The following is a 64,396-nucleotide window of genomic DNA, read 5'->3' as shown; positions in this document are numbered from 1 at the left end:
CTCAACGTCTGCACTATTGACAAGTTGGGCCAGATAATTCTTTGGAGAGAAGAGAGAGAGGAGCTGACCTGCACGTTGTAGGGCGTGGAGCAGCACCCCACCTACTCATGGCTGCACCCTGAGCCTAGGGCTGAGGCCCACTTCCAGCGGTGCTGCCTTCCCAGTTGCTTGCTCTTAAGTCATTTGGGCCAGGAGGACTGTCCCAGCAGCTAGATGCCACAGTCAGTCTCGAGGCCTTCAGTGTCAGCAGCTGGACCCAAAAGCATAACATGAGGGTGAAAATAAACACGTTTGCCAGGCAGCAGTGACAAATGCCCTGCGGGTTGCTGTGATTGCAGTGCCACCACTCCTTAAGACTGGAGATCTTAACTTTAGCTGCACATTAGATCATCCGGGAATCATCCGGGAATCAGAAATATACTGATGCAAGAGACAGAGAGATGGCAGGTGCAGTGCCCGGGTTGGGAACTTCCCTTGGAGGAGGGCATGGCAACCCACTCCAGTATTCTTGCCTGGAGAATCCCATGGACAGAGGAGCCTGGGGGGCTACAGTCCATGGGGTCACAAAGAGTGGGACACAACTGCAGCGACTTAGCACGCATGCACACATACTTAACATTGTACTGGGAGGGAATAAACAATACAAAGCAGTATGTAAACAACCTCAGTAACTCACAGGAAATGCTTGAGTGAAATGGATGTTGGAATTCAGAACCCTTCACATGTAAGGAACATGAAAAAAAAAAAAGGAACATTATGCATGACTTTCTATTCCTGTGATGGCAGATTAGGTGATAGACTCACACCCACAGTGAGGACAACGATGAACTCACCACTAAGCCCAGCATGGTGATCAGGATCCAGGAATGACAGAGGCCTGGGAAGATGAGCCCAGGGCTGGCAGCCACTTTTTCCCCAGGTGCATTCACAGGCCTAGAGGAGATTGAGAGGCCAGCCAGTTCAGAGACCCGGGTGTAGTACTCCTGAGTCCTAGAAGGTCAGCAATGGTTGCCATGGCACTCATTTGCCTGCCTTCCTGTTTCACACCCTTATCCCTCACACTTGTTCCTGGAATCACATTCCTAAGTAAGTCACATTCAAGCCTTTATCGCAGCTCCTTCAGGGCAGGTGAGACCAAGGCAGGGAGAAATGAGAATGTGAGAAATTGCAAGGTGAGACATCTGTGTTCTCAGAAAAGAGAATAACAAAAATTATATTTAAAGATACAATAAATGACTGAGATATTTCTAAAACTGGTTCAGGTGGACATCAATCCACAGACTCAAGAAGTTCTGTGGAGCCCAAGCAGGATAAATAAGTTTTATTTGTGAAATGAAATACTGTGAAACAAAAGACAACTGGTGTTCACAAACCAGAAAGGATTGCTTGGTTTCACCCTGTTATGCAGCAGAATTCCCAAACAATGATGAAGGAAAAACCTCCTTAACTCGGGTTAGAGGTCAGCACCCTGCCTCCTCCCACCAAAGTCACCGCCTCCCAGAAGGCTTATTGTGGGCCTGCACCTGCCTCGGCTCTCCCCATCCCAGATAGCATTTCAAAGGCCAACAAGATGCCTTCAAAATTATAAAATAAAAGTTAAATATTGATGCTCCCCTACGTTCTCTCAGGAGGGTTCTGAGCATGGAGGTCAAGGGTGGAGTCAGACAGGCTCCATCCAAACCCAACTCCACCACCTTCCCACCTCCTCTGCCAAGTGGGGACAAGTGTCTATTCAGGAGGCACCGTGAGGGTGAAGTGGGCTGAGTCGAGCACCTGGCAGGGCCTCCTTCAGCAGCAGAAGTGGTTTTGTTGTTTTTGTTTTAACTCACATATTTATTTTTGGCCGTGCTGGGTCTTCACTGCTACTCTCTTGCTTTCTCTGGTTGCAGCAAGATGGGGCTACTCTTGGTTGGGGTGCGCTGGCCTCTCTTGCAGAGCACAGGCTCTAGGTGCTCGCGCTTCACTAGGGGTGTGTGGTTGTGGCATGTGGGCTTAGTTGCTCCACAGCATATGGAATCTTCCTGGGCCAGGGATCAAATCCATGTCCTCTGCAATGGCAGGCAAAGTCTCTTAACCACTGGACCACCAGGCAAGCCCCATGGAAGCATTTCCGTAATGACATGGGGTATCTTGAGGGCTGGAGGTGAGGGCGAGTCAGTCTGAGAGGACTTGAATTAATTGCACTCGAGTCAGGCTGAGGCAGTAGAGTGAGAATTGGCACTACCACTCCTGCTCCGCAAGTGCAGCCACTGTGGGTGACCCGGCACCAGCATATGTGTCCTGGTGTGCCTGTGTCACCTCGGGATGTGCCATGCCATCACATCCCAGTGGTCTTTCTGTCCCTTCTGGTCCCTGCTCTGCTTCCACACCATCAGTCATCCATCTCCGCTCTGCTCTCTGCTGTTGGTGGCTCCAAGTCGGGTCTTCGTCAGTCTTGACAGAAGAGGTAACGCAGGGAGCAAAGCCTGGGGCTGAGTTAGGCAGGACAGTGTGCCGCACTCCGTCCCAGGCAGGCTCTGCTGGAGCTCTCTCCGAGTTCTCTTAGAGGCCAGACGCATCACACAGCCAAAGACTGTGATGCCAGTGTTGCCGAAACTTGGCCTATTTCCCAGCTCCAAGTAGAAACTCGGAGACTGCATTTTGGGTGAAATAGAAAAGAGTAGCTTTATTGCTTTGCCAGGCAAAGCGGGGGCAGAGTAGGCTAATGCCTTCAAGACCAGGTGACCCCCGCTGGAGGGAGTACAGAGGTGTTACAGTGTTTAGAGGGCAGGGCAGGATCAGCTCATGGAGTTAGGTTGGTTGGCATCAAGGTGGAGTTTCAAGTATCAGCCTTCTGGTTTCAACCAGTCTAGGGTCTGTGTTCTTGGGATCAGCAGTTTTCATGCAGAGGGGATCTACTGCCTGTAAAAACAACTTAGGAATGTGTGTCAGACATTTATCCATATCTTTCAAGGAACTGAGAGTTCAGTAGTTCTGCCATCACAGCCCAAGAGCTATTCTTTGCTTCTACATCTTCACATTTCCCAATCATTAACTCTTGAATCAACCTTTTACTTCAAAAGACAAGGACACAGAGGCTTGTATGTGGTTTCCCTGGGAATGATGGTCACAAGCCCCCAGGAGACCGAGATCAGGGTGGCTTTACCAGAAGGGGACGCTGGGCAACTGGACTTGTTAAAAGTCGGCCTGTAACCCTCTCCCTCTAACCTGCCTGGGGCCAGGCTGCTGTGGCTGGGACTTCCCAGGCAGCCAGAGGTAGATCCGGGTCTTTCCCTGGTGAGCCACCTTCATAAATTCAGCATCCTCCCAGCCTCCTCCCCATGCCCGGGGGCTCCAGAGGGACACTGTCCCTGGGCCACCGGGCTCCAGCTCTGAGAAGCATTTCTCATCCCCACCTCTCAGGGCGCCCGTTCGATGTGTCATTCTCTGAAGCCTGCCTCTCATCCACCGAAGGAAACAACTCTTGTCCATCTCTGGGCAGCAGTGGGGGGGGGGGGGGGCCGCTGCCTGGGTGGGCTTCTGCCCCCTCTAGCTCTGTGCTCTAGATCAGCCCCCACAGCTGACAAGGGGTTTGTGTCATCCAGCTTGGTAGCTCCCAGCCACATGGCACCTGAGCATTATTGGCTGGCGCCACCAAGAAACTACATTTTTAGTTGTTTTTTTTTTTAACATATCTAACTAGACACGTGTAACTAGTGATTGGCCAGCACCATGGTCTAGAGACACATCAAGTTAGCCAGATAACAGCCTAAGATAGGTGAGGTTCCTGGAGTTGTACTTCCTCCAGGAAGACAGTGAATTTTTTAGGTTTTCTCTTTTGAGTGAATGGGTCTCTTCCAGTTTTGTTCCAAGGATTATATTCAGCAACCAAGAATAACAGTTTATTTTTTTAATCAGAAAACATCACCACAAAAAGAATGAACAAAATAAAGCTTTATTTGAACAGCCCTGCAGATCATTTTGAGGCCCTGGTCACTGTCCCAGTTTATAGCGAAGTCATTTCCTAAGTAGTGCCCTGACTATAATGAACCAAGTCCAGTGAAACGCCACAGATGCAGGTGTGTGGTCCTGTTAGAGCCATGTGCTACAGCCGAGGCCACCCATCCTCTCCTGGCCACCCAGCACGGCCACAGCAGGTGTTAAGCAACCCGATGCCCTGTGAACACCTGTACACCTGCAGGGCACCGCCCACTGTGGGGCACAGGGCCAGGTGGGGGCAGCCCTCCCTGTTCTCCGGGACCCAGCTCAGCAGGCCATCCTCCCCTTGATCCACAAGTGGGCCCTCATGTACTTGGCTATAAATAGACCCTTTGCAACCTAGTGGTCCACATCATTTTGTTAAGTCCAGAGGACTCAAGGCACATTGGCAAAGGGAAAGACTGGCTCAGAGCAGGGAGGTAGGGCGGTTTGCAGGGACCCAGTTTCAGTTGCATTAGTGAGTCCCCAGCTTCCCTGAAGAGCCCCAAGAGTGGAGCACACCAACCGGCAGCTAAGAGGGTCCCAGGCCAGGGGAGGGTAATCATCCCAGACCACAGCCTGCACACACACACACACACACGACCAGAACTCATCCCCACAGGTGCTTCTAGCAGCTAGGTTTCATCACACACAAACCAAGAGAAGTGGAAACACACCAAAAATAGATGCTGTGGGCTTGAGAGGTTTCAAGATAGCTGTGTTAAGACAGAGGCACAAACATTTCCAACTTAAATTTCCAACAAGCCAAACAGTAACCCAAAGTGCACCCTCCAGCCCGCCATACTTCCCCACGAGCGGAGGCTAAAAAGGAGCTTTTCATAACTGTTAAGAAGAGTGTGTACAAGTACAGCACACACTGCACGTGTGTGGGCACCATGTTTCTTCTAAAATATAAAAGTATAAAAATAAAATCTTCACCTTTTGTTTCTAGAAACATCTGGAGGAAACATGACTGCTGTTTGCTCCCAGTCCACCTGAGCAGACACAGGGGCTCCACCTTCCTGTGCTGTCAAGGGGACAGGGGGATGGACTTTTCACCAGGAAACCAGATTTGGGACAAGCGGGAGGAAGCTCGCCCTGGGCGAGGACCTGTCGTGGGTCCCCAGGAGGGGAGGCAGGGACTTCAGGCTTCGCGAGGAGGGTAGCCTGGGTTCTGCTGGGGCGTCTAGGAACAAGCCGACTCAGGAGCTGTGCTCTAGGAGCACGCATTAGGGGCCTGGTCTCAGCAGAGCCATCACTTGGCACCTCCCCGCTTGTCTTTGTACTCCTGGTAGGCACTCAGGATCTCCGTGATGACGCCAGGGTCCTCCAGGGTGGTGGTGTCCCCCAGGTCCTGAGCTCGGCCCATGACAATCTTCCTCAGGAGCCTCCGCATGACTTTTCCAGACCGAGTTTTTGGAAGACGCTTCACTACCTGGCAGGGAAGGCGCAGTATTAGCCTTTAGGTGGTGCTCAGACTCCCAGCCAGTGTCCAGCTGTACTGAGATGAGGGTGTCCTGGAGGAAGACACCCCTCCCTGAGGACCCAGTAGGAATGGCTGAGGTTCAGCCCCCCCATACAGAGAGTGGCGGGGCTGTGGCCTCCGGTTTTATTCTCCAAGCGTGCATCCTAAGTCACTTCAGTCGTGTTTGACTCTTTGCGACCCCATGGACTGTAGCCCGCCAGGCTCCTCTGTACATGGGATGCTCCAGGCAAGAATACTGGAGTGGGTTGCCGTGCCCTCCTTCAGGGGATCTTCCCAACTCGGGAATCAAACCCGCATCTGTTACATCTCCTGCATTGGCATGTGGGTTCTTTATCACTAGCTCTACCTGGGAAGCCCTTGTTCTCCTCCATCTGGACCTAAAGCTGAAACCATCCACTGCCAGGGGGTTAGCTGAATCTCCACCGTGGAGGCTCTACCCATACCTGGTGGACCTCACTGCCGACACCCATTCCTCCCGTCAGTTAAGCTGGGAGGGCTCTCGGGTGACAGTAGAACCAGGTGTTCGAGGGGCACCTTGTCTCCTCCCCTGGCTGGGACCATAATTGGCTTTTCTAACATAAGACGTAGGAGCTGCTTGAGAGGAAAATGTCATCTTGCTCAGTGTTTGAAATTTAGCATTTGACATTATCCAACCACAGGCATTCAATGTCAAAGCAATACACGAAGGGCAATACATGAAGGGCCTATAACAGTGGCTGGTCCTTCGAAAGAAACTTGTTCATCGACAGGGAGTTCAGGTGAAGCTCTGGTCACGGGGCCCACAGTGTGACTCATATGGCACCAAGTGAGGCTGGGCCCTCCTGCCTCGGAGGCATAACTCCCAGCTAAAGAAGGCCGTGGGCTGGTGTTGAAAGAAGGATTGAAAAGCCAGCGGGGCTGAGAAGATGGCCCAGTTCTCCCCAAAAACCCACCCCAGCAAAGGCTCCCAGGCAGATCCTGGTGGCATCTCCCCACCAGCTCGGGGACATCTGGTCCAGACCCAGGCCCCTCTATTTACAATGCCTGACCCTCTGCAGCCCAGCCAGGCCTAAGTGCCCGGGCGCTGTCCACGGTGATACTGTATCTCCTCCCCCACTCTGAGGATGCAGCAGCCACCCCCTCACCCACCTCCTGCTGCCACCCTGTCAATGGTAGCAAGCAGAAAGGAGGCTGAAAAGCAGCAGCCTGGTGGCCCCTGAGGGGCGTCCACTCACCAGGACCTGATCGGGCACTGCGTACTTGGCGATCTTGTCGGCCACCACTGACCGGAGCTCCTTCACCACCACGTCCACATCACCCACATCATCTTTCACCACAACGAAGGCGAAGGCAGCTGGAAGGAGAGCAGAGGTTCAGACCACGAACCACCTCCCTGGGCAGCGTGTTTCACACAATCGCCGTTAAGTCCAAAGAGGTTTTAGATCAGAGGCCCATGCGCCCGTGGCCACTGGTCCCTATAGCTGCCTCCCTGAAGGTGCATTTCCATTTTCATCCAAGGTGGAAGTGACTCCAGCGGCTCCTCTGAGTGCCCCGGAGTGGCGGACATGTGTGGAGAGACCCTGGAGCCGTGACTCACCTCTATCCTTACGCCTATGACACAGCCGTGACATGGGCTGTCAGAGACTCACTTTCCACCATATGCACTAGGTGTGGAATCACTCCCTGGGCACTTGTCTGTGGACCTGTGTCCAGCCTGTGGGCACCAGACCCGTAGCTATTTAAACACAAATTCAGTGTAAAATGCAGCTGGGAGCCACTGTGCGGACAACACAGATGAATGGCTTGCTTGGCAGGAAGCTCTGTTGAGCTGCGCTGCTGCTGCTGCTGCTACTGCTGCTAAGTCGCTTCAGTCGTGTCCGACCCTGTGCGACCCCATAGATGGCAGCCCACCAGGCTCCCCCGTCCCTGGGATTCTCCAGGCAAGAACACTGGAGTGGGTTGCCATTTCCTCCTCCAATGCAGGAAAGTGAAAAGTGAAAGTGAAGTTGCTCAGTCGTGTCCGACTCCTAGCGACCCCATGGACTGTAGCCTACCAGGCTCCTCCATCCATGGGATTTTCCAGGCAAGAGTACTGGAGTGGGGTGCCATTGCAACCAGTAGTTTAGCATAAACACCAGCTTTTGTTTTCAGTACTCCAGCAAGGATCAGGGCTCCCAGAGGTCTCCTTAACGACGATGTTACATACGGACCCAACTCCATTTCTCTCCGTGTGAGTGGTCACTGTCCCAGCATCACTTTGGACAGTCTGACCTGCACTGCCCCCTCCCACCGCAGCTCCCTTCACATGCAGCCTCCATATTGCTCGCTGGCCTGCCTATGCCTGCCCCGAGCCCACCCCTGATCGAGATGCCCACGAACCCCACTGAACCGATCCAGCTGCCTCTCCCCTCTCCCAGGGCCCCTCCAGCACATGAGCCCATAGGGCAGGGACTTAGGTCACTCCCTAGGTCTGTGTCCTAATCACACGAGACCTGGGGAGCTCCCTCCATCAGGTCAAGTGCAAAGAGAGTGGGGGAAAATACACATCCACAGTTTTTGTTGTTCATGTTTTACAAGGGGACAAATGCTCAAATGTGTTAGAAATCAGGAAAATGCACATAACCATAGCCGATACACAAATTCTCTCCCAAAGCCTGGCAGACAACACCCAGAGCCACTAGGAGGCAAGGGAGGCTGGTGGAACGTGGCACGGCCCAAGGGCCCTGAGACACACACACGAGGACTTGTCCTGTCTCATCCCTTCAACCCGACACCCCCCACCTTGAGTCTCAGCCAGTTCACAAGGGCGACAGCCTCACGGGTGTGTCCTTCCATGGTAACTGAAAACGCTTTTTTAAAGCACTTAATAAGTGTTCAGTTTTCCTAAAGGTTGGCTTAGAGACAGTGAGTAACTCATAGAAGAGCAGCACGAAGACATGGCCAGGAGGCTGGAGATGCTGGGACCCCAAGAGGAAGTGTGCCTGGGCTGCTCCAGGCAGAGAGCTCCGTCTGTCCTGAAGAGCTACACGGAGAGTCAGTCAGGCCAGGCCAGTGTCGCCACTGCCCACCTGGCATTACAGCGCTCAGATGAGCCTGCCCCTTCCCAGACCCACCACTTAAGAAACCGGCAGGCTTTGAAACAAAGTGTGTCAGTGAGGCTCAGTCCTGTCACGGGCTCTGCGCTTCCCTGGCCCACCGCTGTGCAGGGGAACCCAGGTCAGACTCCCCCAGAGAGTCTGGGCCTTCCACATGCAGGCAGCGAGGGGCACTTGCACACATAATCCTAGCAAGGCGGCCAGGGGGGCCTGTGGACCGGGAGGAAGCTCCCCGAGCTCAGCTGGGCCGACAGGTCAGGGCTGCTCGCCACAAGTGAGTGTCCCTCAGACAGCGGAGCTGCGGCGCTGCAGAATCCGGACTTTTTTCTACCATTCGTGCTGTTCGGCCTCCTCCCCCAAAACCCCAGCTTGAAGGAGGGGTGAGCTAGCAGCCTGACCCCAGGGAAAGCCCTGGCCCCGCCCATGAGTCCGCGCCTCCTAGAGGCCCCGCCCCCAGGGCCGGAGGGTGGAGGACGCACCTTCTCCCTTGATGTCGTGCGGGTAGCCAATGACAGCGGTCTCGGGCACCGCGGGGTGGTCAGCCTGGGCAGGACAGAACACGCAGAGGTGAGGCACTGACTCAGACTCAGCCCCCAAACCAGCGGCGGCCGTGCTCACCATGGCGTCCTCGATCTCCGCGGTCCCCAGCCGGTGGCCACTGATGTTGATAACGTCGTCCATGCGCCCAGTGATCTCGTAGTAGCCCTCCTCTGTTCTGTAAGCCCCGTCTCCTGTGAAGTAGTAGCCTGCACCACAGCGCGGGAGTCGGCCCCAGCTCCCAGCCAGGACCAGTAGGGGTCCCGTCATTCCACGAGGGACAGGAGGAAGTGCCGAAACCCTCCCAGCAGACTCCGACGGGGAGACACCCCCCAGGTGCTGCCCGGCTGGTGCCAGTAAAGGGCAGAACGGCTGCCAGACGGCTGGAGGCTGAACCTGGAAGCAGGAGCTGCAAGGAGCCCATTCCAGCTTCCCCATTAGTGTCTCTGACCGTCTTGCCACTGCTGGGCATCAGTTCCCACCGGCACACGTGTTTGCAAACTTCCGCCCAACCACACTACACAAGTCAGGAGGACAACAACAGGGAGACAGGGAAGGCCTGGGGCCACCACCGTCATTGCCAGGATGGTGTCCTTGTGCTTCTCCTGGGAGCCCACAGCCTGAGCCCCCAGGAGGACCCTGAGCGGGGCCACCTCCAGCTCAGAGGGAGGGAAAACAGGGACAGTTCACATAACCCCCGGCCCCTCGGAAACAGTTCTGAGACTGTCTAGCAGCAGGGAAAGGCTCACCAGGGTAGGTCTCGAAGTAGGCGTCCAGGAATCGCTGGTGGTCTCCGTAGATGGTCCGGGCCATGCCCGGCCAGGCCTGGGACAGGCACAGAGCCCCAGACACGTCTCCGCCCTCCAGGACATTTCCCTGCACACCCAGGAGACAGAAGGAGTCACCATCTCCTGTTCTCCAAACTGCCGGGCCCAACGCAGAACAGGACAGGCACCCCAGAGGGGCTTTCCCCTCTAAGAGGAGACCCTGCAGTGGGTGCCTTGTGAGGGGGAGAGGGCAGCGGGGGCCAGGGAGGCAGGACAAGCAGTGGGGCTGGGCAGGGCGCATGGACAGGGTGATTCACCTTCTCATCCATGAGAACGGGAACAATGCCAAACAGAGGCCTCATCGCCATGCAGGGCAGGATCTCTGCCCCCTCCTCTGAGGGCCGCGGAGAGATGCAGATGCCCCCCGTTTCTGCAGGGGGTGAGAAGAAACGCCGGTGGGCCTGGGGCTACTGACACGTGTGTCCAGATTGCATGGGCACTGCGTCCTCACTGCACACAAGGGTGCACTCCAGAGAGGGAGGCGAGGACCTGCCATCCGGGGCAAGGAAATGGCCCCAGTGACAAAAGGACCTCTGTCTGAGGAGAAACCAGGCTGGAGTGCTGGTGCCTCCACTGTGGAAACGCGCGCACCCGGGGCAGCCCCAAGAGCTGAGGTCCCCAGCCTGTGTCATGGGGACAGGGGGGCAGCGGAAAGGAGGACAGAGGGAAAGAAGTGCTCAGGGCAAGGACCCCAGAGCGGAGAAGAGCAGCCTGGGTTCTGCCCCTGGGCATTTCTCTGGATCCATCAGCCTGCAGGGGAAGGCACGCCGGGGCTCCGCTGCAGGGAACACCCAGGGCCTTTCTGAACCACGAGGCCTGGACCACCAGGAACATCTCCTTCTGGCTTCTTGAAGGATGAGACTTTAGCCACTTCAGTGGGGGTCTCTTGGCCCCCAAATTCTGATAAGTCAGACACCCCAGAAGAGAGGGGCAAATCAAAGCAAAACAATGCAAATAAAACTTCTTTTCCCACTGGCATCTAATCCTAGACTCAAGGTCCCTTAAACAGCAGGCCCCAGGCTGGGTTGTGCCGGGTTCAGGAGGTGGGCTGCCATGGACGGGACCCTCGTGGGCTCCTGTGTCGCCCCCTCCGCGCCCACCTAGACCCCACCTTACAGACGAGGAAAGGAGGCTCGGGGAAGCCTTCACACTCAGGTGTCAGAGCTGCAGAGCAGCAGCAACCCCGAGCTCCTCTCCCCAAACGCCAGGCGCCCATGGGGCTGAGCCTCCCCCCACGGACAGGCTCACCTGTCTGCCACCAGGTGTCTACCAGCGTGCACCGGCCGTCCCCCACCACCCTGTGCAGCCATTCCCAGGCCTCATGGTTGATCGGCTCTCCCACTGCAACCACATGAGACAGAAGTGTTAAGAGACTCAACAGGGCTGAAACCAAAGGAGCAGATTTCATGAGGAAAACAGCTCTGTTAGTTGTCCTGAAAGGCACACAGGAGACTTGAGAAAGCAGCGAGATCATCCTATTTATGGCCACTGAAGAATACAAATGACAGTGAGATATTTTCACCATCAGTGGGTCAAAAACCAAGAGGCTGGCAAGAGTGTGGAGGAAACACCAGCACATACACCACCTGAGTGCAGCTTAGGAGCGATGCAGGCATTTCTCTTCCTGTTTGTTTATGGTCATCCCAACAGGGGACCGAACCCATGCCCCTGCAGTGGAAGCTCAGAGTCCTAACTACAGGACCGCTAGGGAAATCCCTCTCTTCCTGTTTAGAAGTGACACTCCTGCTGCAACTGCTTTAGGAGCCTGCTGCTGGCAGAATCCAGTAAAGCCACACATGCTCATTCTGTGATGAGAAGGCCACTCGCAGTGCCCAGCCCCAGAAGGAAACATGGACAAGGATGTTCCTGCAGCCTGGAACTAAAAATGGTCCGTGGAGCAGAGAATGGCGAAGTGAATCATGGCACTTTCCTGATGGACCAGCACCGGCCAAAGCACGGAGCGGTCCCAGCGCAGGAGCCGCCGTGCTGGTCACCCCTCTGCCAGTGCGGCCACACGTCGAGGTGCAGGAAAGTCGTTCTGGCTCACATGCCATTTAACCTGGACTTAGGCTGACGACAATAGCCCGTCTGTGGCCTGTCAAACAGACCCTGTAATCTGCTTTAGTCATTAAAGAAAAGGGGAAAGGGCACACCGACCAGAAGTTTAGGAGATAGAGATAAATGCCTCCTGCCTGGGATGCCGACGCTGGGACTCCTTTGATGATAAGACTCTTCTCCCAGGGCCACAGCTGTACTGACTCTGTGTACGTGCTGATGGGCTTCTTCAGAACCTTGAAGGCATGTATCCCTGACTTGTTTGATGTACTTTGTTCTGATAAGACATAGAATTGCTAAAAACCATACTTCTCTGGCAGAGAAAGCAATGGCACCCCACTCCAGTACTCTTGCCTGGAAAATCCCATGGATGGAGGAGCCTGGTAGGCTGCACTCCATGGAGTCGCTAAGAGTCGGACACGACTGAGCGACTTCACTTTCACTTTTTACTTTCATGCATTGGAGAAGGAAATGGCAACCCACTCCAGTGTTCTTGCCTGGAGAATCCCAGGGACGGGGGAGCCTGGTGGGTTGCCGTCTATGGGGTCGCACAGAGTCGGACACGACTGAAGCGACTTAGCAACAACAACATACTTCTCTGGAGCAGCCCCTCAGATCTAGCCTCCTCAGCTTGGCTTGAATAAAACTCTCTTCTATTCTTATTGGTCGCTCACAAAGAGTCGGACACAACTGAGTGACTACACAACAATTCTTATTATACACTGGTTACAGACTATTTTCCTCGACAACACCCTGGTCTCAGAATACCACACAGGCCTCTGCTATTGGCACTGGTTATGCGGCTGAGTTGCCCCCTGTTACAGAGGCCCGGCTAGCCTGTGAGGGCTCCCTGGGGCAGGGGGTTTCGGCACACTCCTGGTCCAAGAGAGTGGCTCTGGTCACAGGCTTTAGAGAGTGAGGCCCACAGGAGTCTGCCAGGCCTGGGGGACACACAGACCCTCAAGCAACATCTCCCTCATTACCTGGTACTGCTTCCCTGGCAACTAAATCCCCTACGGGAGAACAGGCCTGAAACCTTCCCCTTCCCAGGACCACCTCAACTCAAGGTCACCTAGGTCACCTTTCCAAAACGCCCTCATGTGACCTGGCGACATGGATCCAAATTACCATACAAGCGAAGGTAACCTCTAATCTCGAAATACTGTCCCTGCCTGGAGACACGCACCCAAGGGCAGAACGGCACGGATGCCAGTGCTAGGAACAGAGCGGGTAACATCCCGGGCAGCCGCGGGGAACCAGGCCGGCCTGACCTTCCCACACTGCTGAGTTTTCATAATGAAGACGGAGCACAGACAAGGTCGCAATGCTGAGCTCCAGTCCCTCCATGGCTGTGGGCTCCAGGAAAGGGCTTCCAGGGAGGACCTCTGCTTTCTACTGGCTGTGGCCACATCAAGTGGACTCAGTGCAGACACGGCCATCGTGATGAAGCATCCAGAGGCCTGCGCAGCTCCAACACACATGCGCCTGCAGCTGCTCACCTGAGCCCAGGGTCCGCAGAGAAGAGCGGTCATACTTCTTCACCCAGGAGTCCTCAAACTTCAGCAGCAGCCGGAAGGCCGTCGGGGCGCCATAGAACTGATTGATCTTCAGCCTCTGCACCGTCTCCCAGTACCGACCTATGAGAGGCCCCGGGTCATGTCACCTCCGTGAGCCTCACTCAGAGGTGACCCACGTTACCATGTGCTGGATGTATGCAAACACCTGCAGTGTCCACGAAACCCACTCTGTACCACTGCTGGAAGGGGAGGGGCTCCCCGTGCACCACCTCCGCACACCCCACATGGGGGACTGGAGCCATCGCCTGGCCCTGGGCCTGCCAGCCCACGTCCTGACCCACGTGACACAGCAAGGAAGCAGTCAAAGGGATGTTACAGTGAAGTAGCACCAATGCAGAACCCACATCCAGGAGGACATACACGGCCTCCAGAGGTGACCAGTGCTCCCTAGAGCAGCGGTGACACACAGGACGCACAGGCCCTATCACCCCCAACTCACTGAGGCCACCTGAGACGCGCCTTCCATCCCTAGCCAGGCCCCTGCATGTCTTCCAGGAGCTCAGCTGGCCTCTGCAGGAGGCTGGAGAGGACCCAGGCAAGGGACCAAAGTTCTGGGCACAGAGCTATCATCGCCGTGGACTACCTGGGCGACAGCCTCGGCACAACTTCCAACATCCAGTCACATTTGAACAGATGCTGGAGGACGCGGTGGCATGAGGGAGGGAGATGCCAGGAGAGCAAGACGGGGGTCCTCAAAGGAATGCCACTCCATGGCAGCGGCTCCAGGTCACACTGCCCGAGTGGCCCAAACGACAGGCAGCAGGGGACCCAGGAGGCTGGCCACTGGCCTGGGCTTCGAGGAAGGGCAGGATCCGGTCAGGTGGCCACAGAGGTGAGAGGGACGTTAGGGTGGGTGGTCTCTTGAAGCCTTCAAAGGTCAGACACTCTCCACTGCTCGTGTGACCCCTCTGCACACCTGGCCTGGCCCGGCAGCTTTGTCACCGGGACTCTCCACCACTCGCCCCACACCCCCCCAAACCTCTGCTCCTTCTTCCGGCCCCTCCTGCAGCCCGCACCCGCATTGGGGTAAACCGGAGTGCTCTCAAAAAGGACGCTGGTCGCTCCATTGCAGAGGGGCCCGTACACCACATAGCTGTGTCCCGTGATCCAGCCGATATCAGCCACGCAGCCGAAGACGTCACCTGGCCGGTAGTCAAACACAAGCTGCAGAGACAGGGGAGGGGCTATCAGGAGCTTGGCAGCAGTTCCTGCACGTCACTGGGCGTGTCCTGTCACTGAGCCCGGCTGTGGCAGAGCAGCCACGGTGAGGAGCCGGCCACTGGGGACAGCAGAGAGAGCCAGACTCCAGAGAGGACACTCCAGGAGCCCAGCATGAAGCCCACCCATGTGCCAGGAGCCACCCAGCACTGGTCCTGAGGTGGGGTTGGGGGGCAGAAGTCAGGGCCTTGGGGGAGCCGGAGAAGCCTGTGTCCTAACACAGGTGGGAGCCACACGTGTACCCACAGGTGAACTCCATCCAGTCCTGTGTCTAAAATAAGGGCACCTCTGCCTTTAGTGGTTTAGTCGCTAAGTCATATCTGACTTTTGCGACCCCATGGACTGTAGCCCACCAGGCTCCTTTGTCCATGGGATTTCCCAAGCAAGATTACTGGAGTGGGTTACCATTTTCTTCTGTATTAAGTTACGCCATAATTTTTTAAAATCTTTTAAAAAGGGCAAAAAAACAAAAGCCAAATTGACCGAGAAACACATCAAGCATCATCAGCTTTTAAGAACCTGAGATATGGCCGTCTCCTTATTCTTGCCAAAGGGTCAAACCTGAGCCTGACTCAGTCTGCAGGTCCACCTGCCCGTTTGTAGGAGACAAAGGGAAAGAGCGAAACAGGGCCGGGCGCTACAATGGACAATGTTTAAGGCAGTGAAGGGATGGAGGAAAATCCACCCGTAAACATGGCTTACCCGCAACTACCAGTGTGCGGGAGACAGTGAAGGATGGGGAAGCCTGGCGTGCTGCAGTCCGTGGGGTCACAAAGTTGGACACAGCTGAGTGACTGAACAACAATCAGTGGGCAACAGTAAGCTACAGTATCTAGGGATGCACGTTAGGGTGACAAAACTAGGAAACCAGGGCAGGGACACTATAAAACCCAGGATGCATGTCGAGGGGCAAGGGGGGACTCTGATCAGGTGGGCCAGGAAGGGGCTTCTGTGTCAGGCGGAGGTATTCCGGTTTTTGACTGAAGTGGGTTTGTTGAGCAATCATTTGTGAAATCACACATTTCATTTTGATGGCTTTCTGTATCTGTGTTTTTGTTTTATTTAGCTGGGCCAGGTGTTAGTTGTGGCAAGCAGGATCTTTAGTCTTCACTGCAGAATCTTTAGCTGTGGCATACAGGATCTCGTTCCCTGACCAGGGATTGAATCTGGACCCCTCGCATTGGGAGCATGGAGTCTGAACTGCTGGACCGCCAGAGAAGTCCCTGTGTCTGTGTTCTCTTTTGCACTAAAGGTGGTTTTTAACCTTTGGATGAGCAGTCCTATCTCCTGCTGCCACAGACACACCCTGAGGTCCCCCAGCAGTTCCCAGACAGCACAGTGGTCCCAAGTTGGCCAGGACCCTGCGGAGCTGTGAGCAGAGGCTGAATCTCAAGGAAACAGCACTCCTGCTCCACCAGTGAAGCAGGACACCCACACCCCAAAGCCCACAGCATCCTGAGACTGAGAGGGTTTTAATACAATGCATACCCACCGTGCCACATCTTTCAAGAGACTGGTGTTCCGTCTCCTTGCCGTTCTTGGAAGGAGAGCAGGTGCCCGGGACCAGCAAGGCACCCCGACACCACCACTCACATCCCCGAAGCCTGCTCACATCCCTGCCACCCTTGCAGACTCAACTTCCCTTTCCCTGAAGAAACCAACAGTCCTAACACCTTCAGCACATGCACGGACACACACATATGTGCACACTCACAGACACACGCTTACATACAAAAGGCTGAAAGTTTCTATTCCTAATGCTTTAAAATGCCCTCACTGAACTGAAGAGAAATTCAAAAGATGGTCCCGCCCTTGCATCCCCATTGCTTCTGCTCATGCAGACAGTGCCCTAGTAACGCTTGAAAACAAATGAAGACCATTTCACCACATTGACAGCTTCCCTAATGCTGTGTGTGTGTTAGTCGTGTTCATGCTCAGTTGTATCCGATTCTTTGTGACCCCATAGACTGTTGCCCACCACACTCCTCTGTCCATGGAATTCTCCAGGCAAGAATAGTGGAGTGGGTTACCATTCCCCTCTCCAGGGGGATCTTCCCAGGAATTGAACCCAGGTCTCCCACATTCAGATTCTTTTCCATCTGAGCCACCTGCTACTGCTAAGTCACTTCAGTTGTGTCCAACTCTATGTGACCCCATAGACAACAGCCCACCAGGCTCCCCCATCCCTGGGCTTCTCCAGGCAAGAACACTGGAGTGGGTTGCCATTTCCTTCTCCAATGCATGAAAGTGAAAAGTGAAAGTGAAGTCATGTCCGACTCTTCGGGACCCCATGGACCGCAGCCTACCAGGCTCCTCCATCCATGGGATTTTCCAGGCAAGAGTACTGGAGTGGGGTGCCATTGCCTTCTCCGATCTGAGCCACCAGGGAACCCCTAGTGCTAATTTCATTAGCATTAGGGAAATAGGGAAACACTTTGACCCATTCTTCGACTTCTTAGTGTTCAGTCTCAGTAGTTGCATTTTCCAAAGTGTTCTGACTTACCCAACGTTTCAGTCTTTGCAACACGCTCCCCAGAGCTGAGCAAGGGACTTTCAGACAAGAACAGCTCCGTGATGATCACGGTCACCCAGCAGCCAGACGACAGGGGCTTTAACATGGATAGTGTCAAACGTAATACCTCGTCTGCCTGGCCTGGTTCTAGCCATATCTATCGTTCTGCCTCACTTCCACAACCTCAGAGCTGCCCACAACTGGCCAGCACTCACAGGCCGCATCTCTGCCTTCCAGCACTGGCTCCTAGTCCACACTCATCCATGAGGTCCGCCTCCAAGTGACTGACCTGGCTGATCAGCATAGCACGCCCCCAAGCCCCCCAGTGACTGAAGGGACAGGGCCCTGGACCTCAGCCAGACTGTGGGTGTTCTCAGTGTCCAAGCCTTGCTTGGATAGACCTGGGCTTCTGGGTTACCTGGCCAGTCTGCTCCATTGCTGCTCACGCTGATAGGGGCTGAGTTCTGCCTCTGGCCAGAGAAAGTCAGGTCCACAGATAGTATCCTGAGAGCTCGTCCCTGACCCCCTGAAAGGGTCAGCTCCTCCCCAAGGCAACCAGGGATGCACAGTAACCAGAACCCCCCACCAACCCACTCATATTTAAATGAGTACTGATTTTTAAATGCATTTACTGGAATAAAGCTGTTCCAGATCATTTGCTTCATAATCCTTAAAGGACGGCCCTCTGGATGCAATCTCCATGGACTAAATTTAAGTCTCCTCATAAAAGCAAATCTTTAAAAAAATTTTTTCCTTTTAAATTGAGGCCCCAGTAAGCAGAGCCTAGAGGCCACAGTACTTTAGAGGCCCATGAAAATGTTTTACTTTCTTTTAAAATCAGATCCAAAAGATCTCTTAAATAGAAGAAAGCATTTTAACAAATAACAGCAATGTACTCATCCTTACACCAATGCAGCCATATGGGAGAAGGGCCCAGGAAGGCTGGAGTGTCCAGGGCATCCAGTGCCGGAAAGCAGCTGTGCCAGCAGCAGGGCAGGCCCCACAAAGGCTCAGCACACATGTGATGGGCTGAGGACAAGCAGGAGACACGCGTGCGGGACCCAGGCCCTTCTGACAGGCACAGACACTGCCCCATAAGCCCACCCCACCAACCACACTGATGCCAGCACTTCTGGCCCTGCTCTTGAACACAGCAGCAGTTGTGGCCCCCCAGTCCAGCCTCCCTTGGCCCCTCCCCCAGATCACCCCAGGGTTGCGCCTTACCCGGTGCGTCAGGGCAGCATAGAGCAGGTAACCTGCCTGGGTGTGGACGAGCCCCTTGGGCTTCCCGGTGCTCCCCGAGGTGTACAGCAGGAAGAGTATATCCTCACTGCCCATGCTCTCCGGGGCACATACCGGCTCCTCCTTGGCCATCTCCTGTGAGGAAGAGGACCAGATGGCCCATCTAGGACAGAGACTTTGCCCCACACCCAGCCTCCCAGAGACCTCCTCTCCCCCATAGCCGCAGGACTTGGGAGACCAGGCTCAGAGTTCACCTTATCTAGCCCGCCCTAGTTAATGCCAGATTAAAGGATGGATCCTATCATTTTGTTATGTGAAGTGTTTCCCTCTGTTTGTGGACTTTGAGTTCCATCTTCCCCACCAGGATGGAAGCCCATCAGATAACACAAAGGAACACTGGGCACCTCTGGGGGACCCAGATTGAGAACTACACTCTGATAAGACCCAGTTAATCCAATGGCAACCTCTTCTGCTCAAACTATACAAAAAAAGATAGACTCACCTGCTCAAGGGAAACATCCAGATGCCCCATGTGGACCTTATTGTCTGTCCTGTGAGCCACCAGGACGTGCTGGACGGATGGGCAGACCTTTATGGCTTCGTCCACGATCTTCTTCAGCTGTACCACGCGCCCTCCCCGGAGTCCTTGGTTGAAGGTAATAACCACCTTGCACTGGGCTATCGGAGTCAAATGCAGGAATTTCTGGTCAGTTTCCTCCCCACTGTGACTCTCACAGCCCAGACCACCACACGTCCCAGGCCTAAGGGTGTGATGGAGAAAGTCCATCCTTGAGCAAATGTGAAGTTCCATCTGCTTTGGGAACTTCGTGCTCAGAACCTGGGAGGAGTGGGTTTAATGGAGAGAAGCCACCGGAAGCTCAACTCTTCCAGATTCCCACTCCCACCTGCTCTGGGGGGACCCTCCACCACCCACCCTCCACCCACGACACCCAAACCCGGAATAAACTGAAGGGATCAGGGCTAAGGTGGGCTACTGTACAACTGGCCCCTGAGGAAGAGCCTGGAACAAACATCCAGCTGCCCTGCTGATGACCACACACGGCCCTCAACCTGTGGTGTGGGCACAGAGGCCTGATTCGGAGCCATGGGCAGAGGTGCTGGGGAACAACCCCACTCAGCAGCCCTCAACCAGGTCCCTCGCCCCTTGGGGGTCATGCTGATGCATGGGGCCCCATCACCTTCGGGATTCCCATGCGGTCTGAGACCTGGGCACCCATGGGGGCAGGTCCCCAGCCTCACACCCCACAGCCCACAGTGCCTCCCAGGACCCCCTCCCCAGTGAACTGCCTGCACTTGAATTCTCACTCCAGGACCAGCTCCTGGGGCCCTACCTGAGGCACTAGTCTCCCTCAGCTTCGCGGTCTGAGATGCACTTTCGAAAGGCATGCTCACAGCCTCTCTTCCTCCCAAGCAAGAACCCTGGAGGTGGCACAGCCCTCCTGGCCACCTGAGACAGGTGGACAGAGCCTGCCTGAGACTCTCCAGGCCTGTCTCCCTGGGCAGGGACTGTCCAGGGAAGCTCTGCATCGGGCAGGAAGGGAGACGGGCCAGCCGAGGGAAAGGACGTATGGGGCAGGATGCTCAGGATCCCCGGGAGGAGACAGCAGCCCCTGCCCATCCTGGGTGCTGGGACCCCGGCCTCTGTGATGCAGGCCTTACTCCTGGTGCCCACCTGTGCAAGGCCTCCCTGCCTGAGCAGTCCTCCAGGACTGGAACCTCCAGGCCCTGGCATATCCAGTCCCCAGGAGGTGCTTGGGGAGCCTCCACTCCCTGAGGCCCCTGAGGATGGGCAGCAGGGCCGCAGCAAGTGCATCAGCACAGGTGGGACCACAGACACTTTGTCTGTGGGAATTTGCTTTCACCCTAGTTTTCTTTTTTTTTTTTTACCAGATCTCAGCATCTGTATTTGTGTGTTTTTTTGTTTTAATATTTAGTTATTTTCCTCTATGCTGGGTCCTCGTTGCTGTGCATGGGCTTTCTCTAGTTGCAGTGAGCAGAGGCTACTCTCGAGTTGCCATGTGTGGGCTTCTCATTGCGTGGCTTCTCTTGTTGCAGAGCATGGCTCTTGGACATGAGGGCTTCTCGAGTTGCAGCTCACGGGCTCAGTGGTTGTGGCACATAAGGTAGTTGCCCTGTGGCAACGTGGAATCTTCTGGGACCAGGGATCAAACCCATGTCCCCAGCATTGGCAGACAGATTTCCCAACCACTGGACCACCAGGGGAGTCCTATATTTGTTTTTAATTGCTCCCATGGCCAATTACCACAAATTTAGTGTCTCAAAACACCCTTTTTTTTTTTTTTTTTTTTTTAGCTTATGGTTCTGTAGCCTGGGTGAGCTCAGCAGGGTTCTCTGCTTAGAGTTTCACAGCCAGTATCAAGGGGTCAGGGGTTGGGGATCTCACCTGAAGCTCGGGGTAGAATCTGCTTCCAGGCTATTCAGGTGTTGGCAGAACTCAGTTCCATGTGACTGTAGGACTGAGGTCCCCACCTTGCTGACAGTCGGTCAGGGGTTGTCCTCAGCTTTTAGAATCACTACACCGCCCCCCCCCCCCCGGGGCAACACCTCCTCATCCTCAAAGCCAGCAAAGGCAGGTCAAGTCCTTGCCCCACTTTGAATCTCTCTGAACTTCCTCTCTGCCACAGCTTCAGCCAAAGAGAGTTCTCTGTTTTTAAGGACTTGGGTGGTTAGATTGGGACAACCCACATCATCCCCCACCTTAGCACCCCATCACACCTGCAGAGGTCATCTGCCACGGAAGGGACATATTCACAGCTACTGGGGATTTGGGCACTGGCAATTGCTTGGGCCACTATTCTGCCCCCACAGCCTTTGCTATGAGGGAGCTTACATCAATCATGTGCAAGGCCACATGAAGAGGAAGAGACCCCCTGGCCCCTCCAACCATCCAAGCCAACCCAGCTGCTGTCCCAGATACCACAGAGCATGATGAAGCCATTCCCACTATGCCCACCTGACTCCTGCCCCACAGAATCATGAAATATAATAAGAAAGTATACTATTCTAAGTACTAACTTTTGGAGTAGCTTGTAATACAGCAACAGATAACCAAAATACTACCCTCACTGACCCAAGAGAACACAGACATTTGTCCCAATAGGGTCTTACCCCCAGGAAACTGACATCTGAATGGAGGTGTAGGGTGTTGGGGAAGAGTTGCTTAATGGCAAAGTTCTGGAGAAAAGCTATAGGAGTTTTCCCTACTGAGCCTCTTGGAGCTGACCAGGCCCTGCCTTCCCGTGGCCTGGCTGTTTAGGATTCCCGAGGTCTAGGAGTTGCCCTGCATCCAGTTACCAATTCCCCAGAATCAGCTGCTTTTTCTTATTTCAGAGAATCTTAACAGAAACATTTGGTAACTATGACCACATCAGCGAGACAGAAAAGGAGCAGCCTAATGTAATGTTAAAAGCAGCAGCAGGATGCCTGGGTTCAAACCCTGCGTCTGTCACTAAACAGCAGTATGATCCTGGGCAAGTGACTTCACTTCTCTGTGCCTTGGTCCCCAGGACCACATGGCTTCACTGGAGAATTCTACCAAATAAAAGTAAACTAACATCAATCGTTCTCAAACTCATCCTAAAAATTGCAGAGGTGGAAATGCTTTCTCACACATTCTATGTGGCTAGCATTACCCTGATACCAAAATCAGACAAACACATCACAAGAAAAGAAAACTACAGACCAATATCCCTTATAAACACTGATGCAAAAATTCTCAACCAAATGCTAACAGACTGTATCCAGTAGCATAGCAATAAGGTTATATATCATGACTGCTGCTGCTAAGTCACTTCAGTCGTGTCCAACTCTGTGCGACCCCAGAGACGGCAGCCCACCAGGCTTCCCCATCCCTGGGATTCTCCAGGCAAGAACACTGGAGTGGGTTGTCATTTCCTTCTCCAGTGCATGAAAGTGAAAAGTGAAAGTGAAGTCGCTCAGTCGTGTCTGACTTTTAGCGACCCCATGGACTGCAGCCCACCAGGCTCCATGGGATTTTCCAGGCAAGAGTACTGGAGTGGGGTGCCGTTGCCTTCTCCAATATATCATGACTAAGAGGGATTTATTCCTGGAATGCAAGGATGGTTCAACATACAAAAATCAAGGATAGATATATATATATCAGTGGAGCATAATAGAGAACTCAGAAAAGAGCCCTCAAATATACAGTCAAGTTAGTTTTGACAAGGATGCCAAGACCATTCAACGTGGGAAAAATGGTTTCTTCAACAAATGGTTCTGGTATTGCTGGATATGCACAGATTAAAAAAAATGAAGTTGGACCCTTACTTCCCACCATATACAAAAACTAACTCAAAATGCATCAAAGACCTAAATGAAAAAGCTAAGGCTATTAAAAACACTCTTAGAAGAAAACACAGAGACCAATCTTCATAACGTTGTATTCAGCAACTGAATCTTAAATAATACACCAGAAATACAAACAATAAAAGGAAATAGATGAACTGGACTTTATCACAATTAAAAATTTTTGTGCATAAAAGGTCAATATTGAGAAAGCAAAAAGACAACACAGAGAATGAGATAATTGTGAATCATATATCTGATAAAGGTACAGTATCTACAATATATAGAAAACTCATGACTCAACAACAACAAAAAAGACAAATGACCAATTAGAGCCAAGGACTTAAGTAGACATTTCTCCAAAGAAGACACAAATGGACAACAAGCACATAAAAAGATATCCAGTGATATTAGTCATTTGGAAAATGCAAATCAAAACTACAATGAGATACCACTTCCGACCCACTGGGACAGCTATAATTATTTTAAAAGGAAAATAAGTGTTGATGAGAATTTGGGGAAATTGGAATTCTCACACATTGCTAGTGGACATGGAACACAGAGCAGTTCAATTGGAAAAGTTTTGCAGTTCGTCAGTAAGTTAAAATAGATTTACCACATGTGCCAGCAATTCCATTCCTAGGTATACACCCAAAACAATAGAAAGGAGGTGTTCTTGTACATAAACATTCATAGCAACTCTATTCACAATAGCCAAAAATTAGAAACAAGTCAAAATGCCCATAAACAGATAAATGGATAGACAAAATGTAATCTATCCATACAGTGAGATATTATTCAACTACAAAAATAAATGAAATACTGATTCACACTACAACACAGGCCCACCTTGAAAACACCATGCTTGGTGAAAGAAGTGGGACACAGAGTGCCACACATTGTAGGAGTCCGTTTTTACAAAACATTCAGAACAGACAAATCACAGAAAGAGAAAGCAGATCGGTGGTTGCCAGAGGCTGGATGAGGGGAAATGGTGAATGCCTGCTTTGTGGGTATGAGATGTCCATTCGAGGGATGGAAAATTCTGGAATAGTGATGATGGTTGCACGACACTGTGAATGTGCTTAATGTCTCTGAATTGTACACTTTAAGTGATGCAATGGTATCAGGAAAAAGGAGAGGGTGGAAATGGCAAAAGTCTTATCTCATATGGTATTTATGAAGACTAAATTAAAATTATAGGAGATGACCTTCACAGATTACTTAGACAGAGCCTGGCTAAAGTAGGTGCTAAAGTTGAGAGAAAGAGAAGGGAATGGCAGCACCAACCCTGAAAGCAACAGGAAATGTTGGAAGGAAGCAGAAAGGCTCCCAAGTCTTTCCTAAAGAGGGTGGTCAGCAGAGGTCTGAGAACTCTGCCCTTCAGCTCTGTCCACTACCCAAAGGCAAGTCTTCCGTGAGACGCAAAGAATTCCCAACGGCCCCCAGAACTTGGCACCCTCCTGGGGGAGCCAGCTCAGCAAGCCCTCCAGGATCTCAAGGGAGCAGGGATCTGGCTGTACAAACATGGGGCCACCATGCAGACACCCTGCCCTCTGACACCAGAAAAAAAAAGGAGATGATATTCCTCTACACACCTGTCTGAGAGCCTCTGACCTACCTGCACACAGAAAGTCAAAGATACACCACAAGGCCCATACCTGACTCCATCATTCCTCACCACAAAGGCTTTCATCTGTTCACTGGTGGAACCTTCCCCAGGCCTCCCCAGCCTCCTTTCACCCTACGTTTCTTCCTGCCTCCACTGCAGCCACATGGCCTCCTCCAGCGGATACCTATGCCATTCCCTCCACCTGGAATCTTCCTTCTTCATGTGGTTCAATCCAGTGCACTTGGATCTCAGCTCATAGAGCAAACGCTCATTCAGCCACGCACTGTGCTTGGCAGTGCCCGTCATCTGTCTCTGTGACTTTCAGTGATGTCTGCCACCACCCTGAGTCCCTGAAGGCCAAGGGAGACCCAGATTTCTCCCTCCATCCCACTGCCCACATGCTCACCATCGTTGATCCTCCCAGCCAAGGACCCCACACTGAAGCCAGCAAAGATGACATTGTGGATGGCTCCGATCCTGGCACAGGCCAGCATGGCAGCCACAGCCAGTGGGGAGACAGGCATGTAGATGGCCACTCGGTCCCCTCGGCGGACTCCATACCTCTTGAGTGTGTTGGCCAGGCGGCACGTGGTCTCCAGTAGCTCCCTGCAGCACAAGGGAGGGAGGGCTGTCAGAGAAGGGGGAGGGCTGGAACAGTTCTGCAAACTGCAGGCACTGCAACCCCAACCAGCCTGAAGAGGGCAGCCGCTGGAACACCTGGTGCATGGAACAATCTTTTCAGAAAACATTGTAACTTTGTAGGCTGGTACTGACATGGATTCACAATCACTCTGCTGAGGAAAATCACCTGCCCCTCGTCCACAGAGAACAGGGCTTCTCAGACCTGGGATATCTGGTCCCCGAGGCTTCTGACACATCCACCCTGAGAGGCCCCAGTTCTCTGGGTCAACACAGGCCTTGCTGAGCAGGGCACCCCCAACTCTGTGAAGCCACAGAACTTTGGGGAGGAAGGAAGCCCATGGCCTGGGGCAGGCCTGCGGGGGTGAGGGATGGGGATGCTGAACACCATGCCCTCACCTCACGCACCCACGAGGCCCCTGTCTCCACTCCCAGGCTTAGGCTCGGCTGGCCGATCAGAGTGCAGCATCCCCCTGAACAAGCTGATTGATTGGCCTGAGGTTTGTGTATGACCCAACCCAACCCTGGGAGGATGACATTCCCCCAGAAACCAGGGGTCTGCAGCAGAACCAGGGGTGGGGGAAGTACAGGAGGGCAGAAGCAGCTGCACAATGAGTTCAACCCTATTTTCCAAGTCGTCCTGCCGAACCTCACTTCCCACAGGAAGGGAAGTTCCCCATTTTTGCTGCTTTTGTTTTATTGTATTTGTTATTTAACAGAAAGAGCTGGCATGGAAGGGCAGAGTAAGTTCGCCCCACACACATGGCTTCACCCTTGTGGCCAGGACCCAGCAGTGTTTGTGGTTGCCCCGTGCTCAGAGACCCAGAAAGGGGCAGCCTGGCAAGGGCCACCAGGAAACAAAGAGGGGGGTGGCGATAGGCTTTGGGGGAGCCCAGATGAGAGCAGATCACTGGCATAACCAAGCAGGACCTTGTGGGACACCGCTCCCCATATACTCTGCTTTAGCTCCTCTCTGAAACACTCAGATAACTGTATCTCATACACGTTCCTGAGTCCTCTTACAGATGCTAAAACCCCCACCAAATGGAAGAAATGAACTACTTGTAGTCTCTAGACCTACTGGAGCCTGAAGACTGATCATGTTAACAGCCCAGTTACCTCATCATCAACCAATCAGAGAACTGTGCACAAGCTGTTCACATACCCTGGGACTCCCCTCCCTCACCTGGACTTTAACAGGCTTTCCAAAACCCATCGGGGATTCCAGGTGTTTTGAGCGCCAGCTACCCTGGACACCTGCTTGGCACCCTGCAATAAACGCTGCACTTTCCTTCACCACAACCTGCTGTCAGCAGGCTGGCTCTACTGTGCATGGGTGAGCGGAGTGACTCAAGTCTGATTTGGTAACACAAGTGCGGCCTGCACTCTCCCCTGACTCCTGCCCAGACTGGCACAGACCCCGTCCCCTCTCTTAAGGCTTTAGGACAAAAGCACCACTCACTGGCACCCCATCCACCCTGCACCTGAGCTTGTGATGAAAGAAAGAGCACCCAGAGGGCCCCCAACAGCAAACGCCCCAGAACCAGGGCCCAGAAACATGCCTCCTGTATGTGACAGCGCTGAAGAGGCAGTCATGGTCAGTCACCCAGAAGGTGACTTAAGCGCAGCCCATGTGCTGTTTTTTTTTTTTTTTTCCACATGCTGTTTTTAACAGCCCTAAAGATTTACGCAGTTGGTGCTGAGGAGATGGAGGCTCAAGTGTGTCAGAGATCAGTGGTGATGAAATCCTGTCCTTTTTCTACAGACGGAAGGATGGAAGGCAGCATTTTGAAGTGAAAAAAGGAACAGAATGGCCCAGACAGAGTGGCCTGGGTTACTCTCTACAGTAGCTGGACAGGCGTGGGAGCTCAGCTTTCACAGCCGGCACAAGATCACCTGAGAAACAGCAGGCCCCTCCACCTTGTTGGACTGTCACACGTGTGACCGAGAAGCATCACCCACTCAGGACCCTGCCAAACATTCAGTAGAGATTATCTCTACCATCAGGCGTCTTTGTTTGAAATTACTTTTAAAAGTACTAAAATCAACTCATTCACTTTGGTGAATTCATAAGATGTTAAAAATTCTGTTCTCGGTACCATGAGGGCAAGCTGGGCACCAGACCAAGGAAATGAGAGGAGAGTGTCCTCTGGCAGCCCAGCTCTGATGGGGAAGTGAAGGCACATGAGAGCGTGAAGGGCGTTCACCGCCTCAGTTTAGGGTACGATTGCTGAGGGCAGCAGGGAGAACTTTCGGGAAAGGTCAGCGGTGGGGAGAAGGAGGAAGGCAGAAGAAGGGAGAGGATTCCTTCCGGCCAGAAGCTGCCTGGCGACCAGAGCTGGACAACCGACCTGTGTGGCCCTGGGAAGGTGTGGAGACCAAGCGACAGTAGCCAAGGTGTTCCCTGGAGGATCAAGGGGCCTCCCCATGGGCCCTGCCACTGAGTCCGCTAGGTCCCGCACTCTTTTTTTATATTTATTTATTTTTGGTTGTGCTGGGTTTTCGTTGCTGTGCAGGTTTTTCTCTCATTGTGGCAAGTGGGGCTCCTCTCTAGTTGCAGTGTGCAGGCTTCTCATTGTGGTAGCTTCTCTTGCTGTGGAGCACGGGTTCTAGGCACATGGACTTAGTTGCTCCATGGCATGTGAGATCTTCCGGGACCAGGGATGGAACCCGTGTCTCCTGCATTGGCAGGCAGATTCTTTACCACTGAGCCACCTGGGAAGCCTGGGTCCCGAACTCTTGCTGCTGCCTCCAGAGATGTTTCTGATAAAAAATCTGATCTGGGTAAAGCTCTTGAGTTCACTGCCCTTCCTGTCCTCTCCACCAAGGCCATAAAACTCAAGGTCAAAGAAATCCTTGAAACCTCCTTGGGTTTCCTGACCCCATCAGTCCAGCCTCTGCTTAAACAGAGGCTGGGAGTCACCTCACACAGCACTCCCTCTTTCTTTGCTACTTCAATAGAGAAATAGTCTTCCTAGAATCAGGCCAAGATTTGTGGCTGTTCCACTTCCAGCCCTTGGTCCAGTTCAGGCCTTTAAAGATGTCCAGAATAACTCTGTCATGCAATAACAGCCCTTAAGATTCCTGGAACACTCCCTCCACCATCCTACAAAGCCTTTCTCTCCCAGCTTCTCTCCCCCAGCCCTCCAGGAACCGACTCTCACACCCTAGAAACTTCCAGGTCACAAAACAGACCCCAGCACTCCCATGGTGTCTGCTCGGGTCAGAATAAGGAAACCCAGACCCTTGACCCCAATTTTATATTTAACCATGTAAATGACGAACACATTTATTTTTAATGCTTAACACAGGTGGCCCCAATTCAACATGAGGTCACTAACCCACTAACCATCGCCACACCCAGAACAGGACTAACCAGGGCTTTGCCCTATCACAATCAGGGAATTAATTCTCAAAATCGGACTTTCCGGACTATCTATTTGTCCCTATTTAATTCCACCTCAATTTCTACTCATCTTTCCAGCGCACCCATTATTTTTTTAAACTTGGATTTTTGTTAACAATTTCCTCCAAACTTACACCACTGGAGAATAAGGTCAACAAACCTAGATCTTCAAATCACGAAAATGTACATGTTACGCAAGTGATCCTCCAGGTACTTAAAAATTTACTCCAGGGTACTCAAAAATCATCCAAAAGCTGTCCTTGGATATTCATGACTTCTCAGACTTTCACAAACCGATATGCTGCTTCTATATCAAATAGATAGTGCAGTCACTCAATGACCAGTGCTCTGGGCTATCCCTGCAGGAAACACTGCTTCCTCCTTGCCTGTGGGGTTTTTCCAAGGGACAGTGACATGCAGCTTTCTGAGAAATCACCTAACAAAATAAGTTTGAGTTCTATTTTCCAGTGCGAGGAGCAATACATTATTTGTCAATCAGGTTCTGAACAAGCTATCTACGTTTGTCTGCCAGGAGACGCCTCAGGGCCATGCCTTCCATGTGGAGGCACGAAAATGACAGGCACAAATACACAGAATGGCCTCACCTTCAGGGTGCTGAACAGCAAAAGGCTGCCTGGCCTTGGGGAAGAAAGGAGACCTTTCACAGCCAACTCTAAGCTTCAGCTGGGAGGAACGTCCATCCAACGCTAATCCAACCACAAGTATGTGAAATCAACACAATGCCTGCCTGAACACAGACAGAAGAAAGCCATCTCTGGTCCAGCTCAATAAAAACAGGACACAGCTGGACAGACCCGGGGAATTAAGATAAGCTCTGTGTGTGTGTATGTGTGTGTGTGTGTGTGTGTGTGTGTATGCACGTGCACGTGTGTGTGCGTGCACATGCACAGCTGCTGTATCTAAGAAACTAATGTGGAACACACAACTTGCTTACTTGCTACAATTACTGTGGCTCTTGTGTTCACTAGCTAAGAGGCTACCTCCTTCATTGTCCACTTGCCCCACTGAGTATCAGCTTCCCTTCAGCAGGGATTTGTTCACCGCCTTCCTCCCAGTATCCAGAACTGGACCTAGTGCAGAAAAAGGTGTGTGACAGATGTCTGTGGAATGGAAGAGACCAGCAGGTAAGCCTGAAAGAGCCCAGGCAGGCACAGGGTGACTGGAGCCTGGGGTCTAACCATGAGCGCTGGTCCACCTGCAGATGTCTCCCAGCCTCCTGCACTGAGAGAGGGTCACATTGGAGGAAACATCCTGCCCCTCAGAGAGTGCGATGGGCAGGACAACCCCACTGATAGGCCAGCCCATGGCTACTCCTCTGTCTACACTTCCTTCTGCCAAGAAGGGAAGGAGCCCAGGGAACGGTGTCACTGGGTATGTGGAGGCCTGCGACAGTGTCTTCTCTCCCCTAGTCTGGTGCTGATAGGAGGGGTCAAGCCCAGGGTCCAGATGAAGGACCGGATAGGACAGGTCTTCCTTCAGTCTGCTTCTCTAGACTTGACTTCTTTGGCTGCCCCAGGTCTTAGTTACAGCGTGCAGGATCTTGGTGTGGCACACAGGCTTAGCTGCTCTGCAACATGTGGGACCAGAGTTCCCCAACCAGGGGTAAGACCCACCTTCCCTGCATTACAAGGCGGATTCTTAACCACTGGATCACCTGGGAAGCCCCTACTTCTCTAGACTTTGCTATTCTCTTCAGTAAGCCATTTCTGGAAGGTGAAGATGGTAAGAAAAGCGAAGGTTGGCAAGAGAAGTGGGGCACAGCAGAAGGGACCCCTTCCCACAGGAAGAGGCTTGCCAGGCCTCGGGACCATCCCCTTCCCTCTGGCAAAACTCCTCTGGCCCAGACATTACTCTAGCCACTAAATCTGATCTAACGTGAGGCCATGTGCTTACTCTGCTACTTACTGCCACCAGAGAACAGAAGCCCAGGAAATTCAGCTGAGCGGGCTCATAACCCAAGTATGAAATTCCTCTCACGTCATGATTCGATCTCGTGACCATGACCTTGAGCAAAGGTAAGCTGCAGGGAACTGTAAAGCCACTGCCACATGTCAACACGAATACGCCCAAACTGCCCTTGCCAACGAAGCCCCAGACACACTCAGGGTTCAAAGCAAACAAGAGATGAAACACCACTGCTGACCCTGGGCCAGCCAGTGAACTGAGGGTCACTGAAGCTGCATGTTTTCTAAATTCCTTACAAAAAGTAAATGTATTTTTCTTGAAGCTTTGCTATACTCTGTGGAAAGTTATGAACTCAGAGAATTTCCCTCTCAGGAGAGTATCTCAGTGAAGGACATCTGATTAGAGGTGGGGCTCCCCCCTACCCTCAACTCCCCATACACCTGGGTCTTGACTGACCCAACCATAGTATGGTCCAATAATAGGAGTACTTCTAAGGCGGTATCCAGGACTCCTGTGGTCTGAATGTTTGCACAGTCCTTACCCCCAAAGAGGGTAGCATTAGGGCGAAATTAGGTCATGAGGGTGGAGCCCCATGATGGGATTAGCGCCCTTATAAGGGAGAATCCCAGGGATGGGGGAACCTGGTGGGCTGCCATCTCTGGGGTCACACAGAGTTGGACACGACTGAAGCAACTTAGCAGCAGCCGCAAGGGAGACCCCATGGAGCTCCCTTTTTCCTTCCACTAGGTGAGGACACAGAGGGAAGGCACTGGCTATGACCAGGAGAACCCAACCAGCAGACGACCATGCTGGCACCTTGATCTTGGGCTTCCAGCCTCCACAACTGTGAGAAATAAGTCTCGGTTATTTCTCAGCCCCCTCTGTCAGTGGCATTTTGTTATAGCAGTCCAAACAGACCTACAGGGCCTGCACAGCCAAAAAACACAATGTTGTAAAGCAACTATACTCCAATTAAAAAAAAAAGGACAGGACCAAATCTGAACTTCTAGGCACATATAAAAGCATCCTATAAACAGTAGCTATAATTACTGCAGAAAAAGGCAGAAAAAGAAAATGGGTGACAATGGGTGGTTCCTTAACAGCAGGAAGGAGAGTGAGGATGTCAGTTTACTTTTGTGTGAATTGCAGGCAGCTGTGTCATTGGCTCAGGGTGAATAAAGGTCACTGCTGTATCTGAATACAGTTACAGAAGCCCTCCCCTGCAGCCCCATGCCCTGCAGTGGGTACTGATGGGAAGCCCTTGCTTGAGGTGGGAGGGGTCTGAGAAGGATACATCACCCACAATCGGGGCCGCTGTCAGCAGCAGGTTCTAGGTACTCAGCCACAGCCCAGGGTTCTGAGAGGCTGGGGGAAGGCAGGTGCCCCCACCCCTCAACCACCTGTCGTGTCTCCCCCCCCACCTCCACCAGCTGCCCCATCTTCTCCAGCCATGCTCACCACCCACTGTGAGCACAAGGACCCTGCCATCCAGGCAGCCTCAGCCACCCCCAGGCCCCTGAGGGTTCACTGCCCAGAGCACTCTCCTCCTACCCTCCCCACCCCACTCCCATTCACAGTTCCTTCAGTGACAACAGCTACTGAGCAGATGTCCTGTGCCCAGCACTGCTCTGAATCCTAGGCACATCCATGGAGCCTCACAACAGCCCAAGGGTTGGAAGTTACCATCACCCATCCCATTTTTCAGATGAGGAAACTGAGGCACAGAGGAGTTAAGTGACTTCTCAAGGCTATTCAGCTGAAAGGGTCAAGAATCAGGTCAAGATTAAAACCCAGTCTGGCCCCAAGGGCTGCTCTCAAAACCCACAGCTTCAGAACAACTTGAATCCTATTATAAAGGCTCCCAGACTTGACAATTTTGCCATTGGCCAATTCCAATGTAACAATTTTTCTTTGTTGTTGTTGTTTAGTTATTAAGTCATGTCTGACTCTTTGCCACCCCATGGACAGTAGCCTGCCAGGCTCCTCCATCCATGGGACTCTCCAGGCAAGAGTACTGGAGTGGGTTGCCATTTCCTTTTGCAGAGGATCTTCCTGACCCAGGGATCAAACCTGGGTCTCCTGCACTGCAGGTGGATTCTTTACCACTGAGCCACCAAGGAAGACCAACATTTTTACTTGGGTTGGTTCAAATTAGCAAGAGAAATGTTGCAGGCCACTCACAGTAGTTGAATTGAGCCTAATCGGCTGCCATCTATGGGGTCGCACAGAGTCGGACACGACTGAAGCAACTTAGCAACAGCAGCAGCAGCAGCAGCAGGAAGGAGGAGAATGGGGTGGGGGGTGGATTTACTTCATGATTCAGTGTTTGGCCCCACATTCAGAACCACCTGCCCCAGGGTCTGTCTCCCGCTCAACCTAAGTCTTTCCCACCCAGACACCACCCTGTGGCACAGAAGTGACAGGTCAGACTTCTTCCCTAATTCACGCCTAATTTCCCTTGGACCTCAGCACAGGCCTTCAGCCCAAGTTTTGTCTCTGGAAAAGGAGTTCTTTCCTTTCCAGACTCAGAGCCCCGCTCACAAAGAGGGAGCCAGCACCAACCCACTAAGAACCCCTGAGGTTCCTGCCAGCCCCGGGCAAGAGAAGTCTGCGGCCCCAGTCCAACCATAACCAGCAGGGAGGATGGGGCTGTCAGCCCAGATGAAGCAAAGGAATTCACCCTCCCTATGGCCCAGAAACCTTGCGCCAGCTTCCCAGAGGACACTGACTGTATTTGCTGATGGGAAATTGTCAAGCCTCCCCGGATCTGGACCGCCCCCCCTTCCCAGGTTTGGATGAGGTCTGAAAGAGTCATGGGGGGCCAGCAGAGAAAATGAAGGGCCAGACAGCCCCTCCTCCCTCCCCAGGCCATCACCCCTCCCCTAGTACCCACAGTGACCCCTCCTGCCTCTAAAGGCCTGAGAGCCTCAAGCCCGGCCCCCCAGCCACTCCAGCACCTGCATTTTCTGTACCTCAGCCCACAGCCACACCAGGACTCCACTGCCCTCAGGCCCACCTGCTCTGTAGCCATCCCTTGTCCCTCCTGGAGGGCACCTGGAGCTCTCTGGCGCTGACCTCTCCAGTCAGTATTCATGGTTAACTTTGTCCTGGCATGGGTGCGGGGGGCCAGGAACACACGGCCCTTGTTGGTGAAGGGGTGTGTTGTCTGCACACAGGCGTGCAGGCCTGTCACCAGGTTTGGCCACCCGGCAGCCCCACTGTTCACACCTTTACCACCTCCAAGACTCCAGAGCACAACCCACAGAGCAGACATTGCATTGTCTGACCCCCTTTCTGGCCTTTCCAGCTCAGGGAGCCTGAGAGTCCTCGAGGGCGGCTGGGCGTAAGGTCTCACGCTTTACAACTGGGGACGACTGCGAATCCCAGTGAAGATTGTAGGCGTCAGCCACTCACACAGCAGAGGCTGCCCAGCCCTAGGGTCAAGGCCAGGGTCGGGGTCAGGTGACCAGACAGCAGGCCCCTGGTTGGTTATAGGGAACCCTCCAGGCAGCAGGTCTTGGGCAGCAGATGGAAGGGTCTGGCACCATGGACACTGGGGGCTGCATGTCTGCTGAGCCTCGAGGTGGCCCTGCGGGATCTCAGGGCTGCCAGCCCCCTGGGCCGTTCCCTCCAGGGGGCCTTGATTTTCTACCTCCTGGAGTCTCGAAGTGGCCAAGGAGGGGGCGGGGAGGGTGGCGGAGGAGCGTGGCCGATAGGGCCTCCACATCGCCCAGGCACAGCTCTGGCCCCCACACCCCCAGCCCACCGGGTCTGCAGCCGCCAGAAGCCCAACCACACAGCTGGAATAGAAGCCCCTCCCCTCCCGGAAGGCTGGTCCCAAGGGGCCAGGCGGAGGCCTTCGCCCCTCCCCTTACCCGCCCCCGGGTGCCTGCGCTCCGCCCCTCCCCTCGGCAGGCTGCTCGTCCTCCCACAAGGCGAGCCCCTCCCTCATTTCGCACAGCCGAAGGGGGCTCACAGAAACAGGACGCCAGGGCCAAGGCAGGCGATCAGTTCTTCACACTGAACGTCAGCCAGGGGCTTCAACCAGAAAGGCCCCGTCAAGAAGGTCGACTCTCGTGGAGGACATTCCCACTACGGTGCCAAAATAGGGCCATTCTAATATGTGAGATTCCAAGAGCTTGCTCAAAAGAAGAGGGAAAAACAGTACCTTGTAGAGAAGAATTCAAAGCACTTGCCAGCTTCAAACTAAAATCTCAAGGAAACTTAAATATTGGTTTAAAACCAGCTCGATCCAAGTAACTCAGGAGTCCTGCCGGATTCTGGGAGCCTGCACGGGGATTCCTGACCGAGTTCTGCAGTCAGAGTTTCTCAGAGGCAGGCAGGGGACACCGCACACAAGCCTGGCGGCCCTTGGCCTCTTGTGCCCCGGCCCAGAGGAGCCCACCCTCACAAACCCACTTCCCCTGCCTGACAGGTGCCCCTGTTCTGGTGCCTCACAGTAAACTGCGCTGGTTCATCCCAAAGCACCCCACCTCTCCACCTCCCTATACCAGTTAATAATCCTCCCCTTCAGTTGCCCTAATTTGTTAATACAGGAGTTTGCTCGCTGCAAACTGTAATTCATCTGCGGGTGAGAAGCGCCAGGTGCAAGGTTGGGGGCTGGGAGGGGCAGAAGTGCTGCCTTTTAGCAGACCCTAAATTGTTCTCCCAAGGTGAGGTCCTCTTCCTGGAAAACCCACCCACCCCTCCCAGCACCAGCAGCAGCAGGGCCACCAGCCCTTCCCCTCATCAAATCTGAAATCCTTTCCTGGCATCCCTTCGCCTGGCCCTGACCTACAGCTAAATGAGGCTTGCATCCTCCCAGATCCTGGCCTGGGCTTTCATTCCCCTGGGCTGCTCAGCACCCAGCACCCAGGGGAGGAGAAAACAGGCTCCGTGAGCCAGAAATGTTCTCTAGGTCGCCCACAGTCGGGGATAAAGCGGGTGGGAACACAGGGCACCTACCCGGCTGCCCCACCCCGCAGCGCACTGGCCTACGAAACCCTCCTGGCCTCTCAAAACTCACTCCCAGGACTTCCACAACGTCGTCTCCAGCCACGTCCCAGCGAGACTTCCTGCTTCCTCCTGCCAGAGCCCAGGGGGCCCTTCTGTGACAGTAACAAGTGGCCACAACCGGGATACGAGCCAGCCTCTGAGGAGGTACCTCCAGGCTTCAGACCTAGCCGCCCCCTCTGCCCAGGGCTGCTGTCTGACTGCTGCAGACAGAGGGGCGCCTCAGAGCCTGGGGACCATCCTGTGTTCCCAGTGGCCCCTCTGCACTGGGGCCAGTAATGCTCAATGCCAGCTGCCCCAGGGAGGAGGCGCCCTCCATGGGGCGGGGTGGTGGGGGGGGGGTGGGGGGGTGGCATGTGTCTGCTTTGCGCCTCCACAGGGGCTCCTCACTGTGCACCCTCTACATAAGAAAGCCCAGCTGGAACCACCACAGAAATCACCCCCTCCAGGGCTGAAGCCACAATGGAAACTCTCCACCTCCACCTCACTCAGCTCACGTGTGGGCACATGGGGGGCGGGGGGGGGACAAAGCCTGCTCTCCTCACTGCAGCCCCGCCGCCCAGCTCAGCTGCACAGCCTGCCCGCGACCGCAGCCGCACTGCCCTCACAGTAACCCACATTCACAGCGGAAGGCCAAGCCAGGGCTAAAATCTGCTCCAGCTTTTTTAAAAGGTCACGTCTTGGATAAGTGACAAGGTTCTACTGTAGAGCACAGGGAACTATATTCAATATCCTGTGATAAACCATAATGGAAAGGGATGTGAAAAAGAATATTTATATACATATATGCATAACCGAATCACTTTACTGTATAGCAGAAAGTAACACAACATTGTAAATCAACTATACTTCAATAAAATAAAGTTTTAAAAAAACTGTCAAGGGCTCATGTCTGGACCCCTCCTCAGAGAGCCTCAGATGGGAGATCCTGGGTCAGGGCCTGGTGAAGACTCTCAGCCCACTCTCTGCTCTGACTGGGCACCAGGCTCAGAGGCACCCCCTGCTGAGAGGCCCCGAGTGCAGTACACAGGGGCCAGCCATAGCTGTCCACTCTGCTCCCCGCCCTCTGTCCATTCCCCACTTGGAAATCCTTGGCCCAGACTCCGGGCTCCAGGCAGGCAGTGGTCTTGAACTGCCCCCCACCTGTCTAGAGGAAAGGGACTTGTGTTTGTGCACATCCCCACCCCCAAGCATCTCTAGAATCTGTCTGCTTGAACAGACCGTGAAGGGCCAGCTTGTGAAATAGGTACGTGGACGGCTGGGAGGAGCAGCAGCCAGTGCTATCTGGCTGAACCCCCTCAGGGAGACACCCAGGTTATCTGTGCCTGCCTGGCGTTACAGACCTCAGGCAGTGCCAGAGGGCCCAGGATTGCCGGCCTGCTGGCTCCCTCAGACGGGTTCAGACACACCTCTGCGCAGAGGCAGGCTGGAAATCAGCTGGGTGGCCCTGTGGCCCAGGCTCCGGCCTCAGGTCACAGGTTGCCCCTCCTCCCCGGGAGATGCTTGCCGGCCATCCCAGGCTGATCCCTGCCCCTTTACTTCCCATCAGGAAGTGAGTACCACGCCTGAAGAAGGAAGCGCGTCTGGAGGACAGAACCCCAGCCAAAGAGGCTGTCCTTCTCCCAGAGCCACGCGGCCAGCACCACATAAGGCCCACCGTGCTGCCTAGCTGCCCCCGTGCCTCGGCCCGGCGGGCAGGATGCGCCTGGGAACTGGCACGGCCAGCGCTGCAGACAGGCGTAGGACAGGATGGGGACACTGGGCTGCCCCAGGGTTCCCAAAGCAGGTCCTACCAGACCTCCCGCACCCTAGGGAGGTGGAAATACATGCCAACAGCACTGAGAACTTGAAGGCAGCGTAGACCCCACCCCCAGGCAATGGCCCAACTCCCAGAGTAGGAGCAGGGTGGTGTCTCCGCAACCCAGGAGAGCAGTCCAAGGAGGATCCTTGGACATGGAGAGCAGGCTGTAGATACGTGCACGTTTCGGGCATGTGTGCAAGGGTGTGTGCGCACATGTGGACCCATGTGTCACTAGTATTTGGGGCAGAAGGGGGTTCATGTTACAAGCTCTCTGCTGATTCTTCAGATGCACTTCCTCAGAAGAACTCGGCAGACTCAGAAAGGACAGGCCTGTGCCCCTGAACAACAAGACGGGTCCCCCGAGCTTCAGACAGACGAGGCAGGTGGGGTCCCAGGAAAGCACATTACCCTCGGCACCCTGGTCCCTGAGAACCTCAGCCCCACACAGCCTCCTTCAAGGGCTCTCAGGTCACGGGTCTGGAACTTTGTCTTCAGGCCACCAAGGCCTGTGACCGTCCTGGGGCACCTTGGGTGCCACCACGTGAGACACTTGGCAGGAGTGCATTTCAGTTTAGTGGCAGTTTATATGCTGGCAGGACAACCAGCACCAAGTGTAGGCAGCTCTCTTCTGAGACAGGAGGGAGAAAACCTCACATTGAAAACCTAACATGACCAGGAAAATGATTAATCCAGGTCCCTCAAAAACTAGCTGCCATTACAGACAACCCAGTCACACGCTTCTCTTTTCCCTCAAACAGTAAATAGCAACAGTCACGGGGCATTAAGACTAGCTGAAGTTTGTAAAACCATTTTGTTAGGCTGAGTCTGTTTATTTTTAGAGAGAATAATAAATTCTTTGCCTGCACTTATAGGTTTATACCTGCTCAGGGCAGCTTTGCAATGGAAATGAAGTTGTTCTTTGTTTAACGAGCTGGCAATCTTCCTGAGACTCTCCCACAGTGACAACCACACACTCAGAGGCTCGCCCAGAGGCCCTCAGAGGCCCGACATGGCCCAACACCAGCTCATGGTCCGGGTCCACAGGAGGACAGGAGGAAATTAGTCCATAGCTGGACCCCCTTCACCTCCTCCACCCCCATCACAGAGCCTTCATCTTCTACTGAACAATCACACATAGATCAAGTTGGGCCAGTGAGGGTGAAGAACACTGGAGCGGCTCACCTGTTAGAGCAGCGCCCCTGACTCCAGTGCGCAGAGCCGGGGGCTCCCAAGCCACATGGGGTTCAGAGCGTATCTGTCCAGGGGACCCAGCTCAGTGCAGTGACAGGCAGTAAAGGCTGAAAGGGACTGTGACAGCTGAGGGTATTGGGTGCAGGGGGAGGGATGAGCAGGGCAGGGCCCGCTAGGAGCCACAGCAGATTAACAAACGTCACTTTGCTGCTTCTGCAGGAGTCACCTGAACACAGCTTCACCAGGCCTGGTGCACTTGATCTGTGATAAAACCTGAGTCTGAGAAACAAGCAGGAAACCAGGGGTCCCTGGGGCCTGGAACTCTGAACTCTCCTCCTGCTGTGTCCCCTTCCTCCCCTCCCCATCAGCCAAGCACACCTGCACCTTCTCTCTGTTCCTGGGATCCCTGGGCTAGGACTGGACGTTCTTTCTCCATCTTCCTCAGGCTGCACCATCTTCCTGAGGCCGCTCCTTGTCAGCAGCACCTCAGCTTGAAGGTCATGTAAAGCGACCTTCGCTGGGTCGCTGGCCCACACTGGGGCCATGGGCTTGGGGATGTTCGTTACTGTAACGCACCCCAGCCTGCCGTGACTGCTACAGTGGCACTCAGTGACACCTGTTGAATGGTTGGCCAAGAAGCCCTGAGCCACCCACCAGGAGGGTAATCATGCCCACAACTACCTGGGGTACTAAGGGACCACAACCTAGGCTCCCAGTAGGCCTGCAATAGCCCTGTAAAGGTGAACTGAAGCTTGAGCCAAGGGGTTTTCCCATGCGGATGTGGCCACAGACCAGACACCTCTGAGCAAGACAGTCCCGGGAAGGAGCAGGGCTTCAGGAAGACAAGTACCTGCTCCCGATGCCAGGTCTGCTCAAACCCCGCAGTGCACACACTTGGTGTACAGAATACATGATCACAGATACCCTCTGATCCCTTAAATATCATGGCCCTTGTTTTATTTTAGCCCCATTTCAAAGTCTTGGGTTTACTGTTGTGCCTCTATCATGACACACTAAGAGGGGCTGATTTTAGTTACCCCAGCATGTATGTGATTCAGCTCATGTTCATATCCACTTTTCCTGAGACCAGAGAACATTTCCAAAGTGGAAATGCCCCCTGATATAATGCCCTGCCCAGAACTGGTCACAGGCACATGGAACTGCTTGACCAAGAGTGACCCTGTGCCTTGAACATTCATCATACTTGTTTCTGAGGACCCTGTTCTCTCCAGCAGAATCTAAAGACACCAAGTACTGCCCAGGTGGATGAGGATGCCAGGCCTCCTCCCATGCACAGCTTGGCGGCAGTGTTTGGCACTGGTGCCCACATGCGCACGCAGAGGCACCCACCATCAGGGGACACACCGTACCTGTAGGTGATCTTCACTTCAGTTCCAGGCTCATCTCGCTCCCAGATCAAAGCGATGCTCTCTGGGGACTTCTGAACGTGCTGATCCAAGCAGTTGACTGCACAAAAACAGGAGCACGGACGTTACACTTGGTGCCACTGGAGTCAGAATGGGGAGGGTCCGGTTGGCCTGGTTTGCACCATTCTCCCTAGGTTGAGAGACGTCTCAGGTGCAGGTGACCACTGGGAATTCTAAAGAAGTGCTTCATGTGTGGAGCACTCCCCAAGTCCCAATCCCCAGCCTCATTCCCTGCCCCCACCCCCCCACCCCCCACCAGCGACCTGACCCAACTGGCCCTGTGGTTTTCAAGGCTCCCTGGCGATTCTGACACGGCCAGGGCTGAGCACTGCAGCCCCGGGCTGCAGGAAAGAAGACTCGATGCAAACAGGATGGCCTGATTCCATGCAGTGCATGGGGAGGGTGCTTGTGGGGTAGGGGTGCAATCCAGGACAAGGACCCACATCCCTTCTCAGGTATCCAGCCAGCACCCAGCTCTCAGAAGCGATGCATTGACGAGGGAAACGTCTCGCTAGTTTTCCAGGAGGCTTGCTCCCCTCCCCCTCCGTTACCGAAGCTCAGGTCATATGACTGCCCACAAAAACAGGTCGGTTGTGGTGGTTTACTGTCAACCTGAAGATCAGTAGGATCATGTTCATTGCTAACTTCCTGTTCACCACTGACTGGACTTCAAGGTGAGCTTGGCTCTGGCCGGTTTTTGCCAGAGCCCCTTCCAGCCGGCCCTCGTGGCCTGTCTTCATTCCTCACCTCCCCATCAGCAGGGAAATAAATACCTAAGAACAGCTTTGGGACCAGCAGCCACTGCCCACCTGGTCTTCAGGGTCACCCTCATGTCAAGGTATATAAATTTTTCCTTTCCTGTCTTTTGGGGCAGTTATTTATCTTCTCCCAAACTAATCTTCTTCTACAGAAATGGGAGATGTACCCTTTGCCAAGTCTAACTCACAGGGCTGGGTCAGAATCAGATGGAAAGCAATCCTGAGAGGTTACAAGAATACGAGGTCAGTCACCACCCGATAATCACCCTGCTGGGAGTTCCTACAAATATTTCCTGATGGAAAACCATTCTGACAGAAGTTATGGGAGACTCTCCCCATAACAAACCCATAATCCTCGAGAGGGTGAACTCCCATGGAAACATTTACAAACTTTAGCTTGCGTCTGTGTGTGCCTGTGTGCGTATGAATCCCATTTTTTCCCCCTCTCAGGATATTATCGGAGAAGGCAATGGCACCCCACTCCAGTACTCTTGCCTGGAAAATCCCATGGATGGAGGAGCCTGGTGGGCTGCAGTCCATGGGGTCGCTAAGAGTCGGACACAACTGAGCGACTTCTTTCACTTTTCACTTTCATGCATTGGAGAAGGAAATGGCAACCCACTCCAGTGTTCTTGTCTGGAGAATCCCAGGGACGGGGGAGCCTGGTGGGCTGCCGTCCATGGGGTCACACAGAGTCAGACACGACTGAAGCGACTTAGCAGCAGCAGCAGCAGCAGGATATTTTATCTATCACTTACTCTGGGAGGTGAGAGGGAAGTTCAAGAGGGAGGGACATACGTAAACCTATGGCTGATTCCTGTTAATGTATGGCAGAGACCAACACAATATTATAAAGCAATTATCCTTCAATTAAAAATAAATTTTTTTAAAAATTTCAAGTTTCTAACAGGTATATAAGCTATACCTCACAAACTTGATAAATGAAGGGTGGATGTCATGGGGAAAATTCCTACTTACTGTCACAGGAAAGTTCTTTGAACTACTAGAAAAACAGAAGAAAACAAATCCTCCTCCCCCCGCCCCCCAGCAAAAAAAAAAAAAAAAAGAAGAGACAAAAGCAGAAAGACAAACTGAGAAGGGGCTTGGTGGCAAAACTTGGATTTATACAATAAACCTGACATCAGTCATGTATATGTCGGTCTGGTCCAAAGTTCATTTTTTTAATATTTATTTATTTTTGGCTGTTCTGGGTCTTCATTGCCATGCACAGGCTTTCTCTAGTTGCAGAAAGCCAGGGGCTACTCTCTAGTTGTGGTGTGTGGGCCTTCCATCGTGCTGGCTTCTCTTGTTGAGAAGCATAGGCTCTAGGGACATAGGCTTCAGTGGTTGGGCCTCGTGTGCTCAGTAATTGTGACACACAGGCCCAGTTGTCCCATGGCACGTGGGACCCTAGTTCCTGGACCAGGGATCGAATCCTAGTCCCCTGCATTGGCAGGCAGACTCCCAGCCACTGGAGTACCAGGGAAGCCCTGGTCCAAACTTCAGAAGAGTTTTCACACTAAGACCACAGGTTTCTGGCTCCTCTTGAACAGTCAGCAGCTGAGGCCATACCACACCTGGCAGCTGAGTGGTGGCCACTCTCAGCAGGGGTGGGCCTGTCACCCCCCTTGCTAGCCATGCCCAGTCTGCTCAGGTCCTGTCTTGGGGCCTTTGCACAGTTTCTCCCTGCCTGGGGGACATCGTCCCCCCCTCCCCACTGCTGCACACCATCTGGTACCCAGCCTCCCCCAGGTCTCAGCCAACACGTCCTCACTCCACTATGGAGCACCACTCTTCCCCGGGACCTTATGCCTCCCAGACTCTAATACCCACTGTGGTGTTTCCAGCCTGCTGCCCCTTTGTGGGCAGGGGTCACATGCCCGGTTCCTCTTTGGACACCTGCAGCCTGACCCAGGGCTCCGAGCACAGGAAGCCCTAAGTTCTGCATGATGGATGGACCTGCCAAGTCCTCAAGTTAGAGGATGATGTGGGGTCCAGGTGACACCAGGCTGGGTGCGTGCCTGGGAGAGGGAACAGACCTCTTCTCATTTTCCTGGCTTTGTCCCTCAAGAAATTTCCTTTTGGGGCCTACATCAAGGCTTCTGACTTCCCCAGGATCCCAGATGACTTGTGAGCATGTTAAGTTTTGAGGCCCCACCCTGAGTCTCTGACTGAACAGGTCTGGGTGGACTTGAGGATTTCACTTCTACCAGGATCCAACTTGATGCTGTGACTGCAGGTCCAGGACCTCTTTCACATAGGCGGGTGCAGACACACATGCACGTATGTCTCCTGGTACGCACAGTTCAGAGTCTAGGGCAGCTTTCTTTTTCCAGTGGTGGTGGTGGCAGTTTAGTCACTAAGTCGTGTCCAACTCCTGGATAGGAGTAATTAAAGACCCTTGCCATCTCTGCAAGACATCCGGCCATGCCCTCACTGGATGGCAGCCTGGGGTCACGGTTAAAACCACACTGTAGAGTCAGGCCACTGTCCAACCACTCACTAACCATAGATTCGTCTATTTATCTCTAAACACCACCTCTAAATCTTACTCTCCTAACTGGTGGTGGTAACGGTTCCGGACTCTAGGAGGCATGGTAGTAATTAGATGCCACTGGAGTTTTCCTGCCATGGGGTGTGACTGTGTCCCCAAGGGAAACTGAGTTCACAGCTGCCATGGACAACCCTCAGATGACAGTGTCCAGAGAAAGCACAGGGCCGGTCTGAGGTGACGTGGCTCTATGATGCCATGTGTATGTTGACTTTTAACACATCTGCATTGCTCCTGCTGTTGCCTCAAGTGCAGAGGGGAGGAAAAAAAAAGGAGGAAGAGAAGGAAACCCTTACATCTCTCATTTTTCAAAAAAAGTCTCCACCGAAGAACTGGGCAGCAAGACAACGGAATTTCATTTCCAAGCATTTCCAAGAAAAGTTGGGCAAGGAGATAGAGCAACTGAAGGCTTGGCTCAAACCCGACCTCTTATTTCGATCCTTTTCCAAACTTCCCAGCACACAGTGATCTCTCCTCCCACAACCCCATTCATCACTGACTCATCTTCCCAGCAGCCCCCATTCTGACACAACATCAGCTCTGCTAAATCCGCCCCCATCTGGGTCACAAGGTCCCTATGTGCAGGGACCACTTCCCTAAGATTCCTTCACCTCGGGAGGGGGCAGGGGATGAAGGGGCAAACTTCCTAATTCTCCCCTTAGCAGCTGTAAAACCTTGAGCACTGTCACCAGTGTGAACCTGCTCCTGTACTGATCTGTGGTCCTTCTCCTCATCAGAACGCAGGCTCCGAGGCACTGGGGCATTTTATGCATGATCCCCACCAAAGACGAGCTAGAGCCCTTACATCCACATCTGTACAATGGGGCCACCAGACACTTCAAATTGGTGTCACAAGGATGTCATGAGATGAGGCATCACAAAGTTCACCTAAGGGCAAGTCTGCACCCAGGCCTGATGTGGCTCTGCAAGCAGGTAAGCGGGTGTGTGTGGTGAGTTTGGGTTTCTTTTAAAGAAAAGGTGATGAGGGACTTCCCTGCCAATCCAGTGGTTACGACTTCGCCTTACAATGCAGGGGTGTGGGTTTGACCCCTGGTCGGGAGGCTAAGATCCCACAAGCCTTGAGGCCAAACTAATCAAAACATAAAACAGAAGCAATGTTGTAATAAATTCAATAAAAACTTTTAAAAGATGGCCCACATAAAAAAATAATTAAGATATTATTAAAAAAAGAAAAGGTGACCAGAGGGTCATCAGTTTCATCATAAACATGTACACACGAATGCAGGCATTTCCATCCAACAAACTTGTTGGTTGTTTAAATGCATCCCTGCCCCTCCTCCCTTTACAAAAATTTAATTTTAATCCAAAGAGATGAGGGAGTTAATATTCACAAGAGGAGTCACAATAGGTTTTCTTTAAATAGAAAACCTCCCTGGCATAATTTGAGGTATTACGTCAATCACAAAAACTGTATTTGCCAACTTTCCAGAAACATCTGCTATTTAAAGTAAGTCATGTCTCTAACAACTGGGGAGGATTCAGAGCTTTCCGAGGGTCCCTCCTCCTAAGACCTGAGGTCATGTGTTCACTGAGAGTTCCTTGAAAGACCTGAGTGAGCTACTTCAGCCACTGGGAGGAAATGCAGCCTCGGAGGCAGGCTCTTGCCATCTCAACGTTTCTGTTTCTGCCGTCTGAATTATTCGAGGCACGTCATGAAGAGGAGAGAGCTACAGCGAAATGGTTTCCACTGCTACAAGGAATGTTCCAAAAAGCGTCCAAGGAATCTCTGTGTTCAATGCTAGTTATAAACAGTCTATCCCCAAGCTTGAAAATAAGAATACACACACGTGTGTTTCAAATTCAGACTCAAAATAGAGTTTCGTTTTGTATTCTGAAAGCAACACGTCACTACCCTCCAGTTCTGCATCTGCAGCTTCCTGATGTCTCAAGTTTATACCCATGGAGCAAACACATCTGTTGAGCCCTGCGAGGGAAAGAGCCAAACTTCAAAAGCTGGAGTTTTTATCAGAACGTGGCTTTCTAAAGAGTTTCGGGTTTCATGCAAACCAGTCACTGCAGGGGGTGTCAGGTCTACCTCCCCACCCCCACCCCGCCCCTCCCAGGGCCCTCTGACACCACAACCCCCCACTGGCCTGGCTCTCCCATGGTCCAGGAGGGCTTTCAGAGCCACGTCAGCCACCTGCGTGCCCTCCTCAGCCTGCTTCCCAGAATAGGCTGGTCAGATGGAAAACCCGTGTGGTCCCATTCAGAGGCAAAGCAACACGGCAGAAGAGCAGGTTCAAGGTTACAGCCTCCTCCCAGGATTCATTAATAAATAACAAAGGCCAGTGATTGGGTGCAAGGAATGTTCTGAAGACAGTGCAGAGTGCTTCACAAGCATTTTCACATTCAATGCTAACAGCAGTCCCAGGTCACCTGCCGCTGGTCAGAAGCCTAGCAGCTTCTGCCTTGGTCTCTGGGACCTCTGGTAGCCAACAGCCCTGGGTCTAGTCACCACCTTGTGAGAAGCTCCTTGTGGGTGCTCCGGGCCACAGCTCCAGCTAAGCCCAGCCTGCAGGCCAGGCCGCAGACTTGGGAGTGAGCAAGGTAGATGACTAGAGTCCCACAAGCAGGGAGCAGAGGCAAGCCACTCCGGTCAGGCCCTGTCCAAAGTCCTGACCCACGGAATCCAAGAGACTAAGAAAATGGCACGGATAGGAACTGGAACAGAATTTCAGTTACGCACTGTTCTCATGTTACAAATGAGGAGACGCACCAAAGAACAGTCAGGGAAGGGCAGGAGGAGTAAATTGGGAGAGTGGGATTGACACAGACACACTACTATACATTAAATAGTGTAAACTAATAAGAACCTACTGTAGAGCACAGGGAACTTTTTATTCAGTACTCTGTAATGACCTATATGGGAATAGAATCTGAAAGAGTGGATATATGTATATATATACTTGACTCACTTTGCTGTGTAGCTAACACAATTGTAAATCAACTATACTCCAATTAAAAAATGAATTTTAAAAAATTAAGCACTTGGCAAGACTTTAGATAGAAAGAAAAAAAAAATGGTCAGGGGAAAACAAGGATTCAAACCCAGAGTCGGACATGACTGAGCGACTGATCTGATCTGATCTGATCTGATGATTCCAAAGACACACCCAGCACTACTGAAGTGTACAGTACCACCCACAGACTCTTTGTTTGTTTGAGAGAGATAGATTGGCATTCATCCCAACCCACCCATTTAGTGGTGCCCCACCTGCCCTGGTTGGACACAGGTCAGTGGTTCTCAACCTTAAGTGTGTATCAGGATCACCTGGAGGATCCACCCCCAGGTTCCTGGCTCTGGCCATCTAGGATGTTTCTACAAAGTTCACAGGTCTTGCTGATGCTGCTGGTCCAGGGACCACACTTTGAGAACTGTATGTACAGACCTTCCTGAAGGGGCAAACTGAGTTTTAAGTGATGCTCCTTTGAAATAAGCCATCATCACACGACCATCACACAGACAGACAGAGCATGCCAAAACACACCCCCTCCCACCCCAGCCCACAACTTTTCTAGTGGCTCCCAGGATAGCCATGACTTGCTCTGGTCCTTTTTCATATGATCACCTCTGATTTACAGACACTGGCGACCATCAGAGATATTTCTGACAGATGAGTGGGTCACATACACATTTGATGAGAGAATGTGGCTGAAATGCTGTTTTTCTACAAGGCAGTTTTCTGAAGTTCAGTTTCTGGCTAAGGTAACCATAAAGGAGAAATAAATGAAGAAAAAGAGGCAGAGGAGTGTCTTGTTGCACACCCTAACCCTGACCTTGAACCTGACCGAGTAGGGCTCACAAGGCCCTGGCTGCCCGTCGCATTGGATCTGTCATTACATCACCACCACCACCACCACTCCCCACTTCTTATCTGAGAGTGAAAGGTGGCACGTGTTCACCTTGAATGTCCCTGGCAGCCTCAGGTCGCCCAAGTCCAAGGCAGCTTCTAAAGGAACTGCAACCTTCTACCCCTTCCCCCTGCACGCAGCTCTCTCAATCTAGGGTGCATTCCACCAACCCTGCAAACCTAAGGGTTTAGTTTTTCTCCCACTAATCCAAGGACACTTTCTGCTGACTCAATTCTAGAGAAGACACTTATCTACTGAGTCATTTTTATTAAATCAGCAAAGCAATATACAATATATAAAAAAAAAAGTCTGGTCCAAAGTTCCCTTAAATATCTTTGCTTGAAAAATAACTGCAAGAAACTACCTGTAACTCTGGCTACTTCTAAATTTCACAAGTCAAAATCACTACCACTTATTGCTCACTAGTAAGTGCTGGGTCTGTTCCATACCCTGTGTGCCTGGTCATCACAACCAGCCCCTCAGGTGGGTATTGCGACCTCTAGTCTACACAGGCAGAGAAGGCAATGGCACCCCACTCCAGTACTCTTGCCTGGAAAATCCCATGGATAGAGGAGCCTGGTGGGCTGCATGCAGTCCATGGGGTCGCTAAGAGTTGGACACGACTGAGCGACTTCACTTTCACTTTTCACTTTCATGCATTGGAGAAGGAAATGGCAACCCACTCCAGTGTTCTTGCCTGGAGAATCCCAGGGACGGGGGAGCCTGGTGGGCTGCCATCTATGGGGTCGCACAGAGTCGGACACGACTGAAGCAACTTAGCAGCAGCAGCAGTAGCAGCAGTCTACGCAGGAGGATGCTGAGACTCAGAGGAACAGAAAAACTGGACCAGTAAAGAAGTGGAACCTGGAGACTTAGACCCCACTACCCAGTTTAGGCCTTGGTCAGGAAGACCTTTCCTTAAACAGCCCCTAGACTCCCATCTATCCCATTACCCCCTTCCTCCTTGACAGGCAGCCCCTCTGACCGCGCCCCATCTGGCTGCTCACACCCTAGACCTAGCCTGCCTCCTCCTTCCCTCAGTTGCTGGGCCGTCTGCCCCTGGCGGACCGGGGGCATGGCTGGCAGTGTGAACCCCAGTCCCAAGTCTGGACAGAACCGTAGGGGATTCAATCTCCAGTAGGGGCCAGAGAGGACAGACTGGGGATGCAGCTGGCTTTTGAGACCTCGGAAGACCGGCCCCCTGGGTCTTCGGGGCGAAGGTGAAACTGAGAGCGGGGAGGTCCCACTACTGCTTCCTTCCCGCCCGCCCGCGGGCTGACTCCGGCTGCCGGCGCGGCTTCCTCCTCCCCGCCACCCGGCGCGGCTCCGTTTGTTTACACGGGCAGGGCTGCTCCCCAGGCGGGTCGCCGGCCGGCACCTGGCGGTGACAACGGCCAGAAGCTTTTCGGTTCTGTCGCCGGCCGGCCCCGGGGGCGGGAAGTCCTGCTCCTGGCGCGCCCCTTGCCTTCCACCCCACGAGCGGCACGCTCGGTGTTAGGGCCAGTGGGGGCCACCGTTAGACTCGGGGGGGCGCCGGGGAGCCCAAGCCACGACCGAGGAGTCGGGGCCGGGCCGGAGGGGTTGGGGCGGGGTGGCCGCGTCGCTTGCCGGGGAGCGACGCTGGAGCGCCGAGGAGGGGGCGTGTAGAGCCGCCGCATGCTGGGCTCGGGGTCCCCCGGCCGCACGAGCTGGGGCGCCCCGGTCCCCAGGCCCACTCACCAGACACGTTTAACTGGCCTCCCAGGAACCAGCTGATCCTGCCGCTGCGGAAGTCGCAGTCGCTCACCGTGTGGTAGGGGGTGTCCCACACGAGAGCGTCCCGCGCCAGTGGCCCCCAGAAGGCGGCGGGCTCGCGAGCTGCCAGCGCGATTCGCTCTTGGTAGGAGCCGGGCGGCGCTACGGGGGCGAAGGCGCTGCTCCAGAGCCGGGGGGCAGCCAGCGCCCGCACCCCCACCCCGCGGAGGCCGCCCAGTAGCCGCCCGACGCCGCGGCCCAAGCAGCGCGCCGCCATCGCGCCTCAGAGTCCCGCGCCTCAGAGCCCTGTGGCAACCCGGCGCCCGCGTGCCCGCGCCCCGCCCCGACCCCGCCCCGCCCAAGGCCCCGCCCCCATGCCACCGCCCCGGCTCTCGCCCAATCCCGCTCCCGCTCCCGGTCCTCGCGCGCTCGCGCCCCTCCCTGGCTCCGCCAGCGCCCCGCCCCTCCGGCCAACGCCCCGGGCCCGCCCTCAGGCCCCACCCCCTCCCCGCCCCTCCCAATTCCTCCCCTCGCGCTCCAGAGCGGGGCGCCAAGGGAGGGGGAGCATCTAGGGAAGGGGGGCCTCCCGAAGCGCGGGGTACGGGGTCCCGGGGCGGGCTGCCGGCGTTTCAACCGGTGCGTCTTCCAGCTCCGACGGCTGCGCGGCGCGGGGAACCGCAAAGACTGGGAACCCGGGGACGCAGGCTCTCCCGGGCGCGGGAGCGACCGTGGAGCCAGGAAACCACCAGTTAGGTCCATTCAGCATCTTAGAGGCCGAAGGCATTCGTTTCTTCGTGCGCCCTGGAGAAGGAACCCGCAGGTCTGCCTGCACCGGACCCCCGCCAAAATATACACACACAAGCAGCACCCCCGCTCCGTGGACTAAGTGGGATCCTCTGCCCAAGAGGCTATGGGGGTACCCAGGGTGGTGGTCTAGGGTCAGCCGCATTCCTGTGGGAGCGAAGCAAACGCCCGGGGGTTTTGGCCCGCTGCTGCAGCTTCTGTGTCCTGGGTTCAAAACCTGGCGTTTCTAGCTCTCTGACCTCCGGTGAGTTCCTTAAACGTCTCTGTGCCTACACCAGCCCGGCTACTGAGCTCCCTGGGTGTCCCTCGCAGGCTGCAAGTTTCAGACACCAACTCATTTATTCTTGTGCAGCCCTGGGGAGGGGGAAACGCATGATATCTCTCTCCCCCAGCTGTACCCAGGGAGCCCGGGAATGGAGGCTGTGTCCCAGTTATCAAGCCAGGAAAGATAGAAGGGAAGCCACAGAAACTTGCTTCAGCCAGACTCGAATATCACAACACCCACAAACTAAACACATAATAAATAAGATAAACAAAAGGGAAAGGGGAATTTTGAAAGTTGGTTGGTTGAGTTCCATCCCATTAGCTGTAAGAGGAACTTCTGCTGTTAGCCCCTGTGTGTGTGTGTGTGTGTGTGTGTGTGTGTGCCCCCTCTCCTGTGCGCCTGCATGCACTTGCCTGCTTGCACATGGTGCCTGCTTTTTAAGGCTGGGGGAGCTGGGGTCCAATGAGAAGAGTTAGCACTTACACATGGGCACTGCTCTGTGCCAAGTGCTTGACCTGCATTTTTCTACTTAATTTAAAAATTATCTGGTGCTATCAAGTCCTGCCCACTCTCAGCTCCCAAGTGGAACATATGAGGACGCTGAACCCTAAGAAATAAACACGTGCTGAGCAGCAACCCCACTCCCGCCCCAATTTCTGCTTCACCACTTGGCCTGAATCACTTTTATTTTTTTTTTAAGCCTCACCACACAGCCGGCAGGATTTTAGTTCCCCAATCAGGGATTGAACCTGGGTCCTATGCAGTGACAGCACAGATTCCTAACCACTGGACTGCCAGGAAATTCCCTGAATCACCATTTTTAATAGAATAAATAATAAAACTGAAATAGAGAAAGACCGCAAGTGTGGCCGGGGGTCCCAAAGATGACTACAGATGCTGGAGCAGAGGGTGAAAACTCCCAGGCATTTGCTCTATAGGTGAGAGGCTCCCCCTCAAGAGGAGGGATCCGTTCCCCACAAGAGGATGAGCAGTGTTGCTCCGACTGTCCCAGCCCAGGCCCTGACAGGCCACAGAGGCAGGCCCTAGAGACCCCTGCAGAGAATGTTACCAAACACAAGTCCACATAAGGCCAACCAACACCAAAACACCTGAGTCTGGAGCAGAGAAAGGTTTATTGCAGGGCCCTGCAAGGAGGGAGGAGGCTTATGCCTTAAAAACCCTGAACTCCCCAAAACTTTTCAGCAAAGCCATTTTCTTGGAAAGGGTAGGGGGGTGGTAGCTGTTGCAGACTTCATGTTGTCAGAGCCTTTGTTCTTGAGGTCAGCTCATGGTCAAGTCATGATGTTCCTATAAACCTCCACCAAAACAAATGTTAGTATCTGTTCTGACCAGAAAGGGAAGGGGAGTCATTTAATTCTGTCTCCATGCCTCCTTGCAGCTGTTAACACATAACAAACCTCCTAAGCAAAACAACATGATTACCCCTCATTTTACGGGTTCAAGGTCCCAAGGCTCAGCTTTTGCCCTGCGAGGCCCAGGTCCTTGGTAAGAGGAGGGGTCCCTGTGCAGGCCAGTTACCCTGCCTAGGAGCAATTGTCCAGCATCCAGTTTGGGTCCTCCCACCAGTGCATGGTGTACTGAAGAGACAGATCTCAGCAGGCAGCCCCTCACAGCCTGGTCCCTAGATCCCACCCAGCCCCAGATGGCACTCAGGCTCCTCAAGCTACCCAAAGTGGGGCGGGGTTCCACAAATGGCGACCCATGGAGACAGCTGTTGCCATCAGGTCTTGGAGGTGGGATGGGGGAGAGGTTTGCTGCCGCTTAGAGCCTGGGCTCGGTGGTGGGCAGCCGAGGTGAGGACTCTGCCAGACACAGTTCTCAGTCCGTCCCCATGGCCCCAGGCTTACCCACCACCACAAGACTGTAAGGCCAGGAGGGCCCGGGGAAGAAGGCCACAATCCACCTCTCACTGCGCTCTGTACCACCCGGGACAGCTGCAAGCTGACTGTTGGTGGAGCAGCAGGGCCTCTAACTGCCGCTGCGGAGTGATAAGAGCGGCTGGCCAGCCCTGCCCAGCCCCCTGCCCGCCCCTACTGCAAGAACAATAGGGAAAGTACACGGAATTGACTCTCAAGAAGTATGAAGCTGGCTTTCCTTCAGGCTGGATAAAGAGAAGTGATTGTGTGTACAGAAAACACTGCAGAGCCAACCAGGTGGTACAGAACTGCATGTCCTGCGGCCCAGGTTACCTAAGGTGAGGTCACGGAGGCCAAGGCCAAGATTGCCTCCTGGAAGCGGCTCTCCTCCGGGAACTACAGCAGGTGGAGCCACACCCGGCCACGTCCACAGAACAGCTTCCCATGGGGCCTGGACTGTTCTGAGAACAGCCAGCCCTCCAGGCAGCCCGCATCACAGAAGCCCCAGCGTTTAAAACACAAGCAGAGCCCTCCACTGCAGAAAGTAGCGCATTGGCAGGTGCAGACGTGGGAGGCCTGAGAGGGAAACTGGGCTCACTTTACATCTCAGCCCCAATATTCAAGTCGGAGACGGCAACCCTCACAATCCTAAGGATGCTCTGATCCTCACTTAGTAAACGCAGAGAGGGGAGAAGCCTACCCAAGGTCTCATGGCTGGCAAGTGGGGAGCCTCAGCCTCCAGCGCTCACAACTTGAGGTGTTTGCCTTCTTAAGCCCCACCTACTGCGTTGCTTGGAGCTGTGCCACTGGACCCTTCTAAGGAGCAGCTTTGTAGATAAGGGTCCAGGAAACCCCCAGCACTGAGTCACCAGACCCCCTTGCTCCTCAGCCCTTGTTATCACTCCCCCAGTTCCCTTCAATGACAGGATTTGAGGAGTCCCTCCCTGCTGTGTGTATGGGCCAGTGTGGAGGCTGTTAGCTGGACAAGGATGAACCAGACACATCCCCTGAGCCTAAGGAGAGGGAGGGGCAGGGAGACAGGCACCAGCTCAAATGACTGAAACGCAAAGCAAAACCAAAAAGAAAAATCCACACTAAGAGCCTTGAAGTGTGTTGGAGGAAGGAAAGGACGCAGCTGCTGGAGGTCTGGGATTGGCCGCACAAGGCTGTCAGGCTTCCTGCCCTCCAGTCCCCATTTCCCAATGTCCCCATGACCTCAGTGGCAGCAATGGAGAGTGGGGACATGCCTCCATGGCTTCAGCAGTGGTGGGCTCCACGACCCTCATGCAGTGCCCCATAACACGCACACTGGACCCCCGGGAGGGAGGGTGAACACAGTGGCCCCAGGGTGAGAGGGTTCACCACTAAAGAGTGGGAGAGGCCACAGGTGAAAACCAGAGAGAACTCCAGGTGGCTCAGGGCTGGCCGTGGTGTCCGCCCAGAGCCAGGGACCCCCATGTGAGGAGCCACCAGACTTCCAGGTAGGTCTGTTCTCAAGCAACTCCCTCAGTGAATTCCCTAAATGCCGATAACACCAGTCCCTGGAAGCCTTTAACTCTCTCCAGCCCCCTGTGAGCAGGAAAGACTGGGGTGTCAACCACCCACACAGCACAGAAAGGATTTTGGCCTTGGGATTCTCTGTGGCCCCCAGGAGACACCCCCTACAGCCCACAGTGGTCAAGAGCACCATCAGAGAAGACAGTGGCTTTGCCTGTGAAGTGTCACTGGTACCTGAAGGAACCGGTTCTCTCACTGCTGGGGCCCACAGGGACCTTACACCCACGGCTCTACCCTCCTCTCTGCGTGGACACTTGCTGTGACAGCAAGCCAGGGGCAGCCACAGGACACAGGAGGTCCTGCTCAGGGCCAGTCTCTAACAACTGTGAGCCATGACCACTGTCACCGTGGACCAAGCCCTGGCTTCCTCCTCCGCCCACCTCAAGGAAGCCAGGTAGACAGAGGGCACTGTGGAGGAGCCAAAAGCCCTGCACCAGGCCTCTTCACTGTCCCCAGCCCACCACGTGTAAGGCAAGCACCTCAGTGTTGTCATTTGCAAAATGAATGAATAGGAGAGAGATCCTGAACCCTTCAGCTCTCAGATGTCTAGTGGTGAGTTCATCGCAATAAGGATGTGCTGGCTTTTTCGATTTATGTAAAATCATAGCTTCTGAGGTGTGGGGGCTGCACAGACTTATTTAAGGGCTGAGGGGCTTCAGTTCTGCATACCTTACACCCTCCTTACCCCTTCCCTGTCTTTCTTTGGCTCCCAACTCAGCAGACTGCCATCATCCCAGCTCGAGAGGTGCTGTCCCACCCCCAGTCTGCAGCCGCTGTTTCTCTTCCCACTTCAGGACTCCAGTAGCCATATCACCACGCCCTTCCACCCCCCAACTCATCACTTCTAGTTTCCTGTTGAAGTCAGTTCCCCTGGAACCAACTCCATACTGGACTCAAGTATAATCAGGGGTAGACCAACTGACAGATTTTGGTCCTGTAGCTTCTGAGAAGTGCAGCTTGCAGTTTGGGCTGGGAAGGTTTGTATTTTAACATGCTTAAAATTAACATTCAGGGGCTGGGCAGCTAGGGAGGATGCCCTCTGCTGAGTCTCGGGGTTTCCTTTGAGACCCAACCATAAGCAGCAGGCAGGTGGGGTGGGGGAAGGATGGCTCTACTGCCAAGGGCAAGGGGATAGGGGGGTCAGGATGACAGTGGCCACCCTGCCCCCTCCAGGTCTCAGGCCAGGAGATATCCTTACTTAGACGCTTGTTTGGCAGTGATCACTCTGGATGTTAGGCTCCTCAGGATAAGACAGGGATGAGAGGAACAGAGTGAAACCGGGGAGCAGCCTCTGGGCTGATCTGAGAAGTAAAGTTCCTTTTCCTGTCCAAGACAGCAAAGGTAGCTGAAACCACTTCACCACCAGTCTCTGGGGCTCCCCTGCCTCTCGGCTCAACCACCCCAAATGTGGAGGTTTACGATAGGACCATGACTTGGAGACAAAGCCCACAGCAGGGAAGGGTCAGCAGCAAACCTGTGCTGACCTCCTGGTGTGAACATCACTTCCTCTGGGGTCAGCCCCTGGGGGCCCCAGAATAAACAGAGCCCAACCCTGCAGGCGCCAGCTGAGGACCCAGGAGGGTTATGTGTGGATTGAGTTGGGGCCCTAGGAATCTGGATTGACAGATTATGGACCGATTTAATGAGAAGGCGAGGGATAGCTTACATTTCTAGGCTTGCAGAGTTTGACAAACTTTAAAGCTGGCCAACACTGCCACCTGGCGATGGATTCTGTGTGCTGTGCTTAGTCGCTCAATCGTGTCCGACTCTTTGCGACCCCATGAACTGCAGCCCACCAGGCTCCTCTCTCTGTGGGGATTCTCTAGGCAAGAATACTGGAGTGGGTCGCCATGCCCTCCTCCATGGGATCTTCTGGACCCAGGAATCGAACCCAGGTGGCTCGCACTGCAGGCAGATTCTTTACTGTCTGAGATGCCAGGGAAGCCCCAGGGAAGTGATGGATTCTACCTTTAACTAAGCTGCTTCAGGACCAGGCAGACCAGAGCAGGGGTCTTGAAGCCACATCTCTATCAAGGAAGTCCAGGAGCATCTCCTGAACAAGGCCTTCTAAACAGTCCTCATCTCTCTAGGAACTGGTCAGCAAAGGTTGACTGTGCCCAGGGCAGCCTTGAACTTCGGAATGGGGAAGGAGGGAAGAGATCTACTGTACACAGCCATCAGAGATCAAGGTGGTGAACTGGGCAGAGGGAATAATGGGAATTACAGTTAGGTCACTTCAGTCGTATCCGTCTCTTTGGACTGTAGCCCACCAGGTTCCTCTGTCCATGAGATTCTCCATGCAAGAATACTGGAGTGGGTTGCCATATCCTCCTCCAGGGGATCTTCCTGATCCAGCGATCGAATCCGGGTCTCTTATGTCTCCTGCATTGGCAGGTGGGTTCTTTATTTTAAATGACCATAAATTGAGAAAAGAAGAGGGTTTGTGTCTGAGTCCTATAACAAAATACCATAAATTGGGCACTTAACCACAGCAATGGGTGGCTAACAGGACAATTATGTGACTGAAGATATTTCAAAAGGGAGACGCCCACAGCGGTAGGTGGGTTGGAAGGAAGAGGATAGAAAAACAGAAATTTCTCTACACAGATGTGTTCAACCTGTGCATTTAGATGGATCAGACTTGTGGGACTTCCCTAGCAGTCCAAGGGTTAAGACTCCATGGTCCCAACACAGGGGTCCCAACGCAGGAGGCACTGCTTGGATGCCTGGCTGGGGGAACTAGGATTCCCCCTTGCTACACTGTGCAGCCCGAGGGTGGCCTAGGAGCAGTTGTCAGTTGTTTTGTCAGTTGCCTGACAAAACGGAGTCAGACTCTCAACTCAGGCCCAAGCACAGCCACAGTCTTGCCAACACGTGGCACCACCGTGTTATTCGTGATGTGGGATCTAGCTCCCTGATTAGGGATCAAACCCGGGCCCCCTGCATTGGAAGTGCAGAGTCTTAGCCACTGGACCACCAGGGAAGCTCCTGTGAGGATTTCTTTACCCATTCATTTTGATGGAAAGAGCAAGAAGGCAGTCGGCCTTGGATGAATTTTTAAGTGGAGAGGGTCCAAAGAAGTCAGAACAAAGCCATTGGTCTCTACGGTTCCCTGTTGACAGATAACTCCAGTGCTAAGTCACTTCAGTCGTGTCCGACTCTGTGCGACCCCATAGACGGCAGCCCACCAGGCTCCCCCATCCCTGGGATTCTCCAAGCAAGAACACTGGAGTGGGTTGCCATTTCCTTCTCCAATGCATGAAAGTGAAAAGTGAAAAGGAAGTCGCTCAGTCGTGTCTGACTCCCAGCAACCCCCTGGACTGCAGCCTACCAGGCTCCTCCATCCATGGGATTTTCCAGGTAAGAGTACTGGAGTGGGGTGCCATTGCCTTCTCCAAGATAACTCCAGAGGAAGCCTTAATGTAAGATGCTCCTGGAAGAGAAGTCTTGCATCTGGGCCTTGAGCTCAGATGACATGGGTGCAGTTCTGCTCTCCCCAGCCAGGTTACAGGTATAGGAAAGAGCACAACACACTCTTCCGTGCATTCTCTCCGGAAGTTGTTGCACTCTTTGTGTCATCAGGGAGCCCTACACGAGCATGGGGCGACCACTAACAGGGACTGTCAGTGGTGACCAGGACATGGCATGCTTGTTTGGGCTGAATACAGCTGCATGAGAAATTCCCCAGAGGAGAAAACTTTCGCAGCATTAGAGGGTGTGGCTGAAGGTGATCTTCACCCAAACAGGGTTTGGAACACCCTGTGAGCGCTCTGGTTCGTGTTAGTCCCTAAGTCGTGTTCGACTCTTTGCGACTCCTCGGACTGTAGCCGGCCAGCCTCCTCTGCCCATGGGTGTTCTCCAGGCAAGAATACTGTAGTGGGTTGCCATGCCCTTCTCCAGGTGGGCTCCCTGATAAAATCCCGTGAATAGGGTCTGGGTAAGCAGAAGTTAAGATTGGAAAACAGAGAGTTTCCCAGTAATTCTCTGAGAGAGGTCACCCTAGGGTTGTACACAGGACAAAATCCTTGAGCCCATTCCCAGGATTCTGAAACCTTTGCAGCCCCTGCTTAGCTTCCACAGTGAGGCCCTAAGAATACCCAAAGCAAGATCAGATCCACAGCCCTGGGTTTGCTGGCTGCCGTTACATGCCCAGCAGGAATATAGAAAAATAGAGCAAACAGAAGGCAGGACTCTCGACCTTCTGGGGTCTTCTGAGCATTTAGCAGGCTCCCAGGACAGCAGCTGCAAGAGTCTGTAAATGCCAGGGGTGAGGGAGGAGAGTGGTTTTCGCTACTGGGCAGAAAGGAAGCTTTCCTAAATACTGAGTCTTGGCCTACTCAAAGGATTCAGAAGATGATTAGGCTGCCTGCTTACCTCCAAACTAGGTGCCCTCCAGTAGTACCTTTCTCTTACGCTAAAAAACTGCATCGATGATGTGTACTAAGTTGCTTCAGTCATGTCCGACTCTGCGTTCCTATGGACTGTAGCCTGGGAGGCTCCTTTGTCCATGGGATTCTCCAGGCAAGAATACTGGAGCAGATTGCCATGCCCTCCTCCAGGGGATCTTCCCAATCCAGGGATCGACCTTGCATCTCTTACATCTCCTGAATTGGCAGGGAAGCTCGATATGTCCCTATTAAAAATTCAATCACACGGGAAGCTGTCCAGAAGGTAACTTGGGAGTCCCTGGCTTCCTGTCTCTCACTCTCTGCTCAGAGTCAGCCTTTCAGTCCTTGAAGATGCTCACTTCAGTGCTGTTCCCACCAAAAATGGATAACCTGAAATCTCATCATGAAGGAACATTAGGCAGACCTAGATTGAGGGGATATCCTGTAAAATAATTGATCCGTGTTCTTCAAAAATATCAATGCTGGGACTTCCCTGGTGGTCCAGTAGCTAAGACTCCAAAAACCCAATGCAGGGGGCCGGGGTTTGATCCATGGTCAGAGAAGTAGTTCTTACATGCCACAACCAAGACCTGGTGCAGTCAAATAAATAATTTCTTTTAAAAAATGTCTATGTCACAAAAGACAAAGAAAGGCTGCAGAAGGACATCATGTCATGAAGGACATGATAGTTAGATGCAATGTGAGACTCTGGACTGGATCCTGGATGGAAAAGAAAGGATCTGTGGAGGTCATTGTTGTCAGTTGGCAGAACTGGAATGTGAGCAAAGAGGTGGATAAAAGTCTTGTATTCAGATTTAGAATATTGTAATCAATACTAGATAAAGGCACTAAATAATAGCTTTGTATTCAAATGAGAGCACTGTATTTAATCCAGTATTTGATATTGTATCTAATTAACTCTGTATTTGTGTTGGATAAAAGTGTTGTATTCAGAGTACTGTATTCTACTCAGGTTTAGAATTTTGTATTGAGATTTCAAGTATTGTACTCAAGTTTTCTGAAGTTGATAACTACTCAGGTTATGTAAGAGAATGTCCTTATTCTTAAAAAATACACACAGTATCAAGAGATAAAGGGGTAGGTACAAAGAAAGCAGAGCTCCGAAGAATTGATGCTTTTGAACTGTGGTATTGAAGAAGACTCTTGAGAGTCCCTTGGACTGCAAGGATATCCAGCCAGTCCATCCTAAAGGAGATCAGTCCTGAATATTTATTGGAAGGACTGATGCTAAAGCTGAAACTCCAATACTTTGGTCACCTGATGCAAAGAACTGACTCATTTGAAAAGACCCTGATGCTGGGAATGATTGAAGGCGGGAGGAAAAGGGGATAACAGAGTATGAGATGGTTGGAAGGCATCACCGACTCCATGGACATGAGTTTGAGTAAACTCCAGGAGTTGGCAATGGACAGAGAAGCCTGGCGTGCTGCAGTCCATGGGGTCAAAAAGATTAGGACACGACTGAGTGATTGAACTGAACTGAACTGAACTGAACAGCCACTATGGAAAACATGGGGAGGTCTTCAAAAAAATTAAAAATGGAACTACCATATGATCAGGCAATTCCAATTCTGGATATTTATCCAAAGGAGATAAAACTCACTGTCTGGAAAAGTTATCCACACCTCCCATGTTCACTGCAGCCTCATCCACAAGAGTCAAGGTATGAAAACAATGTAAGTGTCCACTGGCAGGTGAATGGATAAAGATGTAGTGTGTGTAGTGTGTGTGTGTGTGCAGTGGCATGCTAATCACTATTAAAAAGTAAGAAAATCCAGGAACTTCCCTGGCAGTCCTCCAGTGGTTAACACTCCACACTTCCATTGCAGGGAGTTCTGGTTCAATCCCTGGTCAGGGAACTAAGTAAGATCCCACATGCCACTCGTTGCAGCCCAAAGAAAGAAAGAAAAGAAATCTTACTATCTGCAACAACATGGATGGACCTTGAAGGAATTTTGCTAAGTGAAACAAGTCAGACAGAGAAGGTGGGACAAGGTATGATCTGGCTTGTGCAGAATCTAAAAATATCAAACTTACAGAAATGGAGAGTAGGATGGTAGTGGACAGGTGGCAGAGAAATGGGGGAAATAGGAAGATGTTAGTCAAAGTTTAAAGACTTTTAGTTCCAAGATCAATATATTCTGGGGCTGTAATGACTATAGCACAGTGACTATAGGTAACAGTGTTGTATTGTGTATCTCAAAGATGCTATGAGACTAGAGGTTTAATGTTCATAACAACAACAAAATAGTAACCACGTGGATGGTTTAACTAACCTTATTACATTTCCCAAGTTACACGTGTATCAAATCATCATATTGTATACCTCAAACTTACACAATGGCATATGTCAATTATATCTCAATAAATGCTGGAAAAACAGAGATAACAGCTTCCTCTCAAATGGTTCAGAAAAATGTATCTAATGTGTGGACAGAGAGATGAAATGATAGATGGATGGAAAGAGAAGCTGAGGCTTGGTAAGCCTCATGCTGTAAAAAGACCCATGAAACTGTGAGCAAAATAAAGTTGTTGTTTTCAACCACCGCTTTGGGGCAACTGAAGCATCTTCTACACCCAGACCTCTAAAAGCTCCATAGTTCTGCCTTTCATGTTTGTCTGATTCATCTGGACATATTTTCCTATAAGGCATGAAACTTAGGTCCGTTTCATTTTTCCCCGTTTGGATAAACAATTGTCCCAATAATGTATCAAAAAGTGAACGCTTTCAGGGCTTTCCTGGTGGTTCAGTGGCTAAGATTCTGAACTTCAATCCTTGGTCAAGGAACTAGACCCCACATGCCACAACTGAGACCTGGTGTAGCCAAATAACTATTTTAAAACATAAAGTGACTGCTTTCCTTGGTGGCCAGCCTTGCCACCTCTGTATCTGCACATGTTTGTTCTCCCTGCTCTTCAGTCTGTCTGCTCTCCGGCTTGAGCAGACAGCTTCAGGCAGGGCTCATGTGTGGCCGAGCAAATCACCACCTCCATCTGCTTTAAGGGTGACTTAGCTCTTCTGTCCCTGAGCCCTAGAAATTGAGAATCAGCTTAGCAAGTTCACTTAATATTTCTGCAGCTCAGTTTCTCACCTGTTATGAGAATCAAAAAAGACAATACGGACATGATTTGTAGACCACCGAGAACAATAGTTAATTGTATTTATACTGGTGAACCCACAGAAATAACGCTGATTGCCATATCTTGTTCTTCCGTCATTTCTGAAAATATCTCCTGGGGTCATACATGTTTCTCATGCACTAATGGACTGCTCCTGTCACCAAAAGGCAGCCAGGGTGACACTGGTTCATAGTAGGAATCCATCCAAATGGACCTTGCTAATATTATAATTTTTTAAAATCTCCTTTTTAGGCTTTTACAGCCAAAATTTCAGCTGGCAAGCAATTTTGAAAGCTGGGAACAATTCCTTCCTACTGTCAGTGGTCAGATTCCCATTGGCTGCATGATTTGAATGAGAGTTTAAAGGGACCATGTGCTTCCTATCAACTTGGCACTTGTATCGACCCAACAAGAGATGCAGGCAAAATATGGACTCTGTATCATAAAATGTTTTCACTGTTTTTTAAATGAGATTCTTGTCCTGTGTATACTTAGCCCTAAATCAAGAAAGAGGAATTAGCATTTTAATATTATTCATATTAACTGTTTTATTTTTACGTAAGTTTACAAAACATAGAAAATATGAAAAGAAGAAGTATCCATTAACCCATGATCCAAAGATAAACGCTCTGAACATTTCAAAGGATTTTCATCTGCTTTCTTTTTTAAGTGTCACTTACATTATTTCACATCCTGCCTGTGGCCAGCCTGACCCTTGGCTGGTCAGCGGCCACTCCTTTTTCTTCTTTGCTGGGAGAAGCCCAGTGATACTTAGTTTCAGGGCAAGAGGAGCTTGGGGACCACAGGTGAATTTTTAAGTTCAGTTCAGTTCAGTTCAGTTGCTCAGTCATGTCCGACTCTGCAACCCCATGGACTGCAGCACACCAGGCCTCCCTGTCTATCACCAACTCCCAGAGTTTACTCAAACTCATGTCCATTGAGTCAGTGATGCCATCCAACCATCTCATCCACTGTCCCCTTCTCCTCCCACCTTCAATAATTCCCAGCATCAGGGTCTTTTCCAGTGAGGCTGTTCTTCACATCAGGTGGCCAAAGCATAGGAGCTTCAGCTTCAGCATCAGTCCTTCCAGTGAATATTCAGGACTGACTTCCTTTAGGATGGACTGGTTGGATCTCCTTGCAGTGAATTTCTGCTGCTGCTGCTAAGTCACTTCAGTCGTGTCCGACTCTGTGCGACCCCATAGACAGCAGCCACCAGGCTCCTCTGTCCCTAGGATTCTCCAGGCAAGAATACTGGGGTAGGTTGCCATTTCCTGCTCCAATGCATGAAAGTGAAAGTGAAAAATGAAGTGAAGTCGCTCAGTCGTGTCCGACTCTTCGCGACCCCATGGACTGCAGCCTACCAGGCCCCTCCGTCCATGGGATTTTCCAGGCAAGAGTACTGGAGTGAGTTGCCATGTCCTTCTCCAGCAGTGAATTTCTGGCCTAAGCCAAAGGAGAAATTCTGCCCCCTTGACTCACGATTGGTTTAGACCTAAGAGTGACAGTAATTCTGACCAATGGGAAGTGAGGAGGCCTGCGGCGTGCCCGGTGGCTTTCTGGAGCGGGGAAAGCCAGGAGGAAAGGCGAAGGTGTCAGGACAGACCCTGCCTGCGTCCTCCAGCTGCTGGAAGGCCCAGCCCAGGTTCAAGTTCACCAGGCAAGGCACGTTTCTCCGTGTTGGGCACGTCCCTCTCCTGCGCCCGCAGACACTGAGTGGAGTTAAGCCGTTGCCCCTGGGGCTCTTAACAGCTCTTTGCACGGTGCTCCGACCTGTATCCCATGAGTTATTTATTGGGTCCCATGTTGTTACCTAATGATGATGACAAGTATTTTCCTTGAGCCTTGAAGACTAAGAGGAGTGCCAGTAACAGTGGCAACAATAGTCAATATTTATTTTTCTCTTCCTCTGCCATGCTGGAAACCGAGGTACGCACTTTATTCACATCTTTCCGTTCTCTTCCGAACAAGGGTGTTCTATTATGATTCCCATTCCATGACTGAAAAAAACTGCGACACCCGTGTTCTTATATGCTTTTTAAATGGCCTCTATTACTGTCTCTAGGACCTTTCTCTTTTGCTTCTACCTGCCTTCTCCTCCTTTAGGTAATTTTGCCTAGAAATTTGTCCACTATCTGTATCGTTTTTATGCCAGTTAAGTTTCTTTATTGCATTTTTATTCTGCTTTACCTATTTTTTTCTACTTGTATCCTTTGGGGGATTCATTTAGGAGTTTTTCCACTCAGTAACATTTCATGAACATGTTTCCACAGAAATATGCCTCGTTATTTTTAGTAGCTGCATAATATGTTATTTTATGAATGGGATATATATAAATTGCACAGGTTACTAGCTCTCTCCCTCAAACTCAATTCTGGATAAACTAGGAGGAGATGGAGGCAAGAATCCGAGACCTGGCTGGAGGCAGGAGACGGAATGGATTAAGTGTGGCCGTGTCACTTGGGGCCTGCTCTGTGAGTCCAGTGGGAGGCAGAGAAATCAACTTCCAGATTCTCCTCACAACAGCCCTCCCACCATCAGGCCCAGGCTTCGAGCGAGATCTCCAGGTGCCAGAATGAATGAGAGAAAGTGGGGCTTGTGGTTTGCTGCTGCGACGGTAAGGATAGGTGACATTTAATTTCCACAGTAGTCTGGGAGAAGCTCAGCATGAGAAAAGAGGCCACAGGGAAGAGGCTCTGTTTTCTCATCTGCAGAGACTAAAGAGCCATGTCCGGCCTGAGGGGTGCTGCACCCATTCCTGGGGGAAGTCACCTGTAGAAGGTCCCCACCCTCCTTCCTCTCTGCCTCTTCGGGGGGCTGGGGGGCACGTTTTCCCCTTCAGCTTCCCCATCAGTGAGCCGCAAGCTCTGTCTGGACTCTGAACTCAGAAAGGACTGGAGGGAAGGGGATAGTTAAGGAATTTGAGATTGACATGTGGTGAGGGTGGTTTAGTCATTAAGTTGTGTCCAACTCTTGCGACCCCATGGACCGTAGCCGAACAGGCTCCTCTCTCCACCGGATTTCCCAGGCAAGAATACTGGAGTGGGGTGCCAGTTCCTTCTCCAAGGGATCTTCCCCACCCAGGGATCAAACCTGTGTCTCTGCATTGCAGGTGGTCTCCTGCATTGCAGGTGGATTGAAATCAACATGTACACACTGCTATATTTAAAAATGGATAACCAACAAGGTCCTACTCTATGGCACAGGAAACTCTGCTCAATGTTACATGGCAGCCTGGATGGGAGGGGACTTTGGGGGAGAATGGATACATGTATAATATATGGTTGAGTTGCTCTGCTGTGTACCTGGAACTTTTACAACATTGTTAATTGAGTATACTTCAATATAAAAAGTTTTCCTTTTTTTTTAAAAAAAAAAGGACTTAGATACAGCCACTGCCTTATAGGAGTTTACAGAGCAACACTGGGTAAGAGCTGCAGCCAAGCATGAAGGCTTCAGGCATAAAGTTTGGGACAGAAAATGGGGATGCCCTTGATCAGGGTGGCAATAGATGAACATGTGGACAGAGTGGGTGCATGAGAACCGAGCAAACCATAAAACGTTTATTTTTAAATAATAAATAAAGGAAGGAAATAGAGGC

At 52.6% G+C, this 64,396-nt stretch overlaps 1 protein-coding gene and 1 long non-coding RNA gene across 5 annotated transcripts in view; one reads left to right on the top strand and one right to left on the bottom strand.

Moving 5' to 3' along the window:
* Positions 1–3,915: 3,915 nt before the first annotated feature.
* Positions 3,916–49,097, bottom strand: ACSS1 (acyl-CoA synthetase short chain family member 1). Of its 4 annotated transcripts, none has more exons than XM_025264123.3 (14): positions 48,749–49,095; positions 39,791–39,887; positions 24,851–25,050; positions 18,988–19,163; positions 18,468–18,620; positions 14,530–14,677; positions 13,436–13,573; positions 11,130–11,222; positions 10,139–10,251; positions 9,804–9,930; positions 9,136–9,248; positions 8,997–9,060; positions 6,658–6,776; positions 3,916–5,392 (listed from the first exon to the last, which is right to left on the bottom strand). In XM_025264123.3, exons 1-14 carry the CDS (start codon positions 49,038–49,040, stop codon positions 5,213–5,215), a joined length of 2,013 nt encoding a protein of 670 aa, XP_025119908.1. In that variant the 5' UTR covers positions 49,041–49,095; the 3' UTR covers positions 3,916–5,212. The 4 variants fall into 4 exon arrangements, 3 of the variants coding, with proteins under 3 accessions (XP_025119908.1, XP_006041793.2, XP_025119909.1); XM_006041731.4 differs by having other exon boundaries at positions 9,136–9,263; positions 48,749–49,094; XR_003103165.3 differs by having other exon boundaries at positions 5,255–5,392; positions 9,136–9,292; positions 48,749–49,097.
* A 13,275-nt stretch (positions 49,098–62,372) lies between these two features.
* LOC112578799 overlaps positions 62,373–64,396 on the top strand; it is a 2,941-nt gene continuing 917 nt past the window's right edge. The window contains exons 1-2 of the long non-coding RNA XR_006544564.1: positions 62,373–62,724; positions 63,183–63,412. This is a non-coding gene — a long non-coding RNA (uncharacterized LOC112578799). The remainder of the gene's footprint in view (positions 62,725–63,182; positions 63,413–64,396) is intronic.

This window comes from Bubalus bubalis, chromosome 14 (genome assembly GCF_019923935.1).
Source record: "Bubalus bubalis isolate 160015118507 breed Murrah chromosome 14, NDDB_SH_1, whole genome shotgun sequence".
Classification (NCBI taxonomy): Eukaryota; Metazoa; Chordata; class Mammalia; order Artiodactyla; family Bovidae; genus Bubalus; species Bubalus bubalis.
Note: the sequence above shows the minus strand (reverse complement) of the source record. Positions and strands in the feature narration are given on the sequence as shown.

Coding starts and splice junctions, on each gene's coding strand:
- ACSS1 (XM_006041731.4), bottom strand. CDS start 49,040: ATGGCGGCGCGCTGCTTGGGCCGCGGCGTCGGGCGGCTACTGGGCGGC. Junction 14,678..18,467: donor ATGCTGCCCTGACGCACCGG/GTAAGGCGCAAC, acceptor CTGTCTCTGCAG/CTTGTGTTTGACTACCGGCC. Junction 9,061..9,135: donor CGGAGATCGAGGACGCCATG/GTGAGCACGGCC, acceptor TGTCCTGCCCAG/GCTGACCACCCCGCGGTGCC.